Source organism: Populus nigra, chromosome 16 (assembly GCF_951802175.1).
Source record: "Populus nigra chromosome 16, ddPopNigr1.1, whole genome shotgun sequence".
Lineage (NCBI taxonomy): Eukaryota > Viridiplantae > Streptophyta > Magnoliopsida > Malpighiales > Salicaceae > Populus > Populus nigra.
The window spans coordinates 13141403-13213491 of NC_084867.1; the positions used below are offsets into that span (position 1 = coordinate 13141403).

Consider the following 72089-nt stretch of genomic DNA (forward strand, 5'->3'; position numbering starts at 1 on the left):
TTTTTTTTACATTTAGGTTTGTACCAACCTGTTCCGGCCGAAACATGCTACTCCGTTCTCCAAACAGTGGAAAAGCTCCAGGAAGTCATCTTTTACATGCTCTCTAATGTTTGGGGAAGACAAGCTACAGCATATAGAATTTGCAATTCCAGAGACAAAAGATGAATAGTTGAGCCGGCTTTTTTATCTTAGCAGTGGATCTTGAAAAATGAGGTTAGCTGCTGTTGGAAAGCATAATTTTCCAGCTTCTTATCAGCCGCAGGTGCAGCCACAATTACTGTGGGTCCCACCAACATAAAATCTATTTTTTTTGCATAATCAAACACATAAAAATTGTGGTTTATTTGAACTTCCGGTACAGCCGTATTACCAAACGACATCTTAATCCATCCATAATTAACTTTTTAACTTTTAATTATTATATAATTACTCTAGTAAAATCAATTAAACTTCCTATAATACCCTGCCCTTTCACTTTGCTCTTTAAACTTTAATTTCTTGCAATTTCAAACTAAATCAACCATAAATTTTCATATTTTTTTTAATTAAACCCTTGATTGCATTAATTAATAAAATAAAAGATTAAATCTCAAACCTATTAATTTTTTTAATTTTTAATCAAATTAAATCCTAAATTATAATTTCATTCTTATTAATTTTTAATTTTTAAATTTATATTGCGTTAACTCAATTCTCAAATTATTTTTATTTATTTATTTATTATTTTGTTATTTTATTAGTTTTTAAAAAAAATTCAAAATTAAATTATAACAAGTATTAACCAGAAAACAAACATCAATCTGATGGTGAATGAGTATCTTTTTAATAGCTTGACGTTTAGCTAGCATTGCATACACAAACCAAAGCAATTCCAAAAGTATATTTTCATGTTAAGCACTTTCAATTTCCTTGTTCACTTTTTCAAATTCCTTGTTCACAGTTTCCCAGATCGATTCAGCAAAAACATTCAGTTCATGTATGTCATCCAGACCCAATCTTACCCCATCATTCAACATATTCTGAACCTCTTCATCTCTCTCCATAGTATATGTACCCTGCGGCTGTTTCTGCTTAGTAAATCTAGAATTCCCCTGTTTAATACCTGATTTCATTGATTCTGAAAAGCTATCTTCCTGATGCTCCACCGTTTCTTGAATGCTGCCGGTTTGGGATTGAAGTTTAACTTTTCTTCTACTCCTTCTAAGCACCATGTGGTGAGCAGGATTTTTCTGATCAATTGATGCCCCTGTTTTGTCAAAATCCATTGACATAACACTCTGATTCCATTGATTCTGAAGAGCTATCTTCAGCTGCACAATTTATTTCCCATACATTACACTCTGAACTGATACTAATGACGTCAATGGAGAAATTGTCTAATAGAATGTGAAGGTCATCCTTCATTTCTGGGAACATAAATTCAACTTGTAGATCCAGTGGATGAGGTTTTGAGGTCTGGTGGTCGTTACACTCTGAACTACCACTGTTTGTTTTATTTCCAGAAATTTTATTCTTCAATATAAACATAATCATATTGTGTTGGTATTTGGCTTTGTATATCAAAATAAAAAGTTTTTAGTTTATTGTAAAATAATTATTCAATTTAAAAATTTAAACTCTAACATCAATTTAAACAAAAATATCCCTTAAACTACAAGTTAAAGCAGAAACAAATCAAATAATAATAATAATAATAATCATCTCTCGAATTAAATCAATTAATACCAATTCCTATGTTTCAAATCAACTGCCACAACGTTCCTATTCGTCTTGAAAATTGCTTTCTACGGGAACAGCCTTTTTATCCACAACAGGCGCATCATGAGTGTCTCGTAACTTCTGCTTTGCTTCAAGTAGTCCATTATTATTAGACTTCAGTTTTTGAATCCCAAGCACTTCACTGGGATGTTTTCAGCTGTTATATTCAATTAGGGTTCTGTTGGAGTTTGCTTGAGGGCTAAGGTAAGGTATACGTATTGGTAGATATATCTATATGATCCGATATGATTCTTCTTCCCTTCTCTGTCATGATTCTTCTTCCATTTATGAGCTGATTCCAGCAATATTCTTAGGAGAAATATCAGGGATGTAGCTAGAATTATTCTTGTAATCAATGCACTTCGTGTATATATATGTGATGGAATGTAATACAGCAAGTATGAAATAAACTACAATCTTCCTCTGTCATTCTTTCCGAGTCTTCTTTTCTTCTATACGAGAACATCTTTCTTTAGTTGTTGCAAAGGGTTTTGGATGTTCTTTGTTTTGGAGTTTCTTGATCTTGGAAAGATACTAACCGATTTTCTCAGAGAAGCAGGGATCGTCAACAAGGGTGTTCTAGAATGTTGTAGATTCTTATCCAAGACTTGTATCATTTGATGATGTCATGTGAATTACTAGAAATATGTAAAGTGTATGGCTAACCCAATAATGAAAGTTTCGTAAGGAACTGAAGCAGGCAACCATGAGGCAAGATCTATTAGATTTTTGGAAGCCCAGAGGGAAAGATACGGAGACGCTCTGTTTTTGTTTGATAAACATAGACTTTTTCTGGCTGTAGGTTTGGTCTTGTCTCAATTCAGGAAATCTCACTTATAATTCAGCATAATCGCGTAAACCCTTGAAAACTGTTGAAAATTACAAAATGTTTTGATGCCAAGGCCCGTTGGCCTTCCAGGTACAAAATTAACCTGAACCTTGAGAGAAAATTATGCCTACAATTCTACAAGAGAGTTTTTGAACAGAAACAGCATTCCTTATCACAGGGCTGGGAAGTACACCACGAATAGGGGGACGATCCATTCAAGAGTTAAGACCTTGTAGTTTTGAATTTTTAATACGAGGTTTTTTAGATTCAAATTTGAATCCTGGAATAGGTCGAGGGGGTAGAGATTTGAGATTAGATGATGGCATATTTATTATACAAACCAAGTTAAGCCTGAAAAATAATAAGATAAAAGTGTGGAAAATATTTGTTTTTATTAAAATTGTGTGTGGGTACACCGTAAATTCTTTACAAAATAATACTTGAAGACTTGAATCTTCATGAGTAAGAGATTTGGTGCTTTGCAAGAACATGTAGGTCAAGACCTGACATGTTTTTGCAACGTGTGACTTAAAGATTTGTGTTATGTATTACTTGTTTGTTTCTTTAGAGATTTTGATTTTGTGGAGGAATAAATACGGAATTTCAACGTGACAAATGACAAGTAAATGTCTAATTAGCAAGAACACGTAGGTCACTTACGTTATTTGATTTTCCAGGACGGGTTCGGTCTGATTGTAGAAATTTTGTTCATCAATATTGTACGGTCTTTGTGTTGGCATTTGGATTGTTTATTACTCTCCAAAAAAAATATGTAGTAGGAAGGCAATTGATGCAAATGAAGGCAATAAATTACATGATTCTCTGGACGGAATATCTAACAAAGACAATAACACCTCTTGAGGGGAGGGGGTTTATTGGCGATGACTTGATTATTGAATATTACATTTTGTCAAACAAGTTGTTTTTCAGAAGACGCCTAAGTACACTATAAAAATTCAGCCAATAGCATTTCTGTGAACCAGTATATCTTCCAATTCCATCGCGGAGAATAGCTTTGGCAATGGAGGCCAACGAGTTGTGAGCTCTGTAGAAACATGTCGCATTGTTGGCCGGTAATGGGGATCGGTCTGCAAGCAAGCAAACGCCAGTTTTGCAACATGTGCCACACCGTCAGCAAGTTCGTTTTCAGGAGGTGGGAGGCGCTGGTCTAAGACATCCTTCATGATTGTATTGTGACCGGTTGGTGATGATGAGGAGGTGGAAGCAGATAACATCAGAGATGAGATGAAATCGCCAGGATGCTTTCCCATCATTACTTCCAATGTTAATACTCCAAAGCTAAACACATCACAGTTTTCATCCACTTTCATTGTGTATGCCAACTCTGCAAAAGAGGCTGGTCATGCTATATTTTGCCAAAATAATTTACTGCACCTATTTTGTTTTCAAGTGATTTTGTAAACCAACCTACTGTAGAAGGTGATATTGAAACTTAACTACATACCTGGAGCTGTGTACCCAAAGGTGCCAGCAAATGATGTCCAATTGGACGAGTCAGGCATTAAGAGCCTGGCTGTGCCGAAGTCAGAGACATGAGCCTCATATTCTGAATCCAAAAGAACATTGTTGCTGGAAATGTCTCTATGAATAATCGGAGGAGAGCAGTCATGGTGCATGTAGGATAAAGCATTTGCTACTCCTTTGATAAGATTCATCCTTTTATCCCAATCCATCTTTACTGCTTGTTCCTCGTCGTTCAGTACCTTTCTTAAACTTCCCCTTTCCACAAATTCATATACCAAAAATGAGTGTTTGGCATGCGAGCAGAAACCATACAGCTTCACAATATTTCGATGCCGTATACCCATTAAGACATCAATCTCGCTTCTAAAAGCTTTCAAGCTGCTCATCTCAACTTCTGGTGTTTGGTGGAATTTCTTCACGGCAAGGACTTGTTCTGATGGAAGTACAGCTTTGTATACAACTCCATACCCTCCAGTACCAATGCAATATTTGGAGTCGAATTCCTCAGTTGCCTCAATGATGTCCTCGTAGCGCAGATCCCCACCAGGGCACCATCTCACGGAAACATCTCTTTGTGGTGTTTCCACTAACCTTTTCTTTCTTCTGCTTTGGAAAAAGATAAGAAAACCTAAAATCAGGCCCAACAAAATACCCAGCAGAGAAAAGACCGTCAAAAAGACAACTTCGGGGCCCTTCTTGTGCACAGTTTTGTTTTTCATGAGAGCAGAACAAGCCTCCAAACCAGTAGCATTGCCACACAGGTTGGTGTTGTTGCGAATTGCTTCAAATGGTGCCTCGCGAAAGGCTTTGATGTCAGGAATGGGACCCTCAAACTTGTTATAGGATACATCCACTTTAGTGAGGCCTTTCAGTCTACTAAAACTGGTTGGAATGAGACCAGACAGCATATTATGGGAGAGGTTCAGAAACTCTAGCCGCTGCAGGTGTCCAAGCTCCGGTGCTATACCTCCCATCAGGGAATTCCAACTGAGATCAAGACTTTCAAGAGGCTGTAAAGACCCAATCTCAGCAGGAATACTCCCTGCGAATCTATTCTTGCTCATATTCAAGAATATCAGTTTTGAGCACTTGTCAAGCTGTTTAAGAATTGCTGTTGCACTAAAATTGTTCGCGGCCAGGCCAAGCCTTTCGAGATCAGAAAGCGATGCGACATCGAATGGAATATCACCTGAAAGTTTGTTATCGTTGAGTTCAAGTTTAATCAACTTTAAATTTCCCAATTCCTTTGGAATTCTCCCAACTAGTTGATTTGATGAGAGGTCAAGAGCTTGTAGATGAGATGCCTTTCCAAGAGCAGCTGGTATTTCTCCAGATATTTTGTTTCCAGAAATCTTGAAGGTTGTCAGATTGTTAAACTGATCCCATTTCCATGCAAGCTCACCATGCAATACATTATCACTCAAATCCATGTAGTACAAATTGGGATGTTTGCCAAAAGCTTCAGATATGTTTCCACTAAGTTGGTTTCTCTCAAGTCTGAGTCTCACCAGGCTGCTGCAATTTTTCAAGCTTTTCGGGATAGGTCCCGTGAAATAATTTTCAAACGCTGAAAAATATGAAAGTAATCCACCAAGGCACACATCTCGTGGTAGATTCCCAGATAATCTATTAGAATGTATTTGTAACAAATACAAATGTGTAAGGTTGTTCATTTCTGGAGGAAACGTACCAAAAAGACTGTTATCCGAAAGGTCAAGTGTAGATAAGCTTTTTAAATTGCCTAGAGATGCTGGTATTATACCAGTTAGATTATTAGATGACAAATCTAAAATAGTCAGTTTTCCTAAGTTTCCTAAAGATGCTGGTATTGCACCAGTTAGATAATTAAATGACAAAAGTAAACTGGTGAGAGATTTCATGTTTCCTATGGAAGCAGGGATTGGACCTTCAAAATTATTATAGAGCAACTGAAGGGCAGATAGATGTTCAAGCATTCCTACTTCCCTAGGTATGAAACCAGAGAGTTCGTTGCCGTAAAGGTAAAGAAAAGACAAGTTGCTTAAGTTTCCTATGGACGTAGGAAGACCACCACTAAGGTTGTTATTTGACAAATCAAGCAAATAAAGAGATACCAATTTTCCGACCTCTGGTGGTATGTTGCCAGAAATTTTATTTGAAGACAAGTCGAGTCTGATAAGGTTACCTATATGTGAAGGAATGGACCCATAGAGCGAGTTGTTGTGAAGGATAAGATTAATCAAGTTAGGAAAGGAAGGGAATCTGAGACTATTTAGGGTACCTCTCAAACTAGAATGAGGCAGGCTTATGGTGGTAACACTACCAGACTTGTCGCAACTGATTCCGACCCAGTTGCAAGGGCTGTCTCCAGCCCATGAAGACAGGAGAGACTGGCTTCGGTTGTCAAGACTGACTTTCCATTCTAGAAGAGCTTCCGCTTCCTTCCTTCCATTTGCTACTTCAGCTCCGGCAGCCGAGTAAGCAAAAGAAGTAAAGAAGGAAGCATAAGCAAGTAAGGAAAAAAACAACGAAGGTATGGATAAGAGCACGATTTGGGAAGCCATGGCCTTGGTGGTTTACTTTCTTAAGGAGGATGTATAAAATGATTAGCCCTGCATACGTATATATATGCAGGAATTCATTTGTCTTGGTCATGATCGAAGATTTCTTAAGAAGATAGACAGCTGCGTCTTAATTGGACGTCTTCCATTCTTGATTGGATGTCTTCGGGTTTCAGCTATGGACCTTCGGTGATGTTTCCCATGAAATTTCGAGTGTGGAACAACATTCACGTGGTTAATGCTTTTGTTATATCAATCAAATGAATCCACTTTGAAAAGTTTCTGCAAAAGTGCAAGTCATCCCACTCGAAGACTTCAGGATAGGGCTAATAATTTAAAACAATAAAGGTGCAATTAGGGGGCAATGCAAAAGTGCAAAACCATGGCTAATACTTTATTCGGTATTATTAAAGTTTTCTATTTTTTTATAGTAACAACCTTTTAATAAAAACAAAACTTTCATAAATAAAATTTAAAGATTTTATGTGTCTCCACATAGTTATGATGTTTTTATTTTTGAAGGTTTTGACTAATTACAAATATAGTTATTTTTCATTTAAAGATTTATTTATTTTATTTATTATTATTTTCTAGTTTTCATGTCTCAAAAAAAAAAAATAGTTTTCCTCTCATGTTATGACTATTATTATTGGATGGTCAAAAAGAAGCTTTACTTTTTTTCAATCAAGTTCCTTGAGCCGGAAAGGAATTTGTTTGTCTTGGTCAATGGTCATGATCGAAAATTTCTTTGAGTTTGAGCTGTGGTGACGTTTCCCATGAAATTCATGTCGTTTGCTGATGGTTAGAAAGGAGATTAGGAGCGTTCTTAATTGGCACTTCTTCGAACTGATTTTATTTTGTTTGTAGAATTCATCTCTCTCTATGAACTAGCCTCTGTTTAACATGATCCGCGAAAAATAGTCGTAATCCGAAAATTATTTTTTATAATTGACTTGTATGCAAAGTCAGGCCACCACAGAAGATTAGGGACTGACTGGACTCGTCTATGATTCAAAGAGTTGGGAAAATAACAGGAAATAAATTAGAAGTGTGTTTGGTAATAATTCGCTCAAATCAATTAGAAGTGTATACTTTAGAAGTTGACTTTTTATTAAATTAAAACTCGACTCCTTTAGTGATAACGTAAGGCTGTAAGGTCTCATTAAAGTCCCCTACTAGGAACAAGCAAAATCTGAAGAAGAATGAACACCAAAGATAGCAATCCACTGTCCCCCATACTCTATGGAGTTAACTCTGAAGTTGTTATCATTCCATAAGACTAAAAATTAATTTTGTTATTTTTTTTAATAAAAACCAAACCAAACTGAAAATAATCATCTCTACTACATGTAATTAATTTTGCTTAATAAATCTAGAATTCCTCTATTTATTACCTAATTCCATTAATTCTTAGGTCGGGTTGGGTCTAGAAACAAAGTCCAACCCGGCATCAACTTTTTTTTTTTTTGGCTAGGTCAGGCTAGCCTGAACTTCCCAGTCACTGGTACAATACACATACACACTGGCTGATAATATCTATTTTGTAAAGAATATCTATTTTAATTTTTAAAGAACCATATAAAAATAGATTTTTAAAATTAATTTACATATATCTAATAATTATATTTTTTTAAGGGAAAAATATTCCAAAAAAACAAGGCGTTTTTCTAATAATTCAATTCTTTTGGACCCTTTACATCCACTATTTTTCTTATTCAAAGATCAACCCCTTGTCTCTTGAAGGTCTATTCCGTTCTTGTTTTTTCCAAAGAACAAGGCGTTCTTGTTCGAATAAGAAACAATAATTTATTATCTAATAATTTTTTTTCCCTTTTTAATACTCTTATGGGGTTTTCAGAGGAATCTTGAACAAGGCGTTCTTGAATTTATTATCTCATGGAGGATTTGTTTTTTTACTAGGGGTATGAGTGTTACTCTTGCATAAAAGTTTGTACCGTGTGGTAAGTTTCTTTTGAACAGGTACAAGTAAGGAGATTGAGCCCCGTTTATTTGCTGGAAAATAGTTTTATTTGAAAAGTAAATTCCAGAAAATTAAATTATTTTCTGATGTTTGGTAGTGTAATGAAAAATAAGTTGGAAAATATTTTCCAGTGTTTGGTTATGTCATGAAAAATGAGCTAGAAAATAACTTATTAATATTTTATTTTTTTCAAGTTTATTAAAATAATGAAGAACAAATCTTACAAATTAAAAAGTTGAATAAGAATGATATTGAAAAAAAATATAATTTCATAAATTATCTCAAATAAAATAAACAATAATCAAAATAATAGAGATCAAATCTAAAAATAAAAGATGAAGAAATTAAAATAATAATAATTAACATTTCATAAATTATTTCAAATAAAATAAGTAACAATCAAAAGAATAAGGATCAAATTTGATAGATAAAAAATTTCAATAAAAAAATATTAAGAAAAAAACAAATAACAATTATAAAAATGAAGACCAAAGTTAATATAAAAATTAAATTTTAAGAGATGAAATTGAAAAATAAATATTCAAAATAAAATATATATATAGCAATCAAAAGTTTGAAGATCAAATTTAATATAATCAGTAAATAATATGACATTTCTAAATTTTTCATAACTTTCGGAAAGTATCTTCCATTCAAATTTTTCAGGAAAACACTTTTTTGTAAACCAAGTCAAATTTTTTTTGACTGAAAAATGTTTTCCGTTAACCAACTTTTTAATAACAAATAAATATATAAAAATTTAAAAAATAATTTTCTAAAAACTATTTTCTAGAAAACAAACATAGCCTGCAACTGCGCAGAAATTTTCCTTTAACAAGTGAAAACCATGTATGTAATAGTTCATCCATAGTTTTTTAATATATATTTCATGATTAAAAAAATGAGCTCGAACTTATTCCTAACCATTTTTTTAATATTTCATGATTAAAAAAAATGCGAGACTCTGCATTGGGTGATCATCCTTCAAGCATTTTTATATTATTTTCTTGTTTTTTCTCCTAGATATTCATTTCTTATGTTAAACAACAAATCTAACTCTCTCTCTCTCTCTCTCCCCCTTAATTACCCTAATTATTTTAGGTTCTATCTATGATGTGAAATTCGAACTTTACAATTAATAATAGCTACCTTGTACCCCACCATTCCATGACTCCTGATTATTATTAAGAGATGAAGACTATTTGTATAATGACAATCAATGACTTGTTGTTAATAGTGTGTTTATTTTTATATTTTAAAAGTATTTTAAAAAATTTTATTTTTAATTTTTTAATTTTTCATGTTTTTAGATTGATTTGATTTCTAGAGACTGAATACATTTTCTTTGATATTTTGCCATTGTTGATGAGAGTTGACGTTTTGGTCTCCTTGGCTTGGAATTCAAGCACAGTGACATTAATTTTCTTTGATTTTTCAGATTTGGAATTTTCATTCTTCCATTATTGTGCTTTATATTTCTAAATGGCATATCACAAAAGTAAAGTTGTGTTCACGGAATATACAGTATAAATTTAAATTGTAAATTTGAATTATAAAATTATAAGTAAAATATTTGAATTAATTATATATTAATAATTTCAGTAAATTAGTAATTAACAATATAACACAATTAAAATAAATAATAAAATTATTGATATGTTAACAATTTACATAAGAAATAATTAAGAATGAATATGTATTTTTATTTTACAAAAATAAAATCCATATGCAACTTGTATCGTTAAAAAAATTATAATAATTATAGTCAAAATTAAAATCTTGATTTAGATTGCATAATTTTATACTTCTTTTAAACTCGTAATTAAATCGGTTTGAGTTTACTAATTTTATAGAGTTTAAATAAGCTTGATTGATTTTATTAATTTTTGAATTTTAGTTTAATTTGATGTATTAGATAGTATAATTTTACGAGTCACATAATGATTTTGACAACCATTAATTATGTTGGCAAAAGAAGAGGCAACAAAAGAAAAGGCAAAGACACAGCTCTTAAAGAAAAAGGCAAATCAAGAACGTCATAAATGATAATACCCAAACAAGCCTTATGAGCCTAAGAACATAACCCTATTAGGAAGACCATAAAAGGATTCCCTCCAGATCTCTAAACAAATCCAATCCGATGTATAAGAAGTTTTTATCAATTATATTCAACCATAAAGCGAGGCGATGAAGAATGAGCTCGAACTTATTTCCTAACCATCCAAATTTCCCATACCATGCCGAAGGCTAGCATTATTATTGCATTGCTCTGAAATTTCCTTTTAACAAGTGAAAACCATGTAAGTAATAATTCATCCATAGTTTTTTAATATTTCATGATTAAAAAAAATGCGAGACTCTGCATTGGGTGGTCAGCCTTCAAGCATTTTTATATTATTTTCTTATTTTTTCTCCTAGTTATTCATTTCTTGTGTTAAACAACAAATCTAACTCTCTCTCTCTCCCCCTCAATTACCCTAATTATTTTAGGTTCTATCTATGATGTGATATCCGAACTTTACAATTAATAATAGCTAGCTTGTACCCCACCATTCCATGACCCCTGATTATTAAGAGATGAAGACTATTTGTATAATGACAAGCCTTGACTTGATGTTAATATTGTGTTTATTTTTATATTTTAAAAGTATTTTAAAAAAATTAAATTTTTAGTTTTATTTTTTTTATATTTTTAGATCGATTTGATGCATTAATATTAAAAATAAATTTTAAAATTTTAAAATATATTATTTTAATATATTTTAAAACAAAAAACACTTTGAAAAACCATCATTACTACAGTCACTACAACATTTAACATTTTTATTGCCAGAATTTTTCTTGGTGTGAGATTACTATTTTATCTGTAAAAATTTTATCAACTAATTTACTGATGGGATCCGTCTGTAAAAACTTTATCAACTAATCCATCTATCAAAATAATATTCATGGATAATTTTATTATCTATCACTAATTCTAATGATAAAACAACCTCATGGTTTTACAAATAGAAAATATGAGCCAAAAATATTTTTTTCCCTTCATTTCATCGTATTTCCCTAGAAAAATTATTATATAACAAAAAAGAAAAATTGTAATGACAATATTTACATGGTTAGCCTTCAGACGATAGCCATGGATGAAAACTTGTAGAAAGAAAATTAGGGGCATTGGCCACCAGTACTGAGCTGTAGATATTCAAGTCAATCACAAGTCATCCCAATCTTAGACCTGTTTGGCTCTGCGGTTAAACTTGTGTTTGACTTAATTTTAATTATTTTTTTTTTTATTAAAATTGAGTGTAATTTGTACTTTTTGGATCATTATGATGTGCTGATGTCAAAAATAATTTTTAAAAAATAAAAAAATATCATTGGTATGTATTTTAGCACGAAAAACTATTTGAAAAGTAACCATTACCACACTGTCAAACACGCGAATTTAGGATTGGGCCAATAATTTAAACCAATAAAGGTGCACGAGAGAAAAATGCAAAAGTGCAAAACCATGGCTAATAATTTATTCGGTATTATTAAAGTTTTCTATTTTTTTTAATAGTAATAACCTTTTAATAAAAACAAAACTTTCATAAATAAAATTTAAACATTTTATGTGTCTCCCACTAGATCAAATGGACTCAGACAAATGCATCCAATAAACATTTGGAAAGCTATTTAAACATATGGCCTCAGGTCCAAGCACAGTGACATTATATAATGCATCCATTATAGAGGCTGAATACTTTTTCTTTGATATTTTGCCATTGTTGGCGAGAGTTGACGTTTTGGTCTCCTTGGCTTGGAATTCAAGCACAGTGACATTTTCTTTGATTTTTCAGATTTGGAATTTGCATTCTTCCATTATTGTGCTTTATATTTGTACATGGCATATCACAAAAGTAAAGTTGTGTAAACGAAGATATATAAGATAAACTTGAATTGTAAATTTAAATCATAAAATTATAAGTAAAATAAAATATTTTAACTAATTATATTTTAACAATTTCAGTAAAATAGTAATTAACAATATAACACAATTAAAATAAACAATAAAAAAATCCAAAAACTTTGATTTTTTTCACATTAATTCCTCTATTGTTTTGGACAAATTACCTCACTTGTTTCATCATTTACAAAAAAAACGAGTTACTTTAAATTTTGATAGGTCATTTAACGTTAATTTCTCCAAGAGTCAAATATGTCAATTTACCACTTTTATTCTATATATTTGGCAACTCAAATAAAGGAATCTACCTATTGATATGTTAACAGTTTACATAAGAAACTATTAAAAATAAATATGTATTGTTATTTTAAAAAAATAAAATCCACAGAAACTTGTATTACTAAAAAAATTATAATAATTATTGTCAAAATCAAACCCTTGATTATTATATTATATAAGTTTTGCAAGATATAAATTTAAAACAATAAAAATACGAAGATACAGATTACCAGATTACATAATTTTATTTTATTTTTCAAACTTATAAAATCAGTTTGAGTTTACTTAATGAATTTGATGAATTTTCCTAGTTTTTTAATTTTAATTTAATTTTACATATTAAATATATATTAATTGTATAATTTTACAAATCACATCATAACGTGGACAGCCATTAATTATGTTGGCAAAAGAAAAGGCAAAGAAAAAAGCTCTTAAAGAAGAAGGCAAATCAAGAACGTCATGAATGATAATAGGCAGATGAAGTCAAGATAAGGTTCTGTTGGCAAAAGAAAAGGCAAAGCAAAGCAGAACAATCCAACAAACTTACAGCTCAGAGAGTGATTTGTGACTATTAGTCTGGCTGCCATTCTACAGCCATGGGCGAAACAATCAGGCAGAAAATAGACTGCTCTGGCGCCCTTTTCTTCTTCTTCTTTTTATTTTATTATTATTTCTTTCTTCTTCTTCTTCTTTTACATTAGGGCAATTTTCTTAGAATCTCTGACAATTATGCTCAAAATAAAAAGGAAATAAAAAAAGAAAAAGAAATAGGAGAGACGTCAATGTGTTGGCCAATGACTTGCTGCTGAACATCATATGATAATTATTCTGCAAAATTAATATGTTTTATATATATTCAGCTTTGCGTAAGGATCAGTGAGTAATGATGCAATACTTTTCATCGATTTTCCTTTGTGTGTATATTCATTTCCATCTTGTATAGGAGATCTCTAACTGATAAATTGGCGTGTAGGTATTTTCAATACTCAACTTGTCAAGTGACTTGTTGAAGATTTTACTTGAGGTTTTTCTGTTAGTATATCTGCTAAACAATCTTCAAATATTACTGACTGGACTCGTCTATGATTCAAAGAGTTGGGAAGAAGCGGCATCATCGGAAACTAACAGGAAATAAATTAGAAGTGTGTTTGGTAATAATCTACTCAAATCAAATCAATTTGTTTTGATGATGAAAGTATTATAATAAGTTAGTATAATTTAGAAGTTGACTTTTTATTAAATTAAAACTCGACTCCTTTAGTGATAACGTTTTGATTGAAGCCAGAAAATTGTTTCTCACTAACAATATTTATAGCTTTACTTCGACTCAAGATGGAATATTTAATTGCGTGATAGTGATCGGATCATCACGAATCTGAAATATTTATAATTGCGTGAATTTGGTTGCCTCCACCCGCAATTCTCACGAATCTGGCCAAGAACTAAATGACAGTGATCGGATATCTAGGGGTATCTAGTCAAAGACAGTAAAGGAAATTGTAAGAGACAAGATGGAGATGCAAGACTTCTGTCTATTCTGCTCATTGATCTGCCCCAAAACCATGTATAACGATGCCCAGCAAGAGGATACTCAATGAAGTCGCAATTAGAAAGAAAAGACTTGAAGGCCTTCGAACCAGTAACATTCAAGTACCCACTACTCCTTTCACTTGGGTGTAAGGTCTCATTAAAGTCCCCTACTAGGAACACAGGCACTTCAAAGGCTGATTTTAACATGGTAATTAAGCTCATTCTATAAAGTTCGTCGTTCAAAAACTGAACTAGCTGCATAGACTCCCACTACGGCACAAGCAAAATCTGAAGAAGAATGAACACCAAAGATAGCAATCCACTGTCCCCCATATTCTACAGAGTCAACTTTGAAGTTGTTATCATTCCATAAGACTAAAACACCACCGGATTTCCCACAGCATCTATAGAAGTCCATCTAATATTCTGTTCATTCCGAAGAAAGTTGACAAATTTATCTGTGCAGACTGCCCGTTTAGTCTCAAGCAGAAAATAAACAAATCTCATGGTGAATAAATATTTTTTTTAATAGCTTAACTCTCTAGGGTATATTTGTTTTTCATTTTAAAAGTATTTTTAAAAGAACTTGAATTTTTTTTTATTTTTTATTGTAAATTAATAATTTTTTGATGTTTTATATCATTTTAATGCACTAATATTAAAAATAATTTTTATTTTTAAAAAATATTATTTTAATATATTTTAAAAATAAAAAACACTTTAAAAAATAATTATAATCAACCTTCAAACACGGTTTTAGTTCAAAAATAGATTTTCATGTTAAACAAGATATGAGAAAAAATGATTCCCGAAAAAGAATTTCCGGACCGCTACTGATTTGCAGTCCAATTTTCAAATTCCTTGTTCACAGTTTTTCAGATCGATTCAGAAAAAACATTCTGTTCCTGTTTGTCACCAGACCCAATCTTACCCCATCATTCAGCATATTCTGAACCTCTTCATCATTAATATGCACCCTGCGGCTGTTTCTGCTAGTATAAATTTGGAATTCCTCTGTTTATTACCTGATTCCATTAATTCTGAGGCCGGGCTGGGCCTGAGAACCAGGCCATCGCGGCCTCAGCTTTTTTTTTAGCTGGGTCTCACCCAGCCAACTTAACCCAGTCACTGGTCCAGTACAATGACCTGGCTGGCTGAGACACGCATACGTTAACATGCTGTGCACAGTGCGAAGTTCATTAAAAATACCTTCGCGCAGTACAAGACTTATTTGCAAAGGGAAAGGAAGCTTACCTGTTTCAGGGGGCTGCTGAAGATGGAGGCTTGTTCTTTCTGGCTGATGTTACTCTCCCTTCTGCTTCTGTTACTCTCCCCTCTTCTTGCTTTTCTTTATTTCCTGGTTTCTTTCTGTTCGTTCGCCTCTCTTTGCGTTTCCAGGTCTCCCCTGTGCTGTTCGTCCCCTCGAGTTGTGTCCTCCTGCTCTGGTCTTTCTCTTTGGCCTTTATTCCCTTTCTTTTGTTTTCGTCTGTCCGCTGTTTAAATCCTTGTTCTCTGGTTTTTTTCCTCCTCTGTTTGTGTTCTCTCTGTTTTCTGTGATTTTTCTCAGCTTCCGAAAAAAACCCCCCCTTGTTCGTTCTCTCCTCCTCTGGTTTTTTCGTTTTGTTCTACCGTCTTTCCCCGTCCAGAGCGCTCGCCCCCCCCCCCCCCCTCTTTGTGGTCTTTTCTCTGAATGTCCTCTCTTTCTGCCCAGACAATGATCATGGGGGTGAGGCATATTTGGAGATGCATCGTGTAGGAGATGTGGTACACGATTGCAACCGGTTTGAGGCAGTTTCCTTTCTGCTGAATTAATCCACGAAGAAGGTGACGAATAGTTGACACGAAACGGCGTCGTTTACTCCAAAATGGTTATTTTCAATTTGACCCCTGATATTCTGAAATTTAGCAACTAGGCCCCTAATCATGGAAAATCCCCCTTCTTTTAATTTTACCCCTGGATCAAATTGCAATTGAACCCTTGAATTTCGGCACCATTTACAAAACAGTCCTTTGTTTCCAATTTAATCAATTATTAATGTCACATTCACCCTCAAGCTCATCACCAATGCAAGAACAAAGGTTATTAATGTCACAGTCAATGGTCTCAAATTCTGGATAATGCAGCGGGTCTATCTCCTGTATTGGGAACATATAGTCTCTACCATCCAAACATAAACAGTACTTATCTTCATCAATGTGCTGAGTTGCAATATGGAATTTCAAAATATCAAACATTATGATATTATAGAAGTTAAATTATGTATTATTTGCCCCCTTATTAATTTTAAGCAAATATTTTTTTAAAAACATTAAGTGATAAAATAGTTTTTTTTTTCAAAAATAAATAATAATTAAGAATTTATATTCAATAAATACCGAGAAAATAAATACAGTATTTATTTTTTATTAATTTTTTTATTTTAGTTTTATAATAAACAATTTTAAATTCAATTTTAATCAATAAAAAATCTTAAGCTCCGGTTATAAAGTTGAAAAGCTATTAAAATTTATAAAATTTGAGTTAGGTATTTTTAATGTGTAAAAGATATCACTATTTCTGTTTAAAAATAATAAAGATGATATAAATAAATATAGTTATAATAGATATTACTATATTTAAAAATATATGATAAATATAATTAAATAATTTATTATTTATGAATATTAGATAATTAAATTTTGTTTTGCCAACTGCTTGCGAGAAGAATCTGATTAGCAGGGACAAGTTTCTTAGGTAATGATGCTATGGTTCTAGTTGTCTTTTTCAGTCCAAAATTTCCTTCTGAATAGTAATGACACGACAACTGTAGTTTGCCATTCTTGAAGGGAAGTTTCCTTTGAGAAAAAAAAAAAAAAAAAAACCTTGTCTTTGGGCTTCACCTATCAATGGTGACATCTGCTATGAAATCTCAAATTTGGAAATTTTGTCAATTATTTAAGAAAATAGAAAGCAATGCCACTTCTTTTAGGACAAGTTTTCTTTGATTGTGGAAATTAATGGGAGTGGTTTTTATTAAATCGTCAAGATTTTTAGTTGTATTACTAATATGGCAATATTAATTGAAAGAAGCTTATTATCATTACCAATTAAAAATAAATAAAATCAACAGCTTATTATAATTCATTTTCGTTTATTAGAAACAAAAACTAAAAATATGTGAAATATTTCATCTGGCGAATTTAAGTTCGAAATGGGAAAACTCTTTTTCTTGTTTCTGCATTTAATATACGCAAGCAGTAGGCGAAGAAACATACGAAATGTAAGACGTTGGACTGAATATCTAAGACAGACAATAACACTTCTTGAGAGGAGTGGGACTCTAATACCACCTGAGCTACTGGCTCCTTGACAGGAAAGTATACTGTAAAAATTCAGCCATTAACATTTCTGTGAACCAGTTCATCTACCAATTCTATCGTGGAGAATAGCTTTGGCAATGGTGGCCAACGAGTTGTAAGCTCTGTAGAAACTTGTCGCATTGTTGGCCGATAATGGGGATTGGTCTGCAAGCAAGCAAATGCTAGTTTTGCAACATGTGCCACTCCGTCCGCAAGCTCGTTTTCAGGAGGTGGGAGGCGCTGGTCTAATACATCCTTCAAGAGTGTATTGTGACCGCTTGGTGATGATGAGGAGGTGGAAGCAGAAAACATCAGAGATGAGATGAAATCGCCAGGATGCTTTCCCATCATTACTTCCAATGTTAATACTCCAAAGCTATACACATCACATTTTTCATCCACTTTCATTGTGTATGCCAACTCTGCAAAAGAGGCTGGTCATGCTATATTTTGCAAAAATAACTTACTGCACCTATTTTGTTTTCAAGTGATTTTGTAAACTAACCTACTGTAGGAGGTGATATTGAAACTTAACTACATACCTGGAGCTGTGTACCCAAAGGTGCCAGCAAATGATGTCCAGTTGGATGAGTCAGGCATTAAGAGCCTTGCTGTGCCGAAGTCAGAGACATGAGCCTCATATTCTGAATCCAAAAGAACATTGTTGCTGGAAATGTCTCTATGAATAATCGGAGGAGAGCACTCATGGTGCATGTAGTATTAAGCATTTGCTACGCCTTTGATAAGATTTATCCTTTTATCCCAATCCATCTTTGCTGCCTGTTCCTCGTCGTTCAGTACCTTTCTTAAACTTCCCCTTTCCACAAATTCATATACCAAAAATGAGTGTTTGGCATGCGAGCAGAAACCATACAGCTTCACAATATTTCGATGCCGTATACCCATTAATGTTAATGTGTATATATTGTTGTAAATGCATAGAAACTGATTGAGAGAGAAGAGAAAATGATAACTCTCGTTATATTCTTTGTTTTCTATATTCAAAATCTTAATCTCACCTTTAGTTAGTTAGTTATATATATACATGCAGCTGTAACAACTTAACTGCATGTAACTAACTTTGCTAACTAACTAACTGATTGACTAACGGCTAACCAACTAACAAACTTGGTAATCATGTTTACACTTATCATCACTGTACTCTAACATCCCCCCTCAAGATCAGGCGGGTGGAGAACTAAGTCTGAGATTGCAGCAATGAGTGCGAAAGAGAGGAGCACTTAACCCCTTCGTTAGAATATCAGCAAACTGTTCCTGTGAGGAAACAAATTGAACTGACAATTGCTTCTGGGAAACCCGTTCACGAACAAAATGCACATCGACCTCAATGTGTTTGGTTCGTTGATGCTGAACAGGATTAAAGGATAGAGCAATAGCAGAGAGATTATCACAGAAAAGAACAGGAATGTGATGTAATGAAACATGCAGAAAAGCTAATAACTGCTTGAGCCAGTCCACTTCAGCGGTAGTAAAAGATAAGGCTCGATATTCAGCCTCTGTTGATGATCTGGACACAGTTTGTTGCTTCTTGGAAGACCATGATATAGGATTGTCGCCCAAAAAGATTACCAAGCCAGTAGTGGAGCGTCTGTCATTAGGATCCCCTGCCCAGTCAGCATCACTAAATGCCTTGAGTTGCAAATCGCCTTTAGTGTAAGAAATACCAACATGCAGTGTGCCTTTAAGGTAGCGTAAAATTCGTTTCACAGTAGTGAAATGAGACACCATTGGATTCCGCATAAATTGGCAGACTTGATGCACAGAGAATGCAATGTCAGGGCGTGTGAAGGTTAAGTATTGCAGAGCTCCTACAATGCTGCGATATACTGTAGGATTAGGATATGGTGCCCCATCTTCTTTAAGTAGGCGATGATAAGGAAGACATGGAGTATCACATGGTTTAGCATTAACCATCTCAGATTTAAGCAGCAAATCCTCAATATATTTGGATTGTGAAAGGAACAAACCAGTAGAGGTGTGAGTGATCTGTATCCCCAGGAAAAAATGAAGAGAGCCTAAATCTGTGATATCAAATTCAGTGGAGAGAGCTTGGATAACCTGCGGAATGGCAGCAGACGCACTCCCTGTAAGGATAATATCATCCACATAGAGAAGCAGGACCACAATCTGAGAACCAACATGCTTGACAAACAATGATGAATCAGAATAGGTTGTGGCAAACCCCAAGGAAGGCAGAAACTGAGTAAAACGTGCATTCCAGGCCCGAGGTGCCTGTTTTAATCCATAGAGGGATTTATGCAGTTTGCACACATGATGAGGATGAACTGAATCTTCAAAGCCAGGAGGCTGGGACATGTAAACCTCTTCTTGAAGAATGCCATGCAGGAATGCATTTTTGACATCCAATTGTCTGAGAGGCCAATTGAAATGAGCAGCCAGTGCAAGAACTAGTCGAATGGTGGCAGGTTTCACCACAGGACTAAAGGTGTCCCCATAATCCAAGCCAGGTTCCTGGCTAAACCCTTGAGCCACCAACCGTGCTTTGTGTCTAGCAATTGAACCATCCGAATGACGTTTGATTTTGAAAATCCACTTGCAACCCACCAAGTTCCTCTTTGCTGGTAATGAAACAAGACTCCAGGTGCCTTGAGTATGTAATGCAGTAATTTCATCTTGCATGGCCTGTAACCATACAGGAGCTTTGATAGCAGATTTGTAAGTTGCTGGCTCTGTGAGAGACATATCACCCATGCTAGAGTCCTGAATGCTGGCTAAGAAAGCCTTCTGTTTAGTAATGCCACTTTTGCTTCTGGTTTGCATGGGATGCAAATTGAGAGAAGGAATGGACAGAACCACTTGCAAGTTGTCAGGATTAAAAGTAGTAGAACTGATACTGATATCAGGCGCCACAGGAGGAGGAGAAGAAGCTTGAATGGAAGCAGTAATGGACTGAGAACTAGGAGAGACTGTAGATACACTAGGTGTGTGGTGGGAAGGGGAAACAGGGCTGGAAGTAATAACTGTGTTCTCGGTATTAACAAGAAGCACATGACATGTGGAGGAAGCAGAGGATGGGGAGGACTGAGTTGGGAGCACGGATGGGGATGATTCAGGATATGGAAATTGTGTCTCATCAAAGATAACATGTCTTGAAACATACAACCGCAGAGTAGGCACATGAAAGCACAAATAACCTTTGTATTTGTTGCTGTAACCAAGAAACACACACTTGGAAGTTTTGGGTTGCAGTTTGTTATGATTATAAGGACGAAGAAGAGGAAAACATGCACACCCAAATATCCTAAGGTGATTAAGCTCTGGAGAAGACCCAAACAACAACTCAAAAGGAGATTTGTGAAGAAGGACAGGAGTTGGCATACGGTTGATGAGATATGCAGCTGTTAAACATGCATAAGACCAAAATTGAGATGGGAGTTTGGCTGTGTGCAATAGAGTGATTGTGGTTTCCATAATATGTCTATGTTTCCTCTCAGCCACCCTATTTTGTTCAGGGGTGTGTGGACAAGAGAGGTGATGAGTAATGCCTTTGTCAAGAAGAAATTGTTGTAAACGATTGCATGTATATTCCCCCCCCATCAGACTGCAGAATTTTAATAGTAGCAGAATATTGTGTAACAAGAAGGTTATAGAAGGCAACAAACGTAGAGAACAAATCAGATTTATTGACTAGAGGAAACAACCAGCAAAAACGTGTACATTCATCAACAAATATGGTATAATATCTATAACCATCTACTGAGAGACATGGTGCAGGTCCCCACAAATCAGTATGGATAGTAGCAAAAGGAGAATTGAATTTGTGATGATGCTGAGGAAAGGGTAATTTCCTAACTTTCCCTGCAAGACAGGGATGACACATTATCGGGGAAGAAGTTTTTGGAATAGGAATGTGAGCTTTATTCAGCATGAGGGAGACAACAAAATTTGTGGGATGTCCTAACCTATGGTGCCATAGATTGGACTGAACAAGCTGGCCAAGAAATGCCTGAGCTGGAGAAGGCTGAGTGAAAGATGAGGATGAAGATGCATGGATAGGATACAGGCCATTACTGCACAAGCCTCTGTAAAGAATCCTCCTTGTGGCTTTGTCCTGAATCCAAAAGCAATATGCATCAAAAATAAGCCAGCAATTATTATCAAGGCAGAGCCGATGGACTGACAATAGATTCTGAGTTAATTGAGGAACAAGTAACACAGAATCCAACTTGAATGAAGACATAGAAGAATTGATGATAGACTGACCAACATGAGACACTGTCAAACCTTCACCATTGGCAGTATGAATTGTGTCAGCTGTTGGATATGGTGAGGCTAATGTCAGATTATTCAAATCAGCTGTCATATGATTTGTTGCACCAGAATCAGTAAGCCATACTTGAGATGATCCGGAAGAATTGGATGCTGAAGGTGCAGGATGGAGCATAGTGTGCATGGCTTGCATGGTAGGCTGCGAGTTTGAAAACTGAGCAGATGAGAATGAGGAATGAGGTGCAGGAGCTCGATATGAGGATTGTTGCATAGCTGGTGATTGTGTAGGATAAGGCTGCTGAGAGGAATAGGCAGCAGAATGCATGCCAATATAGTTTGGTCCTTTGTCATTATAGAAGCAAAACCAGGTAGTGTGATTAAGGCGGCCACAGATATGACATTTTTGTTTGTGATAAGAAGAAGCATCACAAAACGGAGCAGTATGACCCTCAGTATTGCATAATTGGCAGATGTGCATCATAGATGCAGAGTGACTGTGAAACTGTTGATTAGGGGAAGGTCCAAGAACTCCAGGATTAGAGTGTGGGCGTTCATGTGTCATAGAAGAAAACACTGGTCTAGAGTGAAAGTGTCTATTTCCTTGATTAAACCGACCTCTACTAGTGTTTCTGTTCCCACTATAAGGCTTAAATCCTCTATTAATAGTTGAAGATGAGCTATGATTCACAGGAAAACCTGTAGTTACAGCCATTGCTGTCAGCAAAGGAGAATGAGCTGATGCTTCTACAATCACTTCCTCTGCAAGCAACTGTGAGCGAAACTCATGTAGGGAAATCACACTCTCACGTCCCCTTATAACACATCTGAATGTGTTATACTCAGTAGGTAAGCCATTTAAAGCCAGAATGACTATATCTTCATCAGCAAAGTAAACACCAGCAGCAGAGAGATAGTCCCTAGCTTCCTTAATGCGATGAAGATACTGTGAAACCGAATCTGCTCCTTTCTTGAGTGTTTGTAGATTAGATTTCATTTGAAAAATGCTGGTTCTGGATACAGTTGAAAACTGCTCCTTCAGTCGATTCCATAAATCCTTGGAGCTAGTGCTACCAATTGCACAAGACATAGCAATAGGTGATAATGTAGCAGTGATCAATTGTATGATGGCTCGGTCATGCATTTTCCAGACTATGAATTCATCATTTTTAGAAGAAGTGATGCCAGATTCGCATGAAGTTGAGCTGAGTTCAGGTGGACAGTGAGTTGATCCATCAACATACCCCATAATACCATTGCTTTCAAGCAAGAGTTGCATCTGAAAATTCCAATTGAGGTAATTTGAATCATCCAGCTTGACATTAACCGATGTAGGAATAGAAGAAATGAGAGCTGTGATTGGAGATTGCAGAAGTTGAAGTTGTGAGGCAGTCACCATTGAAAGATTATCAGATTATCAACCAGAGAGGGTAGAATGTGAAGAAGAAGAAGCAGAGAGCATGCGGAAGCAATCAGAGAGGATCTTCAAGCGTGAGCTAAGAGCTTTGATACCATGTTAATGTGTATATATTGTTGTAAATGCATAGAAACTGATTGAGAGAGAAGAGAAAATGATAACTCTCGTTATATTCTTTGTTTTCTATATTCAAAATCTTAATCTCACCTTTAGTTAGTTAGTTATATATATACATGCAGCTGTAACAACTTAACTGCATGTAACTAACTTTGCTAACTAACTAACTGATTGACTAACGGCTAACCAACTAACAAACTTGGTAATCATGTTTACACTTATCATCACTGTACTCTAACAATTAAGACATCAATCTCGCTTCTAAAAGCTTTCAAGGTGGTCATCTCAACTTCTGGTGTTTGGTGAAACTTCTTCACGGCAAGGATTTGTTCTGATGGAAGTACAGCTTTGTAAACAACTCCATACCCTCCAGCACCAATGCAATATTTGGAGTCAAATTCCTCAGTAGCCTCAATGATGTCCTCGTAGCGCAGATCCCCATCAGGGCACCATATCGCGGAAACATCTCTTTGTGGTGTTTCCGTTGACCTTTTCTTTCTTCTGCTTTGGAAAAAGATAAGAAAACCTACAATCAGGCCCAACAAACTACCCAGCAGAGAAAGCACAGTCAAAAACACAACTCTGGGGCCCTTCTTGTGCACAGTTTTGTTTTTCACGAGATCAGAACAAGCCTCCAAACCAGTAGCATTGCCACACAGGTTGGTGTTGTTGCGAATTGCTTCAAATGATGCCTCGCGAAAGGCTTTGATGTCAGGAATGGGACCCTCAAACTTGTTATAGAATACTGTTAGAGTATATTAGAGTACATTGCTTTAGATTGTGACACTTGTCACAATCTTAATATAGTGGATAGTTAGTTAATTAGCCCAAGTCTGTTAGTCTGTTACAAACAGATATATAAACACAACTATCTCATGGTATATGGAATAATGCAAAAATAAGAACTATTATCAAGTATTCTCTGTTGCTCCTATCTCTCTGTTTCTTCTTTCTTTCTGCAGAATTATAGATCATGTTAATCAATTGACATAGCTTAACATGGTATCAGAGCTGATTATTGCTCACGCTTGAAATTTCTAGATCATCTGTTGCTTCCGCATTTTACTGTTATTTTCTCTGCACTCACTTATTGTTCTTCATATTTGGAGTATATAGTGCTTCGTTGTGATCTTCATCTTGAGTTCTATTTCTTTCTGCAACTTGCACAGCAAGTGTTTGGTGTATTGTCTCATCCACGGATTAAACTTGAAATCCTGATGGTGACTGCTTCGCAACTCCAGTTGCTTCAATCTCCAGTTACAACTCTTATTTCCTCCATTCCTACATCAGTCAATGTCAAACTTGATGAATCGAATTACCTCAATTGGAACTTCCAGATGCAACTTTTACTTGAAAGCAATGGAATTATGGGGTATGTTGATGGTTTGCTCCCCTGTCCACCTCAACATTGTTCAATCTCAGCTGAATCTGGTATCACCTCTTCTTCCTCTCAATCTGATGAATATATAGTATGGAAAATGCATGATAGAGCAATTATGCAATTGATTACTGCCACATTATCACCGATTGCTATGTCCTGTGCAATTGGTAGCACTAGCTCTAAAGATTTGTGGATTAGATTAAAGGAACAATTTTCCACTGTGTCTAGGACTAGTATTTTTCAAATGAAATCCAATCTGCAAACCATTAAAAAGGGTTCAGATTCAGTTTCACAGTATCTTCATCGAATTAAAGAGGCTAGGGACTACTTGTCTGCTGCTAGGGTATATTTTGCAGATGAAGACATTGTGATTCTTGCCTTGAATGGCTTACCTGCTGAGTATAATACTTTTAGATGTGTTATAAGGGGAAGAGAAAGTGTGATCTCATTGAAGGACTTTCGCTCACAATTGCTTGCAGAGGAAGTGATTATTGACACTTCAGTTAATTCTCCATTCCTGTCAGCTATGGTTGCTAGTACAGGTGACACATACACACAAGGGAGTTTCTCTCCACATCATGGGCAGTCTCAGGTGCCTACTAGACAGTTTCAGCCATATAATGGAAACAAGAACAGGGGTAAAGGTCGATTTACTCAGGGCTCTCGATTCTTTGCTTCTAGACCAGGTTTTTCCTCCATGGCATATGTGCTTCCCAACTCACATTCTGGACTCCTTGGTCAATCCCCTACTCAGCAATTTCAACATCCTTCTGCACTCATGGTTCCAATCTGTCAGCTATGCAACTCTGAGGGACACACTGCTCCTTTCTGTGGAGCTTCTCCTCCTAAGAGAACTAGATGCAACATCTGTGGTAGAAGCAATCATACCTCATGGTATTGTTTCTATAATGATAAGGGTCCAAATTACATTGCTTCGTATTCTCCACAGTCATCCTTTTCTCTGCAGCCACAGTCTCTGTAGTATCCTTCATATCCGGCTCCCTCTTCACAGAACAGGGAAGTACATCAAACTCCTATGCAAGTTATGCAGCAATATAGTCCACTTCAGGCGTCATCCTCACAGAACCGGGAAGTACCACAATCTCCTATGCAAGCTATGCATACAGTGATCCACTCTGCCTCTCCAGCATCTTGTTCCTCAGGATCTTCTCAAGTGTGGCTCACCGATTCTGGTGCCACGAATCATATGACGGCTGATTTAGCGAATCTATCGCTGGCCTCCCCATATCCATCCACTGAAACCATTCATACTGCCAATGGTGAAGGTTTGACAGTATCCCACATTGGTCATTCTACTCTTCATTCATCCATTTCTCCAATCAAATTACATTCTGTGCTTTGTGTTCCTCAAATTACTCAGAATCTGCTATCAGTACACCGTCTTTGTCTTGATAATAACTGTCGGCTCATATTTGATTCTCTCTGTTTTTGGATTCAGGACAAAGTCACAGGGAGGATCCTTTACAAAGGGCTGTGCAGTAATGGATTGTATCCTATCCACTCTTTCTCGCCTGCAACCTCCCAACAGCCTTATCAAGCTACAGCTTATCTTGGTCAACTCGTTCAGTCCACCTTGTGGCATCATAGGTTAGGTCATCCTACAAATAATATTGTTTCCTTGATATTAAATAAAGCTCACGTGCATGTCTCCAAAACACCTACACCTCTCATGTGTCATCCATGTCTTGAAGGAAAGTTTAGTAAACTACCTTTTCCACAGCATGTCAATAAGTCTGTAATTCCATTTCATACTATTCATACTGATTTGTGGGGTCCTGCACCATCTATTTCAGTTGATGGTTATAGATTCTACACTATCTTTGTTGATGAATGTACTAGATATTGCTGGATTTTCCCTTTAGTAAATAAATCTGATTTGTTTTCTACCTTTGTTGATTTTTATTCCTTTGTTTCTACTCAATTTGCCTCCACCATTAAAACTCTTCAAACTGATGGGGGGGTGAGTATACCAGCAATCGATTGAAACTTTTTCTTCTTAACAAGGGCATTTCCCATCGCCTTTCTTGTCCATATACTCCTGAACAAAATGGGGTTGCAGAGAGGAAACATAGACACATAATTGAAACCACTATCACCTTATTACGAACCGCTAAATTGCCATCCAAATTCTGGTCTTATGCTTGTCAAACAGCCACTTATCTAATCAATCGTATGCCTACTGTTGTTCTTCATAATAGCTCACCATTTGAGATGTTATTTGGATCCTCTCCAACTATTACACACCTTCGAATTTTTGGATGAGCTTGTTTTCCTCTTCTCAAGCCTTATAATAGCACCAAATTGCAGGCCAAAACTACAAAATGTGTGTTTCTTGGATATGCCACAAAATATAAAGGTTATCTATGCTATCATGTACCAACAATGAGAATGTTTGTGTCTAGGCATGTTATCTTTGATGAGCATCAGTTCCCATACTCAGATTTAGTGTCTACCCCTTCAAACACACTCCAATCCAGTCCGCTGTCTTCTTGTCCTGTGACTGTTGTCAATACAGCAAATTCCATTGTCTCCCCCAGCTCAGTGTCTCATTCTCACCCCTCTACCACTCATACACCTGCCCCATCTACAGACTCTGTTAGTCCACAGTCCATTACTGCTCCACTTTCAGCCTCTCCTCTGCTCCCTGTGACACCTGATATCAGTATGCAATCTGATTTAGATTCTCATGGCTTTATTCCTGATAATCTACAAGTGGTGTTGTCCATTCCTCCACTTAATCTTCATTCAATGCAGACTCGAAGCAAGAGTGGGATTATAAAAAGGAAAGCTCTCTTAGCCACTATCCAGGTTCCTGCGACCCCTGAAATGCAGTTGGTTGAACCAACCAATTACAAGGCTGCCCTTAAAATTCCTGTGTGGCTACAGGCCATGAAAGAAGAAGTTGATGCCTTACATACTCAAGGCACTTGGAGTTTAGTTTCATTGCCAGCAAACAGGAACCTTGTTGGCTGTAAGTGGATTTTTAAGATCAAGAGACATTCTGATGGTTCTCTTGCCAGGCACAAAGCAAGGTTAGTTGCTAAGGGCTTCAGTCAGGAACCTGGATTGGACTATGGGGAGACGTTTAGTCCTGTGGTGAAACCTACCACAGTCCGGTTAGTTTTGGCTCTTGCTGCACATTTTAACTGGTCTCTACGACAGTTAGATGTCAAAAATGCATTTTTGCATGGTATTCTCCAAGAGGAAGTCTACATGTCTCAACCTCCTGGTTTTGAAGATCTCAATCATCCTCAACTCGTCTGTAAACTACATAAATCCTTGTATGGCCTGAAACAGGCTCCTCGCGCTTGGAATGACAGGTTTACTCAGTTCCTTCCTTCTTTGGGTTTTGAAACCACTTATTCTGATTCTTCGTTATTTGTCAAACATGTTGGACATGAGATTGTGGTGCTGCTTCTCTACGTGGATGATATCATTATCACTGGGAGTGCATCTAGTGTGATTCAGCAAGTCATTAGTGCTCTTACTTCTGAATTTGATCTCACCGATTTAGGCTCCCTCCATTATTTCTTGGGCATCCAAATTACTCACACTGCTGCTGGTTTATTTCTGTCCCAGACCAAATACGTTGAGGACTTGTTAGCTAAATCTGAAATGAGTGAGGCTAAACCGTGTGATACTCCTTGTCTACCTTATCATCCACTCCTCAAAGATGATGGGGAGCCTTATCCAAATCCTCAGCTGTATAGAAGTCTTGTAGGAGCTCTGCAATACCTCACTTTCACCAGGCCGGATATTGCTTTCTCTGTACATCAGGTCTGCCAGTTTATGCAGCACCCTATGATGTCTCACTTTACTACTTTTAAGAGAATCCTACGATACCTAAAAGGCACTCTTAAGTTTGGTCTCTCATATACTCGAGGCGATTTACAGTTAAAGGCATTTAATGATGCTGATTGGGCAGGGGATCCTAATGACAGGAGATCTACTACTGGATTGGTGGTCTTCTTGGGTAACAATCCCATTTCGTGGTCCTCTAAGAAGCAACAAATTGTTTCTCGATCTTCCACCGAAGCTGAGTATCGTGCCTTATCCTTCACCTCAGCTGAGTTGGATTGGATAAAACAATTATTAGCCTTTCTGCACATTTCGTTGCCTGGCGTGCCTGTTCTATTTTGTGACAATCTGTCTGCCATTGCTTTGTCTTTCAATCCTGTTCAGCATCAAAAGACTAAGCATATCGAAGTGGATGTTCATTTTGTCCGCGAAAGAGTCTCACGTCAACAACTCTCAGTACAGTTTGTGTCTTCCCAGGAGCAGTTTGCTGATATCCTTACAAAGGGGCTGAGTGCTCCTCTGTTTCACACTCATTGTTGCAATCTCATGCTTGGTTCCTCACCGCTTGATCTTGCGGGGGGATGTTACAGTATATTAGAGTACATTGCTTTAGATTGTGACACTTTTCACAATCTTAATATAGTGGATAGTTAGTTAATTAGCCCAAGTCTGTTAGTCTGTTACAAACAGATATATAAACACAACTATCTCGTGGTATATGGAATAATGCAAAAATAAGAACTATTATCAAGTATTCTCTGTTGCTCCTATCTCTCTGTTTCTTCTTTCTTTCTGCAGAATTATAGATCTTTGTGGTGTTTCCGTTGACCTTTTCTTTCTTCTGCTTTGGAAAAAGATAAGAAAACCTACAATCAGGCCCAACAAACTACCCAGCAGAGAAAGCACAGTCAAAAAGACAACTCTGGGGCCCTTCTTGTGCACAGTTTTGTTTTTCACGAGATCAGAACAAGCCTCCAAACCAGTAGCATTGCCACACAGGTTGGTGTTGTTGCGAATTGCTTCAAATGATGCCTCGCGAAAGGCTTTGATGTCAGGAATGGGACCCTCAAACTTGTTATAGAATACATCCACTTTAGTGAGGCCTTGCAGTCTACTAAAACTGGCTGGAATGAGACCAGAAAGCATATTATGGGAGAGGTTTAAAACCTCTAGCCGCTGCAGCTGTCCAAGCTCCGGTGCTATACCTCCCACGAGGGAATTCCAACTGAGATCAAGACTTTCAAGAGACTGTAAAGACCCCATCTCAGCAGGAATAATCCCTGGGAATCTATTCTTGCTCATATTCAAGAATATCAGTTTTGAGCACTTGCCAAGCTGCTTAAGAATTGAGGCACTAAAATTGTTCGCGGCCAGGCCTGTTGGGGATTCCGACCGGTGATGTACTGATATTTGCCCATTGGAGGCTTAAGTACACTGACACAATATTTTACGTGGTTCGGCAAAACCGCCTACATCCACGGGAGAGGTTCATTTTATTAGAGATAGAGAAAGGATACAATAAATACATGTAGAGGAGGAGGATTACATCCACTCTACTCAACTCATCAACTTTCTTGCTGCACTTGCAGCAGCTGCAATGGCAGCAAGGCTGCTGCCATTGCAGCCCCTCTTTCTCTCTTCTTCTCTTCTCTTCACGTTCTCACAACTCTCTAATTTTGCTCTCACATAATGCCTCTATTTATAGGCATTTCATGGCAACCTTCTTGCTTTGTTGTCAACATTGATGGCTGCCAACTCCTACTCTTTTTCAACAAAGGTGGCTGCCAACTCCTCTTCTTCTTCAACAAAGGTGGCTGCCAATAGTCAATGGTTGGTGCCAACCATTTGCTGCACATGCAATGGCAACCAACCTAACAATCACCCCCTTTGCCATTCATGTGGGGCAATTGTCCTCTAGCTTCTTTAGCACAGGCTTGCATCTTGCAGCTCTTCCAAGCTTACCATTCTGAGAGCGTCTGTGGCCGAGTTTACAGGTACTCGCCAAACCTTTCAATCATCAGAGTTACCAAAGCACACCTTTTCTCACACAAAAGGATCACTACAACCAGATGGTCTCCCACATCACATCTGAAGAGTGTTAACGCTTGTCTCTGGAACACAACATTCCCCTTCGAGCGTATCAACCATGCTCGGTTCGGAATGATTCATCAAGCCTTACACAAAGGCTTACAACACCCCCTCAAACGGAAATTTCTTTTTCCAAGTGCGACAGTCATTATCTGAGTATCTCAATATAATCACGAGCTCACCACTCTTCCAAGAGTCTACTCATCCAGGAGTTGCGCCTGCCCTCTGTTCCACCCTAGGAACCACTCCTTACTTCTCTGTGAGTCTCTCACTCTTAGTCGTAAGAGTCCAGGTAGCTCTCCACCTTCACCTATGGGGGCAGCCCATTAAAGGTTGATCCATATATGTCTTCATACTCTGAGTATTACAATGCCATTACCGAGCTCACCACCTTGACAAGAGTCAACTCGTTCTCGGAACCTGCGCATGCCCTTCTGCTTCTTCATAGCAGCCGCGTCTTAGTGCTCCACAAGTCACACACTTATTGTCCAAGGCAAATGTCTTCTAGCTCATTGATCTTTAGCATGGGGGCAATATCCATGAAAGTCAATTCTGCATTTGTCTCCATACTCATCATAGCCACTTCATTGGCTATACACCTGTCCACTCATGTCTAGCCATCACATTGGCTCTGGGGTTGTTCTGAACTGGGCCTACATCGTGGCCCACACACCTTCTCCTTAGGTGTCTCCGCTCGTCGTCATGCGGCGGTCTAAACTGGGGCTTCTATCACGGCCCTCACACACCTTCCATCTAAGGTGTCTTCACCTTTCATAGGTGGTCGCATCCTCCTTTAGCTGAGATGCTTCAAAGTGGCTCCAGAATTCTCTACCACCATGTGCACTATGGGAGAGATAGCTGCCACTAATCATATAGAAAGAGAAACTTGCGGTATACTCCTCGCAATCCTCCACCTCGATTTCTATGTTTGGAGCTTCTATGCCTTTCTGCTTGACAGCTCCACCTACACCAACTCTCTCTGGTGTCTTCGCCTTTCGTCATAGGCGGTCGCCTTTCGTCATAGGCGGTCGCCTTTCGTCATAGGCGGTCGCCTTTTATCACAGACGTTTGCACCCCCTCAATTAGGTGCCTCTGCAACAGCTCTCTTTCCATCCTTGCATGCATTGGAAAGGTCTTCGCCTGTTGTCTTCATCAAGAGCATAAGAGACTTCCTGTTGTACAAACTTTAACAGTCTCTGCTCTGAGCTTCATCTGGGAACACTTCTTCTCCTTGCACCTGTTGTCTCAAAAATAGTACCTCCTTGGATCCTACGGGTACTCGTGCACAATCTCTGTGTGCCCTCGTGCAATTTCTGTTCTCCAGATTTCTTCCTATTCCTTGCTTATGTTTGACAGTAGCTCATCCTGTCACAACACCTGTCCAAGTCAAAATAGGGTGCCAATCTTTATCCCCTTGCTGTATTCCTCTTCCATTATCAGGGTCTTCAATTCTCCCCTCGAGAAATCACAGTCACCGAATCTAACTTCTTTGGAGAAATCACCACTTCATCAGATCCTTGAACCTTCGGAACCCAACTGTTCCCTTGTGCCGTTATCCTGCTAGTCTTCAACCGTTTCATTACAAACTGCTATATATACAAAAATAGTACCGTATGGATAATCCTTCCACTAAGCAAGTTCCCAGGAAAGATTGGAGGGGTCACACTGGTCCCGCTTAAAACCCAATCTCCTAGACAGAACTTCTCAGGCCATATCTATCCATCGTACTGTCTTTCCGTATATACAACCATTTGCTAGCTTTGTCCCGGCTTTTCTTTACAAGTGATCTGGAATATACTGGTTTAATACATGATTTCTCAACATCTGGCGAGACTACCAGTTCTTAGATTCGTCAAGATTGGTCTTGGTCAATTTCCACTCTTCACCTCAAATTATCCACATGATCGGGTGTCTAGAGTGTCCCAATTTTGCCTTCCCTCAAGGCAATTAAAATTCTCGCCATTTAACAGTTCAACACATGTAATTGGGTAAACATGTGCACATTTTTCTTGTTCATCTCCATCAACCACCATGATGACCTTCAGATGCCTCCTGATCGGGCAATCTCTTTTGTTAATTCACCACCACTACTTTCGGTCTCAAATCTCAACGATCGGACCGTACCATTGCATCCGGAACGATCAAATTAGCTGGAAACAAGTCTGAAATCGTCCAAATCGCACTTCAGACGGCTAAGATTTGATCAAAACAATTCTGGCCTGATCAACGGCTCAGATTCAATCTCAGATCCGGTTGCACATAGGATCAGCTACACTGAATCATATCCCTCGGCTCGCGGCTCGGCTCGGCCCCAACTCGGCTCGGCTCAACTCGGCTCGGCTTGGCTCGGCTCGCGGCTGATGACGTGGTCGGTGGGTCCCACGTTGCTGACGTGTCTGCTGACTGGTCGATGATGTGTCTGTTGACCGTCGCTGAAGTGTCTGCTGACTTTCGCTGACATGTCTGTTGACTGGCGTTGACGTGTCTGTTGACTGGCGCTGACGTGGCACGCTGACTGGGCAGTCTCTTCGCCGGCCCGTGCGGCCGTTTTCCGACGTCCGATTTTGACGCCGTTTTCACCAGTGGCTTCGTCTCGGCCTCCTCTACACAGTGGTATGGTCAAAACACCATTTTGAGAACTTTTATTTTTGAGCAAAAAATCAAACACCACTTAAACCATCAGCTCTGATACCAGTTGTTGGGGATTCCGACCGGTGATGTACTGATATTTGCCCATTGGAGGCTTAAGTACACTGACACAATATTTTACGTGGTTCGGCAAAACCGCCTACATCCACGGGAGAGGTTCATTTTATTAGAGATAGAGAAAGGATACAATAAATACATGTAGAGGAGGAGGATTACATCCACTCTACTCAACTCATCAACTTTCTTGCTGCACTTGCAGCTGCTGCAATGGCAGCAAGGCTGCTGCCATTGCAGCCCCTCTTTCTCTCTTCTTCTCTTCTCTTCACGTTCTCACAACTCTCTAATTTTGCTCTCACATAATGCCTCTATTTATAGGCATTTCATGGCAACCTTCTTGCTTTGTTGTCAACATTGATGGCTGCCAACTCCTACTCTTTTTCAACAAAGGTGGCTGCCAACTCCTCTTCTTCTTCAACAAAGGTGGCTGCCAATAGTCAATGGTTGGTGCCAACCATTTGCTGCACATGCAATGGCAACCAACCTAACAAGGCCAAGCCTTTCGAGATCTGATAGCGATGCCACATCGAAAGGAATATCACCTGAAAGCTTGTTATCGTTTAGTGCAAGTTCAATCAACTTCAAATTTCGCAGTTCTTTGGGAATTCTCCCAACTAGTTGATTTGACGACAGGTCAAGAGCTTGTAGATAAGTTGCCTTTCCAGGAGCAGCTGGTATCTCTCCAGAAATCTTGTTTCCAGAAATTTTGAAGGCTGCCAGATTGTTAAACTGTTCCATTTGAATGAAAGTTCACCATGCAATTCATTATCACTCAAATCCATGTAGTTCAAATTGGGATGTTTGCCAAAAGCTTCAGATATGTTTCCACTAAGTTGGTTTCTCTCAAGTCTGAGTCTCAACAAGCTGCTGCAATTTCTCAAGCTTTTTGGGATAGGTCCCGTGAAATAATTTTCAGACGCAGCAAAATATGAAAGTAATCCACCAAGGCACACATCTCGTGGTAGATTGCCAGACAATCTATTAGAATATATTTGTAAAGAATACAAATGTGTAAGGTTGTTCATTTCTGGAGGAATGGGACCAAAAAGATTGTTATTCCCAAGGCCAAGTATAGATAAGCTTCTTAAATTGCCTAGAGATGCTGGTACTGTACCAGTTAGATTATTAGATGATAAAACTAAAATAGTCAGGTTTCCTAAGTTTCCTAAAGATGCTGGTATTGCACCAGTTAGATTATTAGATGACAAAAGTAAACTGGTAAGAGATCTCAAGTTTCCTATGGAAGCAGGGATTGTACCTTCAAAATTATTTTTGAGCAACTGAAGGGTAGATAGATGTTCAAGCATTCCTATTTCCCTAGGTATGAAACCAGAGAGTTCGTTGCCGTAAAGGTAAAGAAAAGACAAGTTGCTTAAGTTTCCTATGGACACAGGAAGAACACCACCAAGGTTGTTATCTGAAAAATCAAGCAAATAAAGAGATACCAATTTTCCAACTTCTGGTGGTATGTTGCCAGAAATGCTATTGAAAGACAAGTCAAGTTTGTTGAGGTTGGAAAGGTTAATTACCTATATGTGAAGGAATGAACCCATAGAGCGAGTTGCTGTGAAGGATAAGCTCAATCAAGTTAGGAAAGGAAGAGAATCTGAGACTATTAAGCGTACCTCTCAAACTATAATTAGGCAGATATGTCGCAACTGATTCCTACCCAGTTGCAAGGCCTGTCTCCATCCCATGAAGACAGGAGAGACTGACTTTGGTTGTCAAGACTGACTTTCCATTTTAGAAGAGCTTCTGCTTGTTTCCTTCCATTTGCTACTTCAGCTCCAGTAGCTGAGTGAGCAAAAGAAGTAAAGAAGGAATTACAAGCAAGTAAAGAAATAAACAATAAAGGTATGGATGAGAGCAAGATTTGGGAAGCCATGGCCTTGGTAGTTTAATTTCTTATGGCGAGGATATATAAAAAATGATTTGCCCTGCATGTGTATATAATTTCTTATGGGAATTCATTTGTTTTAAGAAGTGTACTCTATTGTCTGTCATTCATGTGATGTTTCCTATGGGAACTACATTCATGTGAAATCTCAAAAGCTTAGAACGTTAAGTCAACCAATGGATGTTTTTCACGAATTCTGAAATCTACAGCTTTCTCGTGTTTCACATTTTCAGACGTTCTCTAAAATCAAATAGCGGCTTCATTCGTATTCACATGTAATTACCATAATTGTGAGACCCATGTTTTGTCCCATCAGATCCAAGGCAAATATGTAGCACAAATCCAACCTAATTAATCTAGGTATTTAAAGAAAAGGTTGTCGGAACATTGTTGTCTCTCTTTTCTCTTTTTTCTTCTCTTACCGTGACTTTCCTATCAAAATATCAAAGGATTCAGCTATCTTTAGACTTAAGCTTTTGAATTTTATAAAGGGTTGAAGAAATAAATAAGTATTACGTCTACCTTACCTGTTGTTTTTTTATTGGGGATTTGATAAATGATGGATTAAAAAAATGTTTTAGGGTTTTAAAATGTTTAATATAGTGATTTGATACATGAATGATTTAAGAGTTATTAATTGATATTTTAGGGTGTTAGTTCGACTAAAATCAACTGGGTTGATATCTGAATTATGAGTTTATTAAATAACAAAATGATTGTTATTTTTGGGTTATGTAGATTTTTGACTGGCAGGTCGGGATTCTAGAAATTTCGATCAACTGGTCACCCGGTTCAATTGTTGATACTGGCTGACCAAGCTGTTTAAACTGGCTGACCGGTTGGTTTGTATAGTGGTTGACCAGTTGGTCAATCTAGCAGACCCGACAATAGAGTTTTATCAAGTGAGTTGGGTTCGATTAATTTGGGTTATGTTTAGGTTCGATTAGGTGAAATGATTCGGTGTTATATTTATATTTTGATCTCTAAATTTAGAGCTTTTAAATCTTTTATATTATTTTATTTTGAGATATTTTGAACTATTTTCGGTATTCATTATAGATTCCGCTATAAAAACTGTCTTATTAGAACTAATAATGCAAGGAATAACTTTTTTCAACCTGGATGATAGAACTTTAGAAACAATTTTGTATAAAACATGCACAGACTAATTGGTTTATACCGTGAAAATCCGGTGGGGAGCTTGGGTTTCGGTAAAAGAGCAATATAAGAAGTGTTGACACCCATTGGAAGCTTAGCATGCCTGAAGAATTCAATATTCACCATCTGAAAAATTTATTTTTCTAGATAGTTACATGAGAAAGTAAAAGTAAACCCATCTGGTCTTGAAACCTTTGACCCATCATAGTCCCAAACAGCTTGCTTTACTTCCTCTGTAGTTGCATCCTTCTCAAGCCAATTGGATTGCTCTATAGATCGTGTCTTAACCCATGGCTCCCATTGAAACCCTTGTTGTCTTGGGTTTAGAGAATAACATAGAAAAGAATGAAACAACAACATTTTTAATTCCTTGCGGGGGTGATCCCATCGTGAGTTATCTTCGTAATATAATCACGAGATGTCCTCACTTTTGCAGCTAGATGGAAGAACTTTGTATTCCTGTTCCCTAATTTACACCAGTTCTGTCTTGATTTTTGCCTCCAAATAGCTTCAACATGTTTGCTGACATCCCATTGTTTTGTGTTTAAGGCATATAATTCGATCCTCTAGGTCACGTGTTAGGATTGTTGCCATTAATATGCAGCAACTATCAATAGACTGCATTGTTCATTGACAATAAAACATCTGTAGCGTATTGCAATTGTCAAAGCCTATAATAGTGGATTATTGGTGACAGCTGGATATTGTCAAAAGAAGTTGTACCAACCATTGATAGAGATAAAGAGCGGCCATCATTGTTAACAAGTGCAGAAAGAGTTGTCATTGAAGCCTATAAATAAAGGTACTATTTAAAGATCAAAACAAGAGGAAGTGCAAAGGAGAACAAGAGAGAAATGCATGAGGAGAGAAAGAGGAGTGGCTACCAAGGATAGCAGCCCTGTTGCCTTGTGCAGCAATATGTGTGAGAGCAATGAATTTGAGTGGAAGTGATCATCTTCCTTCATGTATCTATGTTGTACCCTTTTTTATTTATAATAATATGGATTTTTTCTAAGGATGTAGGTGATTTGCCGAACCACGTTAAATATTCTATTTCAGTGTGATAAGCTTTCAATAGACAATGATCATGAACATCACCGGTCCGAGAAAATCCTCATTATCACGGACCTCCATTTCTTCTTCCAACTTACGTATTTTATCCTGCAATTCCTGAAGCCTGTTATCATGATTACCAAAGACATCATGGTTCCAGGTTCGAAATTTATGTGCCAACAAATTCAATTTCTTAACCAGTGCGAAATTTCCAGGATGTTTTAGCTCGCATTCTCTCCAGAAAGTCTCCATATCTTTCATGAATCGTGGCAAGACAGTACAACAATTCATAAAACAAAATGGCCTCCACCCGCAATTCTCACGAATCTGGCCAAGAACTAAATGACAGTGATCGGATCCTCTAGGGGTATCTAGTCAAAGACAGTAAAGGAAATTGTAAGAGACAAGATGGAGATGCAAAAGTTCTGTCTATTCTGCTCATTGATCTGCCCCAAAACCATGTATAACGATGCCCAACAAGAGGATACTCAATGAAGTCGCAATTAGAAAGAAAAGACTTGAAGGCCTTTGAACCAGTAACATTCAAGTACCCACTACTACTTTCACTTGGGTGTAAGGTCTCATTAAAGTCCCCTACTAGGAACAGAGGCACTTCAAAGGCTGATTTTAACATGGTAAGCTCATTTTATAAAGTTCGTCGTTCAAAAACTAAACTAGCTGCATAGACTCCCACTACGGCACAAGCAAAATCTGAAGAAGAATGAACACCAAAGATAGCAATCCACTGTCCCCCATATTCTATAGAGTTAACTCTGAAGTTGTTATCATTCCATAAGACTAAAACACCACCGGATTTCCCGACAGCATCTATAGAAGTCCATCTAATATTCTGTTCATTCCAAAGAAAGTTGACAAATTTTTCTGTGCAGGCTGCCCGCTTAGTCTCAAGCAGAAAATAAACATCAATCGCATGGTGAATAAGCATCTTTTTAATCGCTTGACCGCTTAGTCCAAAAGTAGATTTTCATGTTAAACAAGATATGAGAAAAAACCATACCCTAAAAAAAGTCTCCGGACCGCTACTGATTTGCAGTCTAATTTTCAAATTCCTTGTTCACAGTTTCCCAGATCGATTCAGCAAAAACATTCAGTTCCTGTATGTCACCCAGACCCAATCTTACCCCATCATTCAACATATTCTGAACCTCTTCATCTCTCTCCATAGTATATGCACCCTGCAGCTGTTTCTGCTTAGTAAATCTGGAATTCCTCTGTTTATTACCTGATTTCATCTGCCGGTCTCAACCTTTTTTTTTTTCTTATCTCACTCAGCCTATTCGGGCTGTTCTGAACCCAGCCAACTAAGGTTATTAAAATTATAATTTGACTTATAAAATTATATAATTTTATGAGTCAATATCTAGGCTTAATATGTTAAATTGTTCATAAAACTTAAAAATAGATAAAATTAAATTAAAATCAAGTAATATCGTTAAAATAAGGTAAAATCACGAAAAAACACGATTTTAACACTGTTTTAACGATTTTGGCAGAAAGAATAATGTCCGTAACCCTTGCCTCGCTCCAGCTGTCCAGCGGCTATTAGGCCATTGACTATTGTGATTTGCGTGTTCTTTCATCTTTCTTTCAGCTTTTGATACACACACGCAGAACAAACAAAATCTAAATCCCTAAGCCTAAAATTATCTACACAAAATCGTGCATCTCTGAACTTCTTTGAACATCTCAAATTGTCAATGCTTTTGTTCTGCTGCTCTGTTGGTGGGAGGAACCACTGGTGGTGGCTTTGAAACACTCAGAGGGGATAAAACACAAAGTTTTATTTCAAGAACACAAGCTTACAAACACAAAATAAACTTACAACAAGCTTAACAATACACACCCTCTCTTTCTCTCTTGTGTTTCTCTCTATTCTCTCTACTCTCCCACACATAATAGTATAAGCTCAGCTTGCTATTTATACACGAATTCAAAACAAGAAAATTCAACCTTCAAGTGTGAAGGCGGCTGTGGACGGTGGTGTGAAGGCGGCTGGCGGCTGGTCGGTCATAGCTGGTGGCTGGCTGGCCGGTGGTTGCCTTCCTTGACCTTCTAGATTGAGTTTAATATTCAACAAATCTCCCCTTTAAACTCAATCGAGGGATGTCATGCCAAGCATGAACACTTCTCCTTTCAATGCCTTCTCTTTGCTTGTAGCCTTTATCCACTAATTTGGCTTTCGTCTTGTAGACCCTTTTGACACCTATTGCTTTCTTGTTTTCTGGTGGATGAGTCGGCTTCCAGGTATCATTCTTCTCAATGGCATGCATTTCTTCATCCATTGCTTTAATCCATTTCTCTTCTGTGATAGCTTCATTGAAGCTTAATGGTTCACTATCTGCAAAGAAACAAAACAAATTTGTATCTTCCATTACTTGAGTGGCATCATACAGCTCTTCAAGATTTCTCATCCTTCTTGGTTCTTCTGATGAGGATGCTGATGGTGGTGTTGATGATGATGCTCTTAGTGTGTTCCTCCTGTTGAATACAAGGAATCTGTGTACCGGACTTTGTGGTTCAGCTGCTGGCACAATCGGTTCTTCGACAAGTGCTGTTGGTACTTCTTCACCTTCAAGGATCAAATCAATGTTGATCCATTTGACTGCTTCTTTATCATCATTCCATTCCCAAGATTTATCTTCTTCAAAGATAACATCTCTACTCATAATCACCTTCTTTGTGATGGGATTATACAGCTTGTCTCCCATCCTTCTTTCACCATATCCCACAAAGATGCATCTCTCGCTTTTATCATCGAGCTTTCTCCTTCTTGCATCTGGGATCTTTGCATATGCCACACAACCAAATACTCGTAGATGAGTAACACTTGGTTTGTGACCACTCCATGCTTCTTCTGGAATGACTTCTTGCAAACTTCTGGTTGGGCAGCGATTCAGTAGATACACTGCACATGATACAGCTTCAGCCCAGTATTGCTTGGGCAACTTCTTTGCTTTGAGCAGACTTCTTGCCATGTCAAGAATCGTGCGATTCTTCCTTTCAGCTACACCATTCAGCTGTGGTGTATAAGCTGGTGTTGTCTGATGTCTGATGCCTTGTTGTGTACAAAAGGCTTCAAAGTCATTTGCTGTATATTCTCCACCTTGATCAGATCTCACGGTTCTGATCATGTAGCCACTTTGCTTCTCCACAATTGCTTTAAAATCTTTAAAACAATTGAATACTTCTGACTTCCTCTTCAGAAAGTATATCCACGTCTTTCTACTAAAATCATCAATAAACGTGAGGAAGTACCTATTTTGTCCAATCGACATAGGCGTTATTGGGCCACACACATCTGTGTGCACTAACTCCAGTGGCCTCTTTGCTCTCCAGTTGACTTCTTTGGCAAAACTGGATCTGTGATGTTTGCTGAGAACACAACTCTCACAGACTTCATTTGGATGATCAATGTGAGGCATACCTTTGACCATCTTCTTGCTTGCTAGCATCTTCAAGCTTGTGAAATTCAGATGTCCAAGCCTCAGGTGCCAAAGCCATTCTTCACTGTTGGTGATGGCACTCAAACACCTTGCTGCATCATACTGGATGTTCAAAGGAAACATCCTATTCTTGGACATTTTCACATAGGCCATTAATCTCCAATTGTTGTCTCTAATTGTCAGATGACAATTCTTCGAGTAAAAAGTATATCCTCTCTCCAAAAGTTGACCTAAGCTGATCAGGTTCTGCTTTATGGCTGGGACATAATAAACATTGGCGATGTAGCTGGAATCGCCGTTCTTCAACTTGATTGGGATGCTGCCTTTACCTTTGAATGGAACCTTTGTGGTATCTCCAAAAGTAACTAGACCTTGCTTGGTCTCATCTAGATCACTAAATAACTCTCGGTAGCCACACATGTGATTGCTGGCTCCAGTATCTAGATACCATATATTTTCCTGTTTCTCGCCAAGTTCTTGTTGGACAAGAAATGCAGCTTCTTCTCTGTCATCCTTCTCTGCATAGTTGGCTTGCTCACGTATCTCCAACAGAACTTTCCTTTGACATTCAGTGCTATAGTGCCCAAATTGATTGCACCTATAACACTGGATATTTCTCTTATCACGGTTATTGTAATCGTCTCCTCTTCCTCTAGAAGTGAATGCTTGTTGTCTTTGGCCTCCTCTGGTGGTATTTCTGCCACCTCTTCCTCTGAATCTTGTATTCCAAGAACCTCTTCCTTGGAATCTCTGGAATCCTCCTCTGGATTGTTGACTTCCTGCTTGAGTGGTATATCCACTTGTTGAAGTCTCCCCTTGCTCATATCTGTCCTTGAGAGACAGCTTTGCTTGTAAGGCATGCTCAATGGCCTTATCTCCATTTCGCTTTACAATCTTCTGCTCATGAGCTTGCAAAGAACTCATAAGTTCATCCACTGTCAACTTGTCCACTTCCTTGGACTCTTCAATAGCGACAACAACAAAATCAAATTTTGGATCTAGAGATCTCAAAATTTTCTCAGTAATTCGAGAATCGACGATGGCTTCTCCATTTCTCCTCATCTGATTGACTATCACCATAATCCTTGTGTGATAATCAGAAATAGATTCCGAGGACTTCATTTGCAATAACTCAAATTCACCTCGCAAAGATTGAAGACGAATCTTCTTGATTCTGTCAGCACCTTTGTACTTTTGTTGGAGAGCCTCCCATATGTCTTTTGATGTTTCAGCGGAAGCTATGATCTAGAATGTATCTTCATCAAGACCTTGGTAGATGATGGTCTTTGCTTTGTTGTCCTTCTTTCTGTTGACTTTCAGGGCTTGCTTCTGTACCTCTTGTAAAGCATCTTCTTCTTCTTTGGACTCTGGTTCATCATAACCATAGTGTACAATCTCCAAACACTCTTGTGAACCAAGGAATGCCTTTAATCTGATGCACCAACTATCATAGTTGTCTTTGGTCAGCTTCAGGATGAGTGTTTGTGTACTTTCTGTAGTCATTTTGCTCTTTTAATGACTATATCTCCTTCTGGGAGTTGAATTTGGCAAAACAGACACTGTAGATCGATCCGGAATGGTCGAAATAGTCGGGAATCGGTCTGACTTTGTAGAAATCAGGTCCGAAAATGGGTGAACAGATCCAAAAACCAATTCTGGGCGTCGGGCGGTTCGCTGGGTTGAACCGGGAATATTCTGTGGAATATTCTATCGGCTCGGCTCCGGCTAATAGCGGCTCGGCTTGAAAAGGGAATATTCTTCGGCTCGGCTGGAGGCTTGGCTTGCGGCTCGACTCGGCGCGGCTTAACGGCTCAAATATGGCGCGCGTGTGGCTCAGTCGTCGTCTACCTCGGGGCGAGTGGGATGCGCGTGGGCAAACAGTGCCGAATATTCAGGGGGCGCGTGTAGCTCACCCCGGTGTCCGATTGAGCTGATTTTTGCGGCAGTGAGTTCATATGGATGAGCTCTACACGGTGGAATGATCAAAACTTGTTTTTGACAACTTTGAAAATTCGACTATCCCAAAAAATACTTCTGTTTTCTGACGAACGGGGCTCTGATACCAATTGTTGGTGGGAGGAACCACTGGTGGTGGCTTTGAAACACTCAGAGGGGATAAAACACAAAGTTTTATTTCAAGAACACAAGCTTACAAACACAAAATAAACTTACAACAAGCTTAACAATACACACCCTCTCTTTCTCTCTAGTGTTTCTCTCTATTCTCTCTACTCTCCCACACATAATAGTATAAGCTCAGCTTGCTATTTATACACGAATTCAAAACAAGAAAATTCAATCTTCAAGTGTGAAGGCGGCTGTGGACGGTGGTGTGAAGGCGGCTGGCGGCTGCGGCTGGTGGCTGGCGGCTGGTCGGTCATAGCTGGTAGCTGGTTGGCCAGTGGTTGCCTTCCTTGACCTTCTAGATTGAGTTTAATATTCAACATGCTCTCGTTCGCCACTCGAAAACAAAGGTAGAAAGCGAACTAGGAAACGCGAAACTGTGTGAGTGAGCTTAACTCAGGCAAGAAGGAAAGAAAGGCACCTTCGAGCACACAACCGATGAGGTGGAGGTTTCAAGTCTCCAAACCGGCCAGGAGAGAATAGATGCACGAAGCAGCTGGTTTGCATTTTAGATTTGAGAATCAACGAGTGAAGAAACCAGTTGTTCTGAGCGATCCTGAAACAGGGAAGAAAGAACTCGATATAAAGTTGGGTGAAGTGAACTTTCAACATTTTAAAAAGGGAGCATAGATCCAGGAGATTGAATGAGAGAAGGGCCCGGGTGGAAGAGAAACTGGAGAAATTTCCAGTATTCGTTCATGAGGAATAGAGGATGAAATTTCTAGTATTTTGTATCCTCTCCCTGGTGCTATTTGTTTTGGGTTAGTGGAAGGTAAGGAAGATGATGATGTTTATAAAGGCTGAGATATGGTGGAGATAGCTCACGATCTGATGGGCATGGTGTTAGTTTGTGTTTGAAAGGATGGCTATGGTGATGTGGGTCTCTGAATCGGTTGAAATCTGGAAACATTTCCAGACTTCTTTGTTGGTCCTCTGTTGTTGATTATTGGTTTTTTTCCCTGGTTCCCCCCATGTGAATTCCCCGGTGTCCACCATTTCTTTGTAGGAGAGAAAATCTGAAATTAATGCAGCATTGAATGATTTCTGGGACTTGATTCCTGGAGATGGAATTGGGAGATTAGGATCTGGGTTTATTTTGCTGGGATTTGGGGTTTAATTTGAATCCTTGACTAGATTGAATCAATTAGACAAAATCAGACTAAAAACATGCTTTGAATGGGCTGAATTGAATTAGTTCAATTTAATTGGACTAAATTGATTGGAATGAAACAAATGGAACTGAAATGAAATTATAACTAAGATAATTGATCCTCAGAATGTTTTTTACTTTTAATTACAGTCTATGGGTTTTGAGTTTTTCAATTCCATTCAATTAAGATATTTAATCTTATAATTTCTTTCAATTTATATCCTAAAATGAATCAATTCATCTTTTTAATTTCAAATTTGTTTTGAATTATTTTTTTTATTTTTGAATTAGATTTTTTTATGATTTTACGTTGTGTTTTTACAATCCAAATTTATTTTATATTTTTTATGCCGTTTCAAAAATACATTTTTCACAACATTGCAGCCAATCTAGTCCGGTCACAATGACCTGCTTGGCTGAGGCACGCATGCGTGAACATACTGTGCACAGTGCAAAGTTAATTAAAATTACCTTCGCACGGTACCAGACTTATTTGAATTTTGCAAAGGGAAAGGAAGCTTACCTGTTTCGGGGGGCTGCTGAAGATGGAGGCTTGTTCTTTCTGGCTGATGTTACTCTCCCTTCTGCTTCTGTTAGTCTCCCCTCTTCTTGCTTTTCTTTTGCTTTCTTTGTTCTTTATTTCCTGGTTTCTTTCTGTTCGTTCGCCTCTCTTTGCGTTTCCAGGTCTCCCCTGTGCTGTTCGTCCCCTCGAGTTGTGTCCTCCTGTTCTGGTCTTTCTCTCTGGCCTTTATTCCCTATCTTTTGTTTTCGTCTGTCCTATGTTTACATCCTTGTTCTCTGGTTTTTTTCCTCCTCTGTTTGTGTTCTTTCTGTTTTTTGTGATTTTTCTCAGCTTCCGAAAAAAACCCCATTGTTCGTTCTCTCCTCCTCTGGTTTTTTCGTTTTTTTCTCCCGTCTCTCCCCCGTCCAGTGCGGTCGTCCCCCCCTTTTTTTGGTCTTTTCTCTGAATGTGCTCTCTTACACAATGCATATTTGGAGATGCATTGTGTAGGAGACGTGGTACACGATTGCAACCGGTTTGAGGCAGTTTCCTTTCTGCTGAATTAATCCATGAAGAAGGTGACGAATAGTAGAAACGAAACGGCGTCGTTTTCTCCAGAAATGGTTATTTCTAATTGGACCTCTGATATTCTGACATTTAGCACTGGTAGATCCAAAATCCTTGCTGCACAATTTTTTTTCCCATACATTACACTCTGAACTGATTCTATTGACGTCAATGGAGAAATTGTCTGATTTTGAACATCTAGTCTCTTAAATCGGTTCAATTATATGTTAGCATAAACAGTTATCTTCATCAATGTGCTTTGTGTGCTGAGTTGCAATATGGAATGTCAAAGTGTTTAAAGTGCTAAAGTGCAGACTAAGTTTATCAAAACCAATGACCCTTCCGAACCTCAACATGATTTTTTTGATGCAAGATACGCTCCAGGCCATAATAGGCAGATCGGTGACAGTGACCCAGGCAAGTTCTGGAAACTTTTCTAATCTGTCTATAGGACCTTCATAGGCAAGTCTGTCATGGAAAATGGAAGAAAACATTTGTCATTGTTATTATAAGAAAACTCGTCTTTGGGTTTCGGGCTCAGTTATATCCTTTACTCTTCTTTTGTGAGTTCATTTTGATCAATCAAATCAATTCAGCTACCTCATAATGTAAGATTAGATAACCGTGGCCAGGGGAAGAGTTCCTCCGAGCTACCACTTCTTTAGACCAATCCGTTTGTTTTATTTCCAGAAATTTTATACTTCAATATAAATATTATGATATTGTGTGTTGGCATCTGGCTTTGTATATCCTAATAAAAAAAAAATTAATTTATTGTAAAATAATTATTCAATTTAAAAATTTAAACTCTAACATCAATTTAAACAACCATTCAACCTAAAAATATCCCTTAAACTACATGTAAAAGCAGAAACAAACAAGAAAAATTATCTCTCGAATTAAATCAATTAATATCAAGATACTTCAAATTGTCAAAACCTTATGATATTATAGAAGTTAAATTATGTATTATTTTCACCCTTGTTAATTTTAAGCAAATATTCTTTTAATAAAATTAAGTGATAAAATAGTATTTCTTTTTCAAAAATAAATAATAATTAAGAATTTAAATTCAATATATAACGAGAAAATAAATACAGTATTTATTTTTTACTATTTTTTTATTTTAGTTTTATAATAAACAATTTTAAATTCAATTTTAATCAATAAAAAAATCTTAAGCACCGGTATCAAGTTGAAAAGCTATTAAAATTTGAAAATTTTGAGTTATTTAACTGAGTGTAAGAGATATTACTTTTGAAAATAATAAATAAAATATAAATAAATATAGTAATAATAGATATCACAATATTTTAAATTAAAACATGATAAATATAATTAAATTATTAAATAATTTATTATTTATGAATAGTAGATAATTAAATTTTGTTTTTCCACCTGCTTGCGAGAAGAATCTGATTAGCAGGGACAAGTTTCTTAGGTAATGATGCTATGGTTGTGGTTGTCTTTTTCAGTCAACAAGAGTGCATATATATATATATATATGAATAGTTACGTGATATGTTGTCTAAAATTTCCTTTTGAATAGTTACAGAGAAGAAGGAATATTCAATTGCCTTGTCTTTGGGCTTCACCTATCAATGGTGACATCCGCTATGAAATCTCAGATTTGGAAATTTTGTCAATTATTTAAGAAAATAGAAAGTATTGGCTAGTTCTTTTAGGACAAGTTTTGTTTGATTGTGGAAATTAATGGGAGTGGTTTTTTATTAAATCGTCAATATTTTTAGTTGTATTACTAATATGGCAATATTGAAAGAAGCTTATTATCATTACCAATTAAAAATAAATAAAATCAAGAGTTTATTATAATTCATTTTCGTTTATTGGAAAACAAAAAAAAAAGAGAAAATATGTTGATTTCTTCCATTGTTGCTCACGAAAACTAAAAATATGTGAAATATTTCATCTGGCGAATTTAAGTTCGAAATGGGAAAACTCTGTTTCTTGTTTCTGCAGCAGGCGAAGAAATAGAGGAAACGTAAGACTTTGGACTGAATCTCCAAGACAGATAATAACACCTCTTGAAAAGCGTGGGACTCTATTACCAGCTGAGCTACTGGCTCCTTGACAAGAAAGTATACTTTAAAAATTCAACCATTAACATTTCTGTGAACCAGTTCATCTTCCAATTCTATCGTGGAGAATAGCTTTGGAAATGGTGGCCAACGAGTTGAAAGCTCTGTAGAAACTTGTCGCATTGTTGGCCGATAATGGGGATCGGTCTGCAAGCAAGCAAACGCTAGTTTTGCAACAAGTGCCACACCGTCCGCAAGCTCGTTTTCAGGAGGTGGCAGGCGCTGGTCTAAAACATCCTTCAAGAGTGTATTGTGACCGCTTGGTGATGATGAGGAGGTGGAAGCAGAAAACATCAGAGATGAGATGAAATCGCCAGGATGCTTTCCCATCATTACTTCCAATGTTAATACTCCAAAGCTATACACATCACAATTTTCATCCACTTTCATTGTGTATGCCAACTCTGCAAAAGAGGCTGGTCATGCTATATTTTGCAAAAATAATTTACTGCACCTATTCAGTTTTCAAGTGATTTTGTAAACTAACCTACTGTAGAAGGTGATATTGAAACTTAACTACATACCTGGAGCTGTGTACCCAAAGGTGCCAGCAAATGATGTCCAATTGGAGGAGTCAGGCATTAAGAGCCTTGCTGTGCCGAAGTCAGAGACATGAGCCTCGTATTCTGAATCCAAAAGAACATTGTTGCTGGAAATGTCTCTATGAATAATCGGAGGAGAGCAGTCATGGTGCATGTAGGATAAAGCATTGGCAACGCCTTTGATAAGATTTATCCTTTTATCCCAATCCATCTTTGTTGCTTGTTCCTCGTCGTTCAGTAACTTTCTTAAACTTCCCCTTTCCACAAATTCATATACCAAAAACGAGTGTTTGGCATGTGAGCAGAAACCATACAGCTTCACAATATTTCGATGCCGTATACCCATTAAGACATCAATCTCGCTTCTAAAAGCTTTCAAGCTGCTCATCTCAACTTCTGGTGTTTGGTGAAACTTCTTCACGGCAAGGACTTGTTCTGATGGAAGTACAGCTTTGTAAACAACTCCATACCCTCCTGTACCAATGCAATATTCGGAATTGAATTCCTCAGTAGCCTCAATGATGTCCTCGTAGCGCAGTTCCCCACCAGTGCACCATCTCGCGGGAACATCTCTTTGAGGTGTTTCCATTAACCTTTTCTTTCTTCTGCTTTGGAAAAAGATAAGGAAACCTACAATCAGGCCCAACAAACTACCCAGCAGAGAAAATACAGTCAAAATGATAACTGTGGGGCCCTTCTTGTGCACAGTTTTGTTTTTCATGAGAGCAGAACAAGCCTCCAAACCAGTAGCATTGCCACAGAGGTTGGTGTTGTTGCGAATTGCTTCAAATGGTGCCTCGCGAAAGGCTTTGATGTCAGGAATGGGACCCTCTAACTTGTTAAAGGATACATCCACTTTAGTGAGGCCTTGCAGTCTACTAAAACTGGCTGGAATGAGACCAGACAGCATATTATGGGAGAGGTTTAATTCCTCTAGCCGCTGCAGCTGTCCAAGCTCCGGTGCTATACCTCCCATCAGGGAATTCCAACTGAGATCAAGACTTTGAAGAGACTGTAAAGACCCCATCTCAGCAGGAATAATCCCTGCGAAGCTATTCCTGCTCATATTCAAGAATATCAGTTTTGAGCACTTGCCAAGCTGTTTAAGAATTGTTGCGCTAAAATTGTTCGCGGCCAGGCCAAGCCTTTCGAGATCAGATAGCGATGCGACATCGAAAGGAATATCACCTGATAGTTTGTTATCGTTGAGTTCAAGTTCAATCAACTTTAAATTTCCCAATTCTTTTGGAATTCTCCCAACTAGTTGATTTGACGAGAGGTCAAGAGCTTGTAGATGAGTTGCCTTTCCAAGAGCTGCTGGTATTTCTCCAGAAATCTTGTTTCCAGAAATCTTGAAGGTTGTCAGATTGTTAAACTGCTCCCATTTCAATGAAAGTTCACCATGCAATTCATTATCACTCAAATCCATGTAGTACACATGAGGATGTGTGCCAAAAGCTTCAGAAATGTTTCCACTAAGTTGGTTTCTCTCAAGTCTGAGTCTCAACAAGCTGCTGCAATTTCTCAAGCTTTTTGGGATAGGTCCCGTGAAATAATTGTCCAACGCCGCAAAATGTGAAAGTAATCCACCAAGGCACACATCTCGTGGTAGATTTCCAGACAATCTATTAGAATATATATGTAACCAATACAAATGTGTAAGGTTGTTCATTTCTGGAGGAATAGGACCAAAAAGACTGTTTTTCGCAAGGTGAAGTTCAGATAAGCTTCTTAAATTGCCTAGAGATGCTGGTATTGTACCAGTTAGATTATTAGATGACAAATTTAAAGTAGTCAGGTTTCCTAAGTTTCCTAAAGATGCTGGTATTGCACCAGTTAGATTATTAGATGACAAAAGTAAACTGGTGAGAGATCTCATGTTTCCTATGGAAGCAGGGATTGGACCTTCAAAATTATTTCCGGACAAGTGAAGGGCAGATAGATGTTCAAGCATTCCTACTTCCCTAGGTATGAAACCAGAGAGTTCGTTGCCATGAAGGTAAAGATACGACAAGTTGCTTAAGTTTCCTATGGACGTAGGAAGACCACCACTAAGGTTGTTTTTTGACAAATCAAGCAAATCAAGAGATACCAATTTTCCAACTTCTGGTGGTATGTTGCCAGAAATGCTATTTGAAGACAAATCAAGTTTGATAAGGTTACCTATACGTGAAGGAATGGACCCATAGAGCGAGTTGTTGCGAAGGATAAGCACAGTCAAGTTAGGAAAGGAAGGGAATCTGAGACTATTTAGGGTACCTCTCAAACTAGAATTAGGAAGACTTATGTTGGTGACGCTACCAGACTTGTCGCAACTGATTCCGACCCAGTTGCAAGGGCTGTCTCCAGCCCAAGAAGACAGGAGAGACTGGCTTCGGTTGTCAAGACTGACTTTCCATTCTAGAAGAGCTTCTGCTTCCTCCCTTCCATTTGCTACTTCAGCTCCAGTAGCCGAGTAAGCAAAAGAAGTAAAGAAGGAAGCATAAGCAAGTAAGGAACAAAACAACGATGGTATGGATAAGAGCAAGATATGGGAAGCCATGGCCTTGGTGGTTTGCTTTCTCAAGGAGGATGTATAAAATGATTAGCCCTGCATACGTGTATATCTATGGGAGCCATAAGATGAAATACCGGCCCTTTGTGCAGGAATTCATTTGTCTTGGTCATGATCGAAAATTTCTGAAGAAGATAGACAGTTGCGTCTTAATTGGATGTCTTCGGGTTTCCCGTGAAATTTCGAGTGTGGAACAACATTCACGTCGTTAATGTTTTTGTTATTTCCTCGCTCCTTTCTTTGGTCTCTTAGCAATCAAATGAATCCACTTTGAAAAGTTTCCGCTAGTAGAAAGAATATTGGAATGACATTTACATGGTTAGCCTTCAGACGAAGGCAGTAAACTTGATCATAGACAAGGAAAGTAGTTCTTAAGAAAATAAATATTTTTCTTTATTTTTTATTCTATTTAAGAATTTATTTATTTGTTGTTGTTATTATTAGACTTTTCTAGTTTTCATATTTGATTTGTTTATATATTCAATATTATTAGACTTTTTAATTTTTATTAGTTTTGTTTTTTTATTCTGTATTATTAAATTTTTATATTTTTTATAGTAATAACCTTTTAATAAAAACAAAACTTTGATAAAAAAAATTTAAACATTTTATGTCTCTCCACATAGTTATGATGTTTTTATTTTTTAAGGTTTTGACTAATAACAAATATAGTTATTTTTCATTTAAAAAATTATTTATTTTATTTATTATTATTAGGCTTTTCTACTTTCATGTCTCAAAAAAATACTTTTTCTATTTTCTATTCAATATTATTAAACTTTTTAAATTTTTAATTTTTTAATTTTTATTCCATATTATTAAAAGTTTTCTAATTTTTCTTTTATATATATAAAGATTTTTAATAATCTTGTAATTAAAAAATACGTTGATAAAAAAAAATAAACATTTTATATGTCTCCCCTATATCAAATGGAGGGATAGAACTCACACAAATGCATCTAATAAACAAGGCATTTATTATAAAACTAGGGTGGGCAGTGGCGAGCCACACAGGGACAAAAGAAGACAATTGCTCCCTTAATTTTATTAAGTTTTTATTTAATTTTTGTTATTAAATAGATCCGGACAAAGGGTACTTCGAAGAAAGTATATCCGGACAAAGGATTGCATTCCTTAAGTGCAAGATAAAGGTAAAGATCCTTTTTCTGGAAAGTGATGAGCCAATTTTATTAAGTTTTTATTTAATTTTTGTTTGGTTTTTTAAAACATATGGGTCTGACGCATATGCTAGACCTAAGGTATTTAAACTTGTTATTTTATCAAATCCAAGTCGCTTAGGCTTAACAGTGCGCCAGGTCTAAGATAGTATAAGTCTAGAACGCATGTCAAACCTAAGATGCTGGGACTTGGAAATACACCAAGCCCAAGATAGCGTGGGTCTGGCACGCCTGTCAGATCCAAGATAAAATGGGTCTGGCAGGCTTACCACACCCAAGACGCTTGAACTTGACAATCAATCAAGTTCAAGACAGATTCAAGGTGCTTGGACTTGGTAATGCGTCAAGCCCAAGATAGCATGGGTATGGCATGCATTGCACACCCAAGACGCTTGGACTTGACAAAGCGTCAAGCTTAAAGTAATGTGTGTCTAGCACATATGGCAGACTCGATATGCTTGGACTTGGCAGTGCATCAAGCCCAAGGTAGCGTTGGTCTAGCACGCATGCTAAACCCAAGGAACTTAGACTTTGTAACAAGCCAAGCCTAAAGCATTTGGACTTGGTAGTGTGCCAAGCCCAAGGTAGTATGGGTATGGCACTTATGCCAGACCCAAGACGCTTGGACTTGGCACTCATCCAAGTCCAAGGCGCTTGGTCTTGGCAGTATGTCAAGCTCAAGATAATACCGGTCTAACACGCATGTCAGACTCAAGCACAACTTGGCAAACAACCAAATCTAAGATAATGGTCATCCTCCCTTGGGATGTCCAGGGGAACGACAGACCTTCCTTGAGTGTAACCTCATGGAAGAACTTAGTCTTTGTAGGCTTAGCTACACTTGATGTCTTAAAATTTAATTTTTAATATCTTTTTAAGTGTATAAAAGTCTCTTAAGAACCTACCATATTTTTATCAGGTAAGGGATATTTATCTCATATTAAAAGTTATTCGGGTAATTACACTGCATGCCCTTCTTTTTATACAAGAAAAAGATTTATGAGCTATAAATATACCATGAAAGTTGTTGTCACCTATTTTTAGTGATCCCTACACAAAAAAATAGAGAGAAAATACAAAAAAAATCAAATTTTTTTTTTTGAAAAATGGCTAAAGATTGGTTGAGGAGGTTCAAAAATACAAAGATTGAAATTTAACAATATATTTTCGACTGATGAAAGCCTTGTTGACAAAGCCTTGTTGACAAAGAAATTCAATTTGAGGAAAATAAATTCAAAATTAGATGTTTAAGGACCTAATTAGATTTTGTTAAAGGTCTAATTGAATTTATGGAGGGTTTAATTGCAATAAAATTTAAATTTAATTAAGTCCATAAACATTTGATTTTGAACTTTTCTTCCTCAAATTGAATTTATTTTTTGTCAACAAGACTCTCATCAATCAAAAATATACTGTGAAATTTCAATATTTGTATTTTTTAGCATTCTCCAATTTTGGTCATTTTCTAGACACTTTAGAATTCTCTTCTCATTGCTATTTTTTTTTCTTCTGAATATATTTTTTGATTTTTTTTTGTATTTGTTTTTTGAAGATCCAAAAATAAGTAACAAAAAAATTAGTGATTTGATGTATATCCTCTAACTAAGCTAAGAAAGAACTTTATTATCCTATTATTTGAATTAGTGGAAGAGTTTGAGTGGACTACCTTCTCGTAGTTTTCCCTATATTGGGGTTTTTCACTTAAAAATTCTTTGTGCTGCGTGTTTATTTAGTTTTTGTATTTTATTTTTGTTGATTGACTGACCCCTATTTTTAATTGCACAACAAGAGAAAAGAATTGAGATATGCGGATTGTGAATTCGGATATATTGGTGTCTTTTTCCAACATAGAATCGTGTCTGCAACGGAAGTGATGAAGATAAAATCACTTGGGGATATAGCTGCATTTATAGAACGGTAGTATCAAGTTGGAAAGGAAATTGAATTGATCTTTCCATTCCATTTTGGACAATAATTTCCTACTACTTCAGCTGTAAGAAATCTTCTACCACTTGCCCCAAGTGGTGGGACTGTCTTAAGCTCTTGTTACAATAATTTCCTTTTCAAAGGTAAATAGACTGTTGAATATCCCATCTCTTTAAGAGCTCTTTTGTAAGTAAAATAGAATGTTGAATACTTAACAGTTACAGTGACTTTTTCTTCGATATTTTGCCATTGTTGACGAGAGTTGACGTTTTGGTCTCCTTGGCTTGGAATTCAAGCACAGAGACATTTTCTTTGATGTTTCAGATTTGGAATTTGCATTCTTCCATTATTGTGATTTATATTTCTAAATGGTATACCACAAAAGTAAGGTTGTGTTGGCCAAAGGAAAGACAGAAACAGCTCTTAAAGAAAAAGCAAATCACGTACTTCATAAGTGATAATAGGTAGATGAAGTCAAGATAAGGTTCTGTTGGCAAAAGAAAAAGGCAAAGCAAAGCAGAATAATCCAACAAACTTACAGCTCAGAGAGTGATTTGTGACTATTAGTCTGGCTGCCATTCTACGGCCATGGGTGAAACAATCAGGGAGAAAATAGACTACTCTGGCAATTTTCTTAGAATCTCTGACTATTATGTTTCCGGAACAGTTTGTAGGATATGAACCTAACCCCACAAATTGAGGTGACTGTCAAATAACATTCATTTGCTCAAAATAAATAAATAAATAAATAAAAGAAATAGGAGAGATGTCAATGTATTGGCCAATGACATGCTGCAGAACATCATATGATAATTATTCTGCAAAATTAATATGTTTCATATATATTCAGCTTTGCGTAAGGATCAGTGAGTAAAGATGCAATACTTTTCATCGATTTTCCTTTGGGTGTATATTCATTTCCATCTTGTATGGGAGATCTGTAACTGATAAATTGGTGTGGAGGTATATATTTTCAATACTAACTTGTCAGTGACTTGTTGAAGATTTTACTTGAGGTATTTCTGTTAGTATATCTGCTAAACAGTCTTCAAATATTACTGAAGGGAGGAGTGAATCATCACATCTTTCAATTCTGCCATGGAAAATGGCTTTGACAATGGAAGCCATTGAATTATGAAGCCATTATGTTAAATAATATTCGTCACCAATATATCTTAATAGATTTACTGGACATCTACCTCCAGAGTCGTGTCACAAGAAGTGATGAAGATAAATTCAAATATACCAAATGGTAAATTTAAGGTTTGTCCTAATTTCAAATTTGACACCTCTGCTTATTAGAACCACAAACTTTTGGTCCCTACCATATCTCAAACGAATCTAATCCTTTTTTTTCTTCAGAAAATGATGGCATAGAAATTGATGCAGCAAGTGACAATTATCAAATATCTTACCATTGCTATATATTTGCTAGGGTACCACTTGAGCTGTAAGCTCAGGCGTAGCATGGACTTGTAATGGCACAAGTCGAGGAGTGCTGATTCTACAGGCTGAGCAACCAAATTCACAACATCTTGCTCTCGCAAAGGGCATTAATTTATATGATTAGGTGTAGCGCGACGATGAACATAAGAACAAAGAATTATGACATTTACAGCATGCAAAACTTGTCTGATTGACGAGGAGCTGATAATTTATCAACACTCCTGACCCTGCCATTTTCACCGTTTTCTACTTGTACATTAAAGGCCCGGATCTTGAGACTGCAAACCGTGGTAGTGGACTACGACCTGTGCTCCCAGAAGTTGAGCCTTCGACAAGTTTAACTTTTCTGCTTGAACTATAATCCAAAGGCCCAGAGCGGCGAACATTTCGATGTTTATTATCCGTGCTGCGATGGCTTCCACTATCCATATCGTAAAAATGGTTCACTGCAGGAGATGTGTGAGACAGTGATACAGCAGGTGAATGGCGGGCTGAGACACCTAGTAGTGCCAGAGGCATGGATGGAGAATTTGAGTAGTACTGGCTATAAATTGAACGGAGAATTGCGTACGGAACATAGGCTTCGAGGGAGCTTCTTGGAAGATACGGTGAGATCTCACAGAGTTGGTCCAAGAAAATCAGCTTTGCTACAAGATTAGATCTGCACAGAAAGGGGAGATGAGATTGAGATGCATGAAATGATGAGAAAGGAAACAAAGGTCATAAAGATAATCAAATAGACTATTCAGATCAACATTCCTTTCTTAGTATTTGAGCTGAAAGAATTATTGATGGAGCCACCCTAGAGATTTAACTCGAGTTTTTAAGGAATGATGCTTGTGGTTTAAAATAATTACCATGAGATTTTATGCAAACAAAAACCGATGAAAATATGCAACTTGTGTGCATGTCTGTGTATTTATGTGAGGGGCATGACAGGCATTGCACGTTTACCTATTTGCTTCACTCCAAGAATCTAGCACAATACCAGTTGCAAATTTGACAAAAAGCTGCATTGCAGACTTTATACTTGCTTCAGCAGACAAACGGCTATGTATTTCAGGATCCAAAGCCTCATCAAGATGGCCATTAGAGAGAGAATGTTGTCTCTGCTGATGTTCGCGTTCCAATCTCACTAACTCACTACCAGCAATCACAGCACTCATGCACCTGCAAAGAATATTCAATTGTAAGGAAAAAAAATTAATAATGGATAATAGAAACCATTTCATTTACTAGTAGTACAAAAATGGCAAATGCATGACCCTACTAAATTAACTGTGAATAAAGTTGCCCGGCGGGTGAGACAGAGAGAAGGCAAGAAGAGTTAAATACTTCCTCGTAAGACCTCATAACAGAATATACCATGATTAGTAGCAAATGCAGTAGACCTCGGTTCAGTTCAGAATTTAAATATGATAGTTAAATGGGAGATGGCCAGTCAACTAATCAAAAATAATTTGGATAGAAATGCCAGTTATGGGCCACTGACTTCAGATCAGTAGCTCGTATGCAATACATGTTCGAAGAAGCATTGAACTTCTTGTGTTCAGGAGTATATCCAGACCCGTCAATTCAACAATATGGCGGGACAAGAAAACCCAACCTTGCCAGACAATGGATATTGTTGTTGAAGCCCCCTGTATCAACATTGAAGCCAGTAGTATTCCATATATTTGATGTCATGAAGGTGGCAAATAAATAAGGCAACAATGTCCAAGAACCATCATTTGCACCCCCAACATCCTCTAGAATTGATCTGATCCATTCTGAATCATGATCTCCAACTATATTAAGACTGTTTGCCACCCCTCTTATTCTTCTTATCTCCTTCTTTTCAGATATTTCTTCTGGTATATGCTTAACCACCCCAGACAGTAGTGAATATATCAAGGGTGCACCCTCATCAAGCACGACCCCAGCTGCTTCAGCAAGAAGCTGATCAAAAGCAAGCGCTTGCCCTCCCTCAATGCAAAATCCAATTACTGTGTCCAAGTCCACAATCTGCCTGGAACATGCCTCTCTTTCTGTTCTGTCACCAGAATGCATGCTGCCAGCAACTGCCTCTAACACTTCATGGTTTGACCGTAATGATGTGTCAATGCAATTCAAGAGTGCTGCTGTGTGCTCTTTCATCATTCTGTCTAGCCTGTCAACGCCATAGCCACCAAATACACGAACAAAGGCCTGCAATTCTCTGAGATCGGTGACCAACTCTGCAAAATATCCACCAACAGGCCTCGTGCTTTTAAAGCATTTGTGGATTGGTGTAAAAAGGATTCCAGCACCTGATACATCCTTGACAATGTTTTCTATGTACCAGTTGCAGACAACTTCAGTGGCCGACCCAGTAAGCTGCTCTGCTGGTTTTTCAAACAAGTGAAGAGAAGACACAGGTCCTGAGAAGGCCTCAATTAGTAGAACTTCTTGAATACCATGAGTAAGGTCCATGCTGATATGTTGCTCTGCTAGATAGACAATGTTCAAGTGCCTGTAAATCAAGGACTCTAGGACAGAAGGCCGTTGAAGATCATTGTCAGCTTTTAATACTGCAAGCAATCTCCTCCTGAAGTTGCCAAGTATGCCCTCTCTCATGTACTGCACAGAAGACTACAATGTCATACCAGAATCCCAACATTTTGATATTGTTTGAGTTGGCACACTGACCATGCTATTGCACAGCATATGGATTAAAAAGAAGTAAATCACACCCCTTCTTGTTCAGCGAAAAAAGCACTACATTTCTTGATAGTTTTATATGGCTTGATGCATCCCTTCCTAATTAAGTAAGATTTTTTTACACATAAAAATTAAATAAAAATGTAGAAAATAACAAAATAATTAAAATTAACTAAAATTACTGAAAAGACATATTTTTAGGATTTTCCTAATTTTGAAACATGTACAAAAATGGGGGTAAGAAATTGAGTTACAACAAGATCATTATTATTTATCAGGTTTATCTATATTGATTAACGATATCTTATTTGACTTTGGATTTTTTATAGTATAAATACTCTTTCATAGAAATTTTTTGAGGTTAGACTATTTTAATAAAGAAATTGGCATTCTTGCTATATTTAAAAAGAGATTATAGGGGATGTTTAAGAGGTGATAGTAGTTGCTTTTCAAAGTACTTTTCACTTGGAATGTATCAAAATAATATTTTTTTCTTTTTTAAAAAATTATTTTTGACATTTGCATATCAAAACGATCCAGAAACATGAAAAAAAATAAATTTTAAGCAAAAATAAATTTCAAATTTTGCCCAACCTCCGTTTGGAACGCAATACCAAATGGGGGCAAATAGCAAACTCATAGAACTTTAGTCAACTATAAAACACCTATATCAGAGTCTGCGATCATATACCCATCCAAAGAAGTTAAACACAAACTCAGCAGCCTCACCTCCCTCAGAACAAAGACATGGTTTAGAACACATATAGGCTCCATATCATTCAGAACTGAAAACAAGTTGGTCAACCTTTGCATCGCAGCTTCCAACCTGCCATCAACACAAACTCAAGAATCAAGACAGGTTGTATCATTGCAGATTATCCATGAAAAGCAGCACATGTTAAATTCCATACATTTTTATAGCACTATTATTTTCAGGGTAGCTCTCATGGCCAGGCAAAGGAAAGCCAACTGCTCCCTTGGTAGATTTTGATGTAGGAATTGAAACTCTGGATGTGTCATTCAAATAAAAAGCAGCCTGCTCTGGAAGAAGCTGAAATTTCCAAAACATTAGCTTTCTAATATTGCTACTCAAGCATTTCCTTATCTGCTACAGTATATCACAGTTCAAAGTAAAAACCTGAGCCTCTAAGGCACCAAATCCTCCTTCAGAATCAAGAATATTGATTAATCCCTCCAATCCTCCAATGATAGATTCAATAAGAGACTCAACATATAGGACTGCATCTCGCCCAATTTTCGTTACCTATTTACAGAAAAGTACAAAGTAAATTTCATGACATTTCCATTACATGATATGCACGATGGAAGGCACAGTTGGGGGTGGGGGGTTAAGCAGTTGTTGGAGTCATCCTCTTTGCAAACTGTTCAACCATGCCCTTAACGAGTATGGATCAACGCAATGTGCAGCAGATTAAATAAAATAAAATCCAAGTCTTCCCATTTCAATTTCTCTTAGCAAAAAATCATCAATTATAGCCCCTCTCCCCAACTGAAATAGCAAGTTGATGGATCACCTCTTCTGGAACAATTGGAGAAGCGCACTCTGGAAATCTACTAGCAACACCAAGCCATGCACAGCAATGCTGAGGACGTCCTTCTGGTCCGAACATGGTGTTCCGAAAGACCTACCATGGAAAAAGATGCATGGTTAGTTATAACAAGGAGCCCGTAAGGAAAAGAGTAACCCCAAGCAAAATAATTGTGGAAACGAAAAGCAGCAGAGCTGCTGCCTAGAAAGTCCAACAATACCCAATTGAGTATTTTGGGGAGCCCAGCCTTCATGACTCGAAATTATAAACTAAATAAGCCAGGAACTCACTACTGTAAGGTGCTGATGGTAAAAATACAGCTTTTTTAGAGTTCCATGCTTTGATAATTGCGACTCTAATTCATCAACGCATCTGCAATTGAAAGAGATTCCTGTCTGTAGATTTCAACAACATTCAATTTGAACAAAATAATTTGGATTTTCCATGTGAACAAGGTAACCTCCTGAATACAGTACAGCAGATAATGAAATTGAGATGCTGTTTGGAGAAAAGAGGGAACCTATGCCCATAGGCTTCATTTTTTACTCAGATCATGAAACAGTCATCTAACATTAACTATTGTTCTAGCACATGGTTCAAAGTCTCAAAGGAAAACCAGACAACATTAATAAGTGGTATAACGTGCCTAACTCCCATACCATGGTAGAGCATTTGCCATTTAGCTCAAAGTTTAAGCTACTCGGTACAAGGCCACTTCAAATGTTGTGGTATGAATTTCTAGTGAGACTAATTGTTGTTTAAGTTTTTTGAAACATTGCTCAAGGGCACAGCAGTAATTGTCCATATTACATTAAATTTTTTCCAAGTAATTTCAATAAAATAAATAAGCTTTTCATCTTGACTTTCTGGGCAGTGGTTTGATTCTGAGTGAGATCAATTCCCAACAAATAATTCAGTCAGTTTTTAACTTTTATACAGAAATAATGTTGATAATTATAGTTTTATATGGTGTTACATAATTATATCACTCAAATCATAGTGTCAATCTCAAACTAGAGGGGTTAGACTATGTGGATCGGCTTCGTGAAGTCAGTCCAGTAATGGGCTAACTTTTCAGCAACCTAGCAGTAGCACTAGTTATAAGGCGAACAAGAGTCGGGGAATACCTGGACCAATTGTATGCAGCATTTCCTTCTGACAGTAAGCCTTCCTTTCCAGTAGAGACAGTAGCTTTCTCCAAGTGTCTTATGTTTATAGATGACCTAGCCGATGTGACAATCATCAATATTGACAACCAATCCTTGCGAAACTCCTGCTTAGAAAAGACATACCATGATATTGTTATTGGTGCTCTTATGAAGAAGCCAATTCTGGAAAACAATGGTAGAAAAAATGGCAACAACAAAAAAAATTGTTAAAGGAATTAACATAACCCATGATAAGAAGGAAACATACTTCAAAGCCAAGCATAAATGCAAGAGTAATGATTTGTAAAATGAATATGTAACGAATAGAAACATAAAATAAACAACCATAAAGTTTACTAAATCACCACTACTGCCATTGTGTCCATTCTTTATATATTTGTTAAAAGCTTTTCCTTAAACATAGCATTACTCTGAATGCTATGTTTCTTTCACCATGGTTTCTTTCAAGTCAAAGTTAAGAGGACCAACAGAGATTATCATTTTGTTGGTTTCCTTCAAACAATACCTTCTTTCAACTATCCCAATCATATATGTCTTTTAAATACAAATGAGAAATCCTTGTGTGATGGAGGTGTCTAATTCTTGACATTATAGCGATAAGCACTTGAAAAATCACAAGAGCATAAAATCTTATCATACCCAGTGATACTTCAAAGCAGTGTCAATTCAATTTCAGAAAACTTCACCATAACAAATTGAACTTGATTTACACAGATTTCTTACAGATAAATCACACATGATGGCGGAAATATTTTCACCCTGCAGTTTTGGTATGCTTTCCAAATGATGAACAATCTGTTGGAAAAGCCCTTTTAAACTAGCATCAAGATCAAGAGCCACCATTCCTGGAGTTCCCAGCAAAAACCGGATTCTACCAGCACATGAAGACAGGTATGATAATGCATAGCCTCGGATAGCTGCATTAAATATGAGAGTGTTTAAAGACTTGTTTGTCCATACTTGAGACCTGTGGAGTAAGATAACTGCATGCCATATAACTAGTTGCTCCACACTGAGGTATACAGGCATTTCAGGTAATATGAATGATCACAATGCCTCATGGTTGAATAAGAACCTGTTTTCATAAAATTGACCCTTGCCTAGCACTACAATAACTGTTCAGCATTTCATGGTTTCTCACATTGGAACTACAAACTGAGTGACTTCTCTGCTAATTTATATAATAGCCACCAAAAAACAATCTGTATAATAAATGCAGATGGATTAACGACAATAAGAAAACATAAGACAACAACACCAGGCTCTAAAGTCATGATAGAACCTCTGAAAACCTAACCTTTCAGTTTTAAAAGGTTAAAAGGTCCATCTGCTATTTTAAATAATTATCAAACTTCACACTCATTCAATTTTAAACATTTTTTTCGCATACTAGCTTTGTAAGACATTTTTACCATCTTAGTCACAACAAAGTAGCTTGTAAGATCATTTAGATCACTCTGGGGTTGGGGTGGTTTGCTTCTTTACTCCACTAATGAGAAAGAACTAAAACATTAACCAGTTTTAAGTGCAATATCAACATAAATTGTATGATTTGTGAGGGGAAAAAATTTACATCAAACCCTAACCTGCAATATACTTGCGCACAAGACAGCATAGATGATCCATTCCATCTAGTAAAAATCCAATAGTTGGATCATTTGGATCCTGCCACCAAAAATAACACCAAATTAAGTTAAAAACCATTCACCTTTTTACAGAATTATAAAGACAACATCTGATTTAAGCAAAGAACTTGACGTACTATGTCAACAGGTATTGCTCGAGCAGCTTTAGATTTTGATGATGCAATTCCTACATGTTGGAAATACCAGATAACCTCAGACTGTGCCAATGCCAGGGCAGAGAATACCATCTGTAAGAAACACCATAACATTAGAGAATGATTGTTCCGGGAATAATTTGCAGGTAAATAAGCATACTTGGCACAATGGCAAGTAAAACAGATTCAAAGAGAAGTCAAATTGCTCCCCCACCCCCATCCCTACCCCACTTCATTGATTTCTTTTCCCATCAGCCCAGAAATCAAATTTCAATTAACATCAATTAGCTATTTAAAATACTGCATACATATTGAGACTGAAAGGATTCCTAACATAGCCAGAGTTGGTCAACCATATGCTTAAATTTAGAGCTTTGAAAAGAAGCAGAATGATGGATGACAAAAGGAGAGGTACCATCACTTCAAATTTACCTGAATGTTTGGAGCCAATAAACTTGGCTGATCAGTAAAAAACAGAACCATTCTTCCTATTTCTTGTTTTAATAATACTCTCCTCTCATGGTGAATGGCATCACAAGATAGAAGAGATTGCTCGTGCACTTCGCTGCAACATTCACAACATATCCAAATCACATTAGATGCTGAAACATTGGGTATACTGATTTTTCTTTTTGTTTTTATTAGAATAATAGAACCACAAGAAATTAAAGCTAACTATCAAATATTAGTGGAATATTGGAAGAAATTTTAACATTGACATAAGCAAACAAGAGACCGTGCACTTTTTGTCATTGTCCATGCACCAAGCAAAATCCCAGCATCTGAACATGTGGTATCATTAACATAAATGACAAGATTTCCAAATACAAAGTTGATCATTTTTCACCACATTGTCAGGATTCTTCAACATTTCTATTTTGCTAGAATCACAGCTCAATCATTTTTATAACCAGGCCAATAATGGCTGTTACACGCCACTTGCTTTCTGATGATAGAACTGTGGCTGAAACATTTTCCCTCCTTTCTGTATATCTACAAACTTTGGTAGCTACTTCAGAATGTGACAAGTTGACATCCCTAGATTAATCCTTGACAATTTCACCAGTAAAGTACATAAAATATTGAGCATATTGATTATTTTTAAGGTTAATGTTTATAAGTCTAAAGAAAAAAACCAGAGGGCAGTGATGGTTTCATTCCTTCCATCAATACCAAGAATCAAAACTAAGTTTTACCTTATCATTTTCTCAACGTGCTTTGCCACACTGTACTCGAGATCTGCTTCTTTTTGCTTAGTACGCCCAGACTTGGCCATCTTCTTCGATTCTAATATCCGAGGCAAAACATATAGCTGATAATCCTCATGCAAAAGTGCATACTGCATGTTCAAGATTTCAACAAAAAATCAGCCATTGTAAACAGAGAGCATGGTCTGGACAATTGTCAGTGCTACTAACCTCATCCCGGAATACAGTAAGTATCAAATTTTCCTTCAGTACGACCTGAGAACCATTTTGAAAATTTTAAAAAACAGGAAATCATAGTGAAAAAGAAGTATCAGCGAACAAATGTATGAAGCATCCAGATAATTCTTGCTGAACCCTCACAGTAGTTAAAGAGAGAGAATTTTTGTTTTTGAATGTGCCAGAGAAAAGATACCAGAAATAGAGAGAAAAGCATTTGGTCCAAAAAAAACACTGCTCGTGTTATCAGCCAAGTAAATAAATATTACCAGAAATCTGATAAGGAAATGATAAAGGTGCAGTGAAATCAGCAAACTGAATCAAAGAGAATTTAAAAGAATACAACTTTCCACCAGTTGCTCCAAACCCCATAAGGTAAGCTTTGCCACATAAACCAAGCCAGAAAGGCACTCTATATTAATATTTACCAACTATGTAATGAATTCAGTATTGACTCTTTTCTCCAACAATCCTCAATAGATGAGAGCTAGATTTCACAAGTTTTGAAAGCGCAAGGATTCGGTTAATCCATAATTGACTTTCATATGCTTTGATACAAAGTCATCAGAAACTGTTTGATGTCACTATCCACACAAAAAGTGGAATTTTAAGAGAAAGATTGATCTCATTCACGAGATGGTAATATTGATACACTTATGAGTTATAATATGTGGTCACCTGCACTTGAGAAATATGGGCTTGGAAGAAGTTGGGCTGGTTTCATACATGCTAGTCAGAAACCAAAAATGCTAATAATGACATTTAATTCAGCCTGGCTTTTCATGACAGTAAAATCCAACATTAGTATGTTCTTCGGAACTGTAGAATTTCATGAGCAACATTTTGTAAGATGTAGTTTAACTTATTTAATTGAAAGTGTCATTCACACGGTATGTATTCAATTGAGTATCTAATTTCAACAACAAGCTTCTTCCTTGCAGCGCGTATCTGATTTTTAATGAAAACCCTATTGAATAACATGAATGAATGATGTGAGGCATACCAGAGCGATATCAATGCTAGTGACACGAAGCAGCTCATCTGGACAAACAAGATATCCAAGTAGAACCCATTCCCTGTAAGAAGTAACATTTGCTAGATCTTGGGCTCTCTGAAATGTGAAAATGACGCAACAACGAAGTTTAGCAGTAACTATGTCTTTCAGAACTTAAAAGTCAATTTAACCCAAATATCAAGATCTTTCAAAACAGCATGTACCACAGGGTGAGCCGAATTCGTCAGTATATCTGGATACCGAGGGTGATATGGACTTAGGAATCCCTCATTTCTAAGCTTCCTTGTATCTGTAGATAGGAAAATGACAGGGCCCACAGCCTCTAAAACCTGGAGATAAATATTGAAACTTAAGTTCGACATTATTTAAGCAATCCAACTAAAAAAAAACATAAGTATGATTTTGGAATTTGTTAAAATTCAAACTCCTTTGTGATATATGTAAAAAGGACTACTTGCTGTAGCTTCATTTAATGATCATTTTACAACAGCATAACCGTTATAAACACACTTCCAAGCGAGCACCACACTAACCAAATTCTGTGGAAAAGAAAAAACTCTTCTCATTTTTCATAAGATATCATCCAACAAACTTCCTTTCCTTCGGATGAGAGCTTGGCAAATATGACCATTAAAGATGTCTTAAATTCTATTATTCAATTTCCTCTTCTTCTTTTTTTATTCAAAGACAGAATTTGTGGAAGTATTATTGATAGGAGAAGAAAAGAACACGGAGGAGAAGATCCCCTCGCCATACTAATACTAGAAAGCTACACAATACATTTTTTAAGTTTACGGTCCAACCCCTTGCTATTACAGAAGAATCATCACACTATGAAGATTTAGAGAGAAAAATGAGCGATGAAGGCTAGATACCAATGTCTTATAACATAAAATTACAAAATAAAAAGGACACATGCACACACAGAGAAATAGAAATATGATCAGCATTATCACTATCACTTTTTTGGATAGAGAAGGAACGTAGATGACCTCTCCAATACGTGGACTGACAAATTTTAGATCTTCTTGTAACCCTTTCAATGGTGGATCATAAGAATCTATAAATTGAACCAACCTGCAATTCAAAAGGAGAGATATCTCAAACAAGAAAGTCTATAAGATTAAAAAAAAAGCGCCTCTAACATAAACTGAAGTATCATGCTAAACTGAGCATTACTGCTCAAGAATTATGTTGCATAAGCCTGTCAAACTAGATATTTAGGCAGTAATATGTAGAGCAGAACTACCCTTTCTGGTTAATGGAGAGCACCAAGCTTAAAGAATTTCTAAAATATGTGAAATATATATATATATACATATATATATATAGCCCTCCCAGGGGTGTAAAATTCTAGTTCCACCTCTTAGTGTATTGATCATTACTGGACAATCAAGCATGTGAATTTTAACATGTAAAGGCAGAGCACTATAAATAAGAGAGGGTAAACTATTTGACATTACTTTAATGTGCTCATGGTGGCTCTGCAAACAAAGTCTAAAACAAAGAGTGAGTAATGCAATTACAGCAAGTCTACTCTAAAAGAAGTAAGTAGGGCGCAAAACTCTAATAAAACTCAAAATCAATTTTGAACCACTTTGACCAATCATATTGTAGCCTTGTTAGTATTGCAACTGACTTAGTAGGTTTATTGAACTCATCATTTTTAATATCATAGGTAGCTTTTGAATTCAAGATTCAAAGTAAATATTGCTAGTCATGAGTTTCTTTCTTTTATTAGAATATCTAGGTTCCTCTTATTGACCTCCAACATCTTAAGCAAATCCAAGAGTGATTATACTGGCTAAACTTATAAATTATATTCCTTATTACTTGCAGAATCCCTGCTCAATCAAACTAGACATTTTGAGTTCAACACGGATAACCTTCACAATTATTGATATAGAAACTCTAAATCCACTAGAAGCAAACAGAACATATTACAAAACGTTAGTATCTAAATTTGGATGTCATAAAGTTTCTTCAGCAGATAGAAAATCGCAAATATGCATGATCAATGTACTTTCAACTTTCAAGAAACTGGAGAAGTTAAAACTCATTCACTGATCAAGATTATCAAATTTCCTTTGTAGTTCTAGCATAAACAGAGAAGATATCCCCATTTCCATTCCCATCCAAGCATAGCATGCTCATACAAAAGTCAAGTTTTATTATGTGAGATCCTAATCTACAAATTGCATGCTGAGAAACAGAAAAAAAAGGTCTCATCCCTTATGGTCATTATCTTCTATCACTAACTGCCTAAATTGTGTTGCTACCCAAGGATACTGAGAATATAAAAGAGAAGCATCAGCCCCCGTTTTCATTATAATTGGCCCAATAGCAGGACAGGCAAAGATAATTGCACTAGTCAATGTATTCTATACCGATGATAGAAATCACAGTCACTATCATTTCTTGACATGGCATGCAGAAGGTTATACATTTGCAGCATCATTTTCCTCGGTATCTGTACAAGGCATTAAAGTTCAATGTTGTCAGCCAGATAAGAAGAATGCATAAATGCACATAAGTTCTTAAATAAAAGGAATGTACAAAAGAGAAGGAAGATATAGAAGAGCACGAAATACAAAGTCCACCCACCTTCTCAGAAAAAAGATTAACACGGACAAAGGAACAAAAGAGATCCATAAATGCATGCAGAATAAGCGAGTTCTGATGGGGCTGCAAAATACTGCACCAAGTTATCAGAGATTCCATAAACAAATCAAGCCACTATGTTTCTTATTTTCTAAATGAAGAGGAAAAGAAAACGAAAAGGATCAGTTCAACATCTTCAAATCAAGCAGTGCATGATACATATTGATAGACCAAAGTTCTATGAATCTTTCAGCTATTGAGGTTGATAGATTGCACTTCATATCAAACTAAAAACACAAGATAAACGAGAAGATTTTGATATTCACCAACAAGGTAATAACAGTACTACTTAGATCCAATATGAGTCGCAGAGCTTGTTCTCGGAATGCCATCAGGTCAAGAAGTAGCTGGCCACACAAAAGCAAGCCATTAGGTAGCCATAAATCTTGATTTACAATCTCTAATGATAAGAAAGTACGCAATTTCATGTAACTTGTTATACATACTTTCTTTAATCAAAAACTTGGGTTACAAACCTAATAACTACTGAAAGTCATTCATAACAAGTACCATTGAAACTAGCAACAGTATAGAAAGAATAATAAAAGATGATGCAAACAAGCCCCACACATCCTATAATATGGTTACTAAGAGAAATAGCAGTACCGATCATTTAAAATCTAAGATAAACTAAAGAAGTGTGTAACTTTCATCTCCCTTTTGGGTGGGAAGTGATAGGATATTTGAGTTTCATGTCCTATTACATTCATTCTAGTTTTATGACTGGTGTTCTCTCATTTTCTGTCTTTATGTTACCGCAGAAGTACTGAAGTGGGCAAACATTTTGCCAGGCAACCACAGAAAAAACAAATCCCCCTTTTGTCGTTGATTGTCAATCACACCCATACCCTGCCTATCCCATGCCACTGCATGTAATTGGAAGACTTTCGATCCTCATTTTGTTCCAGTCACCATACTCTCTTCCATCATGCTATCATCTGCTTATACTTAGGATAATGATTAGTTATAGAACATACATCTATCAAGCCTTTGGATAGATGATGCTGTTTATGCGAATCCACATGCAATTTAACCTTTTAACTTGCCAAAGTCACCAGTGACCAATCCAATGATCAGTAGTGAAATTATACTTGCAAAGAGATTTGTAGCACCTTAAGTGTACTAGATGACCACCATTTGTCTACCACAAACATCTTTATTGATGGCTACTTTCTTAATTGTCTGCTTCTCAAGGAGTGTTTAGAAACTAGAAGCGTGGATGAGTTCTGGTATAATAGAAATAGGTGAACTTAAGCTGCTTATTAATTTTTAAGTGACAAAAGGTAGATAGTTCCAAGTTAATTTTTTCGTAAACCTTCTCTGGAAAAAAGTACTATCTTCTCTTTCTTGAGAAGTAAAGAGGATTAAAATAAACTGATGAACACTAGACTAAGTTAACAAGTTCAATTTTTTCATAATGTTTATATTTAGGCCATGGTAATTAGAAATTAAAACAAAACAAAGCTGTAGCTGAGCAATTACGAGCATGCTAAAGCTGCCTCCCTTATCAGCCTTTTAGGATATTAAGGCTTGAGCAAGCATGCAGAGATGGAAAATTATATTTTCAGTTTTAAGCCTGACCACTGTTTCGGCGAGCATTTGCACAAGTAATTTGAAATATAAATTATATATCAATAATTCAATTTCCATTATCATTTCTTCCTCCCCTTCCTAAAGACTATTTTCCTGATTTAGAACCAAAATATATATATATATCAAGTTAGCTTCATCATTACTTCATAATGGTTAGAATGCGATGTTAGATGACTTGAATAGTAAATAATCCCATCAGTATCATTACATTTTTTTCCTTGAATGGTCAGTTATATAGTAAACTAAGAAAAATATTGAGGGTAAAACAGTCTTTAAAACGCATCAACTGTGTCTCATTGTCCACAAATGAAAACAAAAGGGCATCAAATTTCCTACGAGAGGCATGATATGATCATGGAGATAGTTCTAAATGATGCAGGATCTTTCTAACTACAGCAACTAAATACTAAGGTTTACAAGTTATAGCAGATTTGATGGATTGATGTGAGGGTTGAGAGGTTTTTAAGATAAGTTGACCAGACTAGATAAAAGGATGAAGGATATGTGGGTTATAAACTGAATTAAACTAAATACAAAAGCTACTAGTCACACTAGTAGGGTTTCTAAGAATCACACCTAGAAGATAGAAAACCATCACACCTAGAGATCTTAGGAGTCACACCTATGATAGATTGCATCACACAATCTCAAACACACATACGCGCGCGCGCACATAGAGGGAGAGCGAGTAAGGAGGTGCACTAAGGATTTGTACTATGGAGGAGCACCATAGCTGGTGCTAGTTGGCAAGTCACTTCCTTGATGCTGAAAAGTTAAATGATCAACTTTCAAAAAATACGAAATTACCCTGACAAAGGCAAATTACAGAACTGACCCTGGCGTTGGCCACTGGAATTCTACAAAAATTACATAAAGATACATTAATTCCAATTGTTTTGTTTCTGTATCACTGAAGTTTTACCTCAATAGAACAGCAATTCATTATGAAAGCAAGTATCATTATTCTAAAGCATATCAAGGATTCTTGGGCCTAACACAGAATTTAGCTGAATGAGCACCATCAAATTATTTCCATATAATAGCAACTCAGCAAGGTTCTCACTTTTAGGTGACAAGCATGATAAATCTGCAACAGCAGAGCCATGCCAGCTGATATATCTCACATCACTTGGTTGCCCAGTCTGTAGAGACTTTATGAACTCAAGCTCAGTCAGGATGCTAGGACAAGATTCAAGAAGTCAGGCTACAGTAATATTTAGGCTCCAGCCAAACTTCAAACTGGGCTTAACTTCCTGGTAATTTGTACCGAGGCAGGCCTGAGCAAGTAATTGCCAGAAACCATATTTCTTAATTACCTTGAGTTTGAATCTTATAAGACTTCATATATGATACTACAACCTGATGAATTTATGAACCAGATTGTAAATATGGTTGTCAACACCTATTGAAATCGACTTTCAGACATCAAAACATAAACATGTTGCCTCTGACATGTTCATCCTTAACCAATCAAGATTAAAAAAAAAGCACTTGAATACTCAGCCATTGAGACAAACACAAATCTTTATAGAGTTGAATGCTTTCATACATTAACCAACACATATTTAATTATGACAGAGGCTTAATCAGCCACAAAGGCGTAGTCCTAAATCTCCAACAGTATTCACTAAAAGTAATGATCATCAGGGATCTTGAGCATTGGACATGCACATTATAGAAAAGGGTGTGGTAGAAAACAAACTCCGTACCTGGAACCAAGGCTCCAAACTCTGCAAATGAACTTCAGTGCCATCATTCAAAGCATCCAAAGCAACCTTATCAACCTGAACCACTTTTCCGTATGTTAAATAACTCATCTATCAGCCAACAAGACAAAACAAGATTTCTTCTAACAGAATACTGAAAATTCTTACTCGTTCAAGCTGCAATTTACTGAAATGCTCAGGAAAGTTTTTCGAGAGCAATAAGCAAATCCTCGGATAATTTGGGAGCACACCCGCTTTCCAAAATGCTTCTGAAAACACTTGACCAACTGGATCCGGACAATCCAATATTTGATTCAATCTATACATTTTCGCCATAAGACCTTCAGCTACTTCAGTAAGTTGAACTACCCACCCCAAATTCAAACCCTTATGATACCCACCACATGAACTCTGAACCTGTCCATCTGAACCACTCTTTTTCCTAGACACCCTCGATGTCATTGGCGAACTCATATCAGGACCCAAATACTCAGTCCAACTCGACGGACCCTCCCATTCCCTCGATCTTACACCAGCAGGCGATAGAGATGGATCGTAGGTCGAATAATGTTGCCACGAGTTTGCCATTAATTAATTATATCAACTTCAACTCCACCTCTGCAAGTTAGGATTAAAACCCATTACCTTACCATCTAAACGAGTACTGGATTCTGAATTATTTTTCCTAACAATTTTTAGCTTTCAAATTACGCAATCACCCTTTTTTACAAAATTTTGTATATTAATGCATTCATCATTTAATTCCCAGTTCAAAAAATAAAATCTTTAGAGGTATTCTTCACTCTTTTTTTAAACAGAAAGCAAGTAGAGGGCAAATAAATATAAAAATTGTAACTCCTATATCACTAGAAACCAAACCTGAGCTGACCTATCAAAAATTAGTGACAACAGCAAATATCTTAACAAAAAAAAAGGTGAGTTTGGTATCTAAGAAATCCTAATGACATTCAAGAAACACAAATTAATGCATTTTCTCTTACTGCAAATAATCGAAGCCACCAAATAGAGCACACAAAGAATGCAGCCATTTAAACTAGAAATCAAGCACAAATCAGTAACTCTCAAAATGCAAACCACAGTTAACATCTTTAGCAAAGCCGAAAGAGAGAGAGAGAGCGTACAGAAATGGAGCTGTAGAGGTTGAAAATTTGGCAGTGGAATTTGTTAGTGAGCAATGGCGTAAGCTTCAGATCTGAGTCTTTTGAAGAGGAAGAGGAGTTCTAGAGAGAGAGAAAGAGAGTGAGTGAGTGCGGTTAGTTAGTTGTTTTTCCTTTTTCCAGTAGCCGGAGGATAACTGTATTGTTTTTGTTTTTTAATGGAGAACGAAAGTGGAAAGCAGATTTTTTTATAAAAAAAAAAAAAGAA

General features: G+C 37.0%; 3 protein-coding genes and 1 pseudogene across 3 annotated transcripts; all 4 read right to left on the reverse strand.

The window, feature by feature from the left end:
* Nucleotides 1-3360: 3360 nt before the first annotated feature.
* On the reverse strand, nucleotides 3361-6748 carry LOC133675644 (MDIS1-interacting receptor like kinase 2-like). Its single transcript, XM_062097078.1, has 2 exons — nucleotides 4053-6748; nucleotides 3361-3932 (listed from the first exon to the last, which is right to left on the reverse strand). The coding sequence occupies exons 1-2, from the start codon at nucleotides 6613-6615 to the stop codon at nucleotides 3544-3546; spliced, it is 2952 nt and encodes a 983-aa protein (XP_061953062.1). The 5' UTR covers nucleotides 6616-6748; the 3' UTR covers nucleotides 3361-3543.
* A 10934-nt stretch (nucleotides 6749-17682) lies between these two features.
* On the reverse strand, nucleotides 17683-35351 carry LOC133675368 (MDIS1-interacting receptor like kinase 2-like; annotated as a pseudogene).
* A 12022-nt stretch (nucleotides 35352-47373) lies between these two features.
* LOC133675353 (MDIS1-interacting receptor like kinase 2-like) lies at nucleotides 47374-50786 on the reverse strand. The gene is made up of 2 exons (XM_062096707.1): nucleotides 48005-50786; nucleotides 47374-47884 (listed from the first exon to the last, which is right to left on the reverse strand). Exons 1-2 carry the CDS (start codon nucleotides 50562-50564, stop codon nucleotides 47496-47498), a joined length of 2949 nt encoding a protein of 982 aa, XP_061952691.1. The 5' UTR covers nucleotides 50565-50786; the 3' UTR covers nucleotides 47374-47495.
* Nucleotides 50787-55079: 4293 nt separating this feature from the next.
* LOC133676248 (protein NAP1-like) lies at nucleotides 55080-72010 on the reverse strand. The gene is made up of 24 exons (XM_062097893.1): nucleotides 71846-72010; nucleotides 70872-71321; nucleotides 70707-70781; nucleotides 67671-67751; nucleotides 67348-67428; nucleotides 67131-67213; nucleotides 65736-65820; nucleotides 64947-65072; nucleotides 64732-64839; nucleotides 63723-63767; nucleotides 63501-63643; nucleotides 62737-62869; nucleotides 62287-62397; nucleotides 62111-62189; nucleotides 61248-61441; nucleotides 60483-60628; nucleotides 59646-59727; nucleotides 59341-59451; nucleotides 58944-59069; nucleotides 58717-58856; nucleotides 58535-58631; nucleotides 56733-57724; nucleotides 56081-56296; nucleotides 55080-55787 (listed from the first exon to the last, which is right to left on the reverse strand). The coding sequence occupies exons 2-24, from the start codon at nucleotides 71289-71291 to the stop codon at nucleotides 55373-55375; spliced, it is 4089 nt and encodes a 1362-aa protein (XP_061953877.1). The 5' UTR covers nucleotides 71292-71321; nucleotides 71846-72010; the 3' UTR covers nucleotides 55080-55372.
* Between the last annotated feature and the right edge of the window lie 79 nt (nucleotides 72011-72089).

Coding starts and splice junctions, on each gene's coding strand:
- LOC133675644 (XM_062097078.1), bottom strand. CDS start 6,615: ATGGCTTCCCAAATCGTGCTCTTATCCATACCTTCGTTGTTTTTTTCC. Junction 3,933..4,052: donor CTTTGGGTACACAGCTCCAG/GTATGTAGTTAA, acceptor CCTCTTTTGCAG/AGTTGGCATACACAATGAAA.
- LOC133675353 (XM_062096707.1), bottom strand. CDS start 50,564: ATGGCTTCCCATATCTTGCTCTTATCCATACCATCGTTGTTTTGTTCC. Junction 47,885..48,004: donor CTTTGGGTACACAGCTCCAG/GTATGTAGTTAA, acceptor CCTCTTTTGCAG/AGTTGGCATACACAATGAAA.
- LOC133676248 (XM_062097893.1), bottom strand. CDS start 71,291: ATGGCAAACTCGTGGCAACATTATTCGACCTACGATCCATCTCTATCG. Junction 67,429..67,670: donor GTACTGTTATTACCTTGTTG/GTGAATATCAAA, acceptor AGTATTTTGCAG/CCCCATCAGAACTCGCTTAT. Junction 59,452..59,645: donor ACCATCAGCACCTTACAGTA/GTGAGTTCCTGG, acceptor TTTCCATGGTAG/GTCTTTCGGAACACCATGTT.